This window comes from Dermacentor silvarum, chromosome 4 (genome assembly GCF_013339745.2).
Source record: "Dermacentor silvarum isolate Dsil-2018 chromosome 4, BIME_Dsil_1.4, whole genome shotgun sequence".
NCBI lineage: Eukaryota > Metazoa > Arthropoda > Arachnida > Ixodida > Ixodidae > Dermacentor > Dermacentor silvarum.
Genome location: NC_051157.2, coordinates 197,869,998 through 197,942,086, shown reverse-complemented (window position 1 = coordinate 197,942,086; position 72,089 = coordinate 197,869,998). Strand labels below are relative to the sequence as shown.

Genomic DNA, 72,089 nt, shown 5'->3' with positions numbered 1-72,089 from the left:
TGCTTTTGTGGGCACAGGTTCGCCCAATAAACAACCCGTTTCATCGTACACTGTTTTACGACTGTTTTCTTCAGCGTCACTACTACGTGACAATATATATTTGCTACAAGCTATTACAATGTACAAAACAGCTACGTTTCAAGCCTTGTGCCCAGGAAGAAGAAATCTATCGGAACTGAGCACACCGGCGAGGGATTAGGCAGAAAATAATCAGATAGTTGCCGCACCGAGAAACTTCACTTAGTCAGAAACTGACAAGCCACTGCTTCAAAATATTTGCCGAATAAAGAACAAAGAGCAAAACACACTAATCCTGACTGAATTCATAATCGGAAAGCTTGGATAGCTTGGAATACATATTTAGCCCCGCTTTTAGAACAAGCACCATATACGCTGCTTGCGCCGTTTGGACATAGCTTAATAAGCTCCGAAAGCGCTTTTGCATGTTCTCTGAAGCTGTGATCAAAGCTTCGTGTCGTCCACCTAGTCACCGTCTACGATATCTTCGAAAACAGAGGTTTTCTAAGCCGCGCCGGCGTCATACACTTCCATTGTAAACAAAGAGGCAACGGAGGCAGTTGAGGCAAGCAATGGACGCGTCACCACGTGATAAAACATGGCAGCGCCCACGGGATCGCCGCGAAAAGGGTCAATATAGGGTCTTTAAAGGAAAGCGGGTTGGCGCGCGCTCTTCCGGGCTTCCCTCGCCTCTCCTTTGAAATCAGGCATACAGCATTCAGCTAAGCACTCGTTTTCAAAAGAAAAACCACAAAACAAGCATCAAAATCACATGACGGATGATAAGGCGCGTGTGAACAATGGGAACACCCTCCGACGCGTTCCGGTAAAGATTAGGTTTGCAGCTGCTTCGAAAGGAGTTGACGTCATTCAAAACCCTCGTGAAACCAGTGTCTCTGGTTTCACTCTTTGTAGAGCCACGTGTGTTAATTCAAGTGACGTCACAATGGGTAATCGTTGTGGGTGTCGTTTACAGCGTTCCTTCTCCCGCGTGTGTTTCTCGGTAAAGATTACGGTTGCGTAAGCTACTCCGAGTGTAAAAGTACCCAACAGCATAGAAATCACGTAGTGATGTCACCACGGTCTAGCAACTCATTCAGTTCATTCCAGGCTACCATGGGTAGACCAAGGATAGTAAAGACGCCAGAAGAACAGCGTGAATATAATGTCGTTGTGAAGTAATAAAGGGTGTGGTTAAGTACATTTCACTTGTCTCTGGTTTCACTCTTTGTAGAGCCACGTGTGTGAATTCAAGTGACGTCACAATGGGTAATCGTTGTGGGTGTCGTTTACAGCGTTCCTTCTCCCGCGTGTTTCACGGTAAAGATTACGGTTGCGTAAGCTACTCCGAGTGTAAAAGTACCCAACAGCATAGAAATCACGTAGTGGAGTCACCACGGTCTAGCAACTCATTCAGTTCATTGTAGGCTACCATGGGTAGACCACGGGAAAATAAAGACGCCAGAAGAACAGCGTGAATATAATGTCGTTGTGGAGTAATAAAGGGTGTGGTTAAGTACATTCCCCTTGTCTCTGGTTTCACTCTTTGTAGAGCCACGTGTGTGAATTCAAGTGACGTCATCATTATGACGTCACTTGAATTACCAATGGGTAATCGTTGTGGGTGTCGTTTACAGCTCGCTGTCCAACCACCTTCACAGCGTGGATTGGAGCCACAGTTTTTTTTTCTCCATCTTCGCCAATGCCAGCGCCTCCTCTACTCTGAGATGCCTGACACGTCGGCCGCGCTCCTATAGGTGACCCGTAAAACGAGCAATTCGCAGGGAATTGTGGGGCACGCCGTCTGCTAGCAGCTTCCGGTTCGACGAACGACGCGGCGGCATCAGCGGCATGCCCGGCGCACGTGTTTTTCTACGCGGTTTTCAACTGTCAGTCGTGCGAAGCTTTCCGTCCGCTTTGTCGACCAGCAATGTCGTACCATTCATGCAGCTGATTTCTAGGTTTCAGTTCACTCTGGGCGCGACGATGACGAGCGAATAAAGGCAAGGATACGCTTTTATTCATAAACGAACTCTGGTTTTCATTTCGGCCGCCTTTTTTGTTTCTGCCAGGCTTAGCTCTACGACATTTGCCGCTGCTTGGACGCACCGTCACTGAGTGCTCTGCCTGTGGGTCAGTCATTTTATCAAGCGTATAGAAGCATTACTTAGAAAATCGGGTGCTGAGACGAGGGCTATAGCAGCCTGGTAAATACTGCCCTGTGATCATCGCTGCAACCGGTATCGTCAGTAACGGCGCAGCTAGCGTAATTAGAAAATGAAGTGCTGAAAATGTTTGAAAACTGCGCGCTGTCAACGTCATTTTTTGTTCAAAAACTCGAGGTTCATTTGAAGTGGTACGTAGTTAGAAGTTCTCGCTTTTTTGTCAACAAGATGGGGGAAATGGCCGTATCGCGGACATATTACGGCAGCGCATTATCTCTATCTGTATTCAAGGAACTAAGGTGGGCTAGCTGGTTACGAGTATTATGTATGTATCTCGCTGTGTCCCGCATAAATTTGCGCCGTAAAACCATGTTTCATAATACCTCTATATGTGCATGCGTGTACTGAAATAGTTATTATTGCTTGAGTCAATATTGGAGAAATCGGGATCGAATCCCGGCCACGACGGCCGCATTTCGATGGGGGCGAAATGCGAAAACACCCCTGTACTTAGATTTAGGTGCATGTTAAAGAACCCCCAGGTGGCCAAAATTTCCGGAGTCCCCCCACTACGGCGTGCCTCATAATGAGATCGTGGTTTTGGCACGTAAAAACCCCTAATTTAATTTTTTAATGTTCGAGAAATCTTGGGGATTGATTGATTGATTGATGTGTGATGTTTTATGGCGCAAGGGTCAGTTATGGCCAAAGAGCGCCATGCCAGTGTTGTGAATGTGCCGTCGAGCAATGAATTCTGAGAAGTAGATGAAACATGGCTGTAAAGGGGCCTAAAATTATCGCTGTAAAGTGCGTAAAATATATATGTACTAAAATCATGGCAATGACTAATGATGTGTACTATGAAATGAGGAATGCATTGAGAAGAAGAATAATATATTTAAAATACTTAAGATACAGTAATTGGCAAGAAGCACTACTACCTAAACAGAGCCCTTGAACACAAGGGCCTGGAGGCATGTGCTATCAAAAATTATCACAGCGACATCCTCTGGAGAGAGGATGTGCTACGAACTTATTGGGCTAATAACATGTAGCACAACATCACTCAAAAAATCGAGGACTGCTTTGGCATAAAAAGCGGTTCTTCACCAATAAATAGCATGGGATGTAGAGGGATAGTTGTAGCGTTATGCTACCGGAAAATGTATCCTTCTTTCGGCTTCGGCTTCCCGACACTCCACGAGGACATGGAGGACGGTCAGCCTCTCACAACATCTACCACAGGTTGGTGGTTCATCACCAATAAGCAAAAATTGTGGGGTGCCATATGTATGTCCTATTCTTAGACGACAGAACAGGACATCAGTTCGTCGTGTTTAGTTATGGGGGGCCAGTAACCTAGCTGTGGCTTAATCAAATGAGCTTATGACTTGTTTGTGTGTCCCACAAGCGTTGCCAGTGGCTTCGCAGTTTCTTTCGCAAGAAAGGTTTCAAATCTGTTGCAGAAACAGCAGCTGTAGAGTTAATAGCGGTTGATGTGACTGATGTGGCCATTTGGTCTGCAAGAACATTGCCCTCGATGCCTCTATGCCCAGGCACCCAGCATATAATGATATGCTGGCTAGTGGCGTAAGCTCTACAAAGAACAGAATAGAGCTCAATGAGTACAGGATTTCTTAGTTTGCAGAATGACATCAAGGCTTTCACGACACTTTGAGAGTCTGTATATATGATAGTCTTTTGAAGTTTTGATTTCTTTATATGCTTTACAGCTGATAAAAGTGCATAGGACTCAGCCGTAAAGATACTTGTTTCCGGGTGGAGTACACCGGATTCCGAGAAGGATGGGCCGACGGCTGCATAAGAAACCCCGGCGTGTGACTTAGAAGCGTCTGTGTAATACTCTGTGCACGAGTACTTGGACTGAAGTTCTAGGAAATGCATTTTAATGTGTGCCTCTGATGCGTGTTTCGTGACTTCTATAAATGATGTGTCACAATCTATGAGCTGCCACTGCCACGGAGGTAACAGTTTCACTGGGGCCATAGGACGATGATCAAGCAGCGGAACACCCATTTCCTCACTAAGATTCCTCACACGCAAAGAGAACGGCTTTCTCGCTGAAGGTCGATTGTGGAATAGTGTGGCAGCGGTCACATCGTTTATTGTTGAATAAGACGGATGTTCAATATTTCCTTGCACTTTCAGAAAATATGTAAAACTGCTGTATGACCGCTGCAGATGAAGTGACCACTGATTCGACTCTACGTAGAGGCTCTGGATTGGACTTGTCCTGAAAGCACCAGTCGCGAGGCGGATACCTAAGTGGTGAACACGGTCTAGTATTTTTAATGCACTTGGCGTTGCAGAATTATAAATTATAGACCCGTAATAAGGCGTGAGAGGACAAGACTTTTATACAGGTTAAGCAGACACTTTCGGTCACTACCCCAAGTCATATGTGATAGAAGCTTTAAAAGGTTCATTGTCTTCAGGCATTTGGCCTTAAGATACTTAATATGAGGAATAAATGTAAGCTTGGAATCCAAAATAATGCCTAGAAACTTATGCTCGCTGCTGACAGAGAGTGCATCTCCTTTGATTTGTATACTGGGGACAGGCATTATGCCTCTCTTGTTTGTAAAGAGTACGGAAGTGCTCTTCTGAGCGTTTACTTTAAAACCGTTCTCATCTGCCCATTTGGACAATTTGTTTATTACAAGCTGCACTTGTCGTTCGCAGATGGCAATATTGCATGACTGGAAGGCAATTTGCACATCGTCGACATAAACAGAGTAAAACATTGGCCGTGGAATGACTGTGTGCAGGGAATTCATTTTTACAATAAATAGTGTGCAACTAAGCACGCCTCCCTGTGGAACACCGGTCTCTTGGGTGAATGACTTAGACAAAGCGTTGCCCACTCTTACGCGGAATGTGCGATTAGATAGGTAACTTTCGATTGTATTTAACATGTTGCCACGGACACCCATCGCAGAGAGATCTCGGAGAATGCCGTAGCGCCATGTCGTGTCGTAAGCTTTTTCTAGGTCGAGGAACACTGAAAGACAGAACTGCTTATGTATAAAAGCGTCTCTAATATAAGACTCAATGCGAACAAGGTGGTCTGTTGTGGACATACCTTCCCTGAAACCACATTGGAAGGGGTCTAGTAATTTGTTATTTTCAAGGAAACAGATTAAGCGCCTGTTGATCATTTTTTCAAATAGTTTGCACAGACAGCTTGTTAGCGCTATTGGCCTGTAGCTGCTGGCTAGGGACGGGTCTTTGCCTTGTTTAAGCACGGGAATGACTATAGCTTCCTTCCACGAGGACGGGATATATCCATGCGCCCACATGACATTGAAAAGATACAGGAGTGTTTTCAGCGCTTCAGGATTCAGGTGCTTAATCATTTCATATATGACACGATCACCGCCTGGCGCAGAGTTATTGCAGCAAGCGAGGGATGCTTTCAGTTCAGTTAAAGTAAATGGATAGTTGTAGACCTCACTCGATGAACCTTTACGTTTTAGGGGCTGTCGCTCTTCGCGTTCTTTGACTCTCAAAAATGCTTGTGTGTAGTGGGACGCACTGGAGATATATTCAAAGTGTTCGCCCAGACAACCAGCCTGATCTTCCAGGCTCTCTCCTTGAGTACTTACTAAGGGGAGTGGGTGTACCTCCCGGCCTTTTAATTTATTTACTCGATTCCACACTTTCGTCTCATCCGTGTAAGAATTTATACTGGAGATGTACTTCTCCCAACTCTTCCTTTTAGCACGTCGACGTGTTCTTCTAGCCTGGGACTTTATTTGTTTGAAATTAATCAAGTTTTCGGCGGTTGGAGAGTCGCGAAGTCGTCCCCAAGCTTTGTTTTGATTTTTCCGTGCTTCCTTGCATTCTTCGTTCCACCACGGGATACGACGTTTATTAGCCAGTCCGTTAGTTTGACGGATGCATGTTGTGGCAGTCTCAATTATAAAGCCCGTTATATATGCTACAGCATCATCTATATTTAAAAAGGCAATATCATCCCTGCTTAAATAAGTTTGTTCGTGGAAACGTTCCCAGTTAGCCGAGTCAACCTTCCATCGGGGAATGTGTGGGGAGCATAGATCTTGTTTTGTCAGTTTTAACATGATTGGGAAGTGGTCGCTCCCAAAAGGGTTCTTCAGAACGGACCACTCCAGGTACGGAATCAGTGTACTCGACACGATACTTAAATCTATGGAGGAGTATGTGTTGTGCGCCATGCTGTAGTAAGTTGGCTCTTTCTTATTAAGTAAACATGCTCCTGAAGAAAAGAGAAAGTTTTCAATTAGGCGTCCTCTCGCATCGCAACGAGAGTCTCCCCACAATGTGTTATGTGCATTTAAATCTCCGACAACTATGTATGGTGCCGGAAGTTCATCTATGTAGTTCTGAAATTCAGTTTTATTAAGATGATAATTAGGAGGGATGTATATAGAGCTAACAGTGACTAGCCTGTCAAACAATACCCCTCGGACAGCAACTGCCTCTAGGGGCGTACGAAGTTTCAGTTCTCGACAGGCAACACCTCTGTCAACTACGATAGCAACACCGCCGGATGACACGGAGGTGTCATCGCGGTCTTTGCGAAAGATGGCGTATTGCCGGAGAAAGTTGCATTGTGTAGGTTTAAGGTGTGTCTCCTGAACACACAGCACCTTCGGATTAAACTTGTGTAGGATTTCTTTGACGTCATCGAGGTTGTGTAGGAGTCCTCTGACGTTCCACTGTATAATTTGTGTATTCATGTTGAAAGTGTTTTTTGTGCTGTGTGTAAAGGAGACTAACTTAAGCTACAGAGCCCTTGTCGGGCCCTGTGATGCGGGCTTTTTCTTTTTTGGAGCGATCGCGAGATTCTCGCGGCTCCTTAGGCGCTGACGGCGCCGTCTGGCCAGTTGTTGTGTCCATCGCCTCTTGCGAGGCGCTGGACACGCGCTCTTGCGAGCGGTTGGTTTGACGGGAAGGCCTCGCCTCGAGGGACGAGGCCCTGGAGGCCACCAGCCCAGAGGTCGATGGCCCCTTCTTGTGAGTTGGCGGAGCAGCGCTAGCTGCAGCCGCCGAGGGGGCGGATGGCGTCACTGCGGGCTCGCTGCTTGCAGGCCGGGCAGGCGCCGGAAGCCGTTGTGTCGCTGCCCCCTGACGCGCCACATCGGCAAAGGTGTTTTTGGGCAGGTATGATACCCGCCTACGTGCCTCCTTGAATGTGATATTTTCTTTGACTTTAATAGTCACAATTTCTTTCTCTTTCTTCCATGACGGGCACGACCGTGAGTATGCGGCCTGCTCACCATCACAGTTGACACAATGTGGAGTGTTATTGCAAGTTTCGGAGGAATGTTCATTGGCACTGCACTTAGCACAAGTTTGCCGGCCTCGGCAATTCTGTGAACTGTGCCCGAATCGCTGGCACTTGAAGCACCTAAGAGGATTTGGCACGTATGGCCTAACACGAAGTCTGAGGTAGCCGGCCTCGATGGACTCGGGCAGGACACTTGAACCAAAAGTAAGTACTAGGTGCTTGGTCTTGATTTCTTTGCCGTCGCGCCTCATCTTAATTCTTTTAACGTTTATCACATTTTGCTCACTAAAGCCCTCCAAGAGTTCAGCCTCGGTTAGCTCCATTAAATCATCATCTGAGATAACGCCACGGGTGGTGTTCATAGTACGATGTGGGGTTACTGTCACTTGGGTGTCCCCAAATGATACTAGATTGGGCAGTTTCTCATATTGTTTCACATCACGGAGCTCCAAGAGGAGATCCCCGCTTGCCATCCTGGATGCTTTAAAGCCTGGTCCAAAAATATTAGTCAAAGACTTTGAGACAAGAAATGGTGACATTGTTCGTACCGATTTGTTTGAGGTTTCAGAGTGAATGATATGAAATCTGGGGAAATTCTGTGTTTGGCGTCCAAAAAACTGGAACACATCTTCGGTGCGCCCTCTTTTCAGACGGCGATCAGGGAGTGGTGGAAAAGGACTAGCCATAAGAATATCTGGGTTTTCGGCAGCAACGCCAGCCACCCACCATGGAGCCCAACAAGGGGACGCTGCAGGGCCTGTAAACACAAGGCCTGCAGACGCCAGCTGTACGTCACCACTATAACCAAATATGGATTATCCAAGGTTGGCTACCCACACAAGGTTAACCCTTGCCGCCCAGAAGATCAGAAGTAAAAGGAAGTGAGTAGGAGACAGGAAAGATTGAAAGTCAGAGAGAAAGACGAAGATTGAGGAGGAGGACAGGAAAGGGCGACTGCCGATTTCCCCCGGGTGGGTCAGTCCGGGGGTGCCGTCTATGTGAAGCAGAGGCCGAAGAGGTGTGTTGCCTCCGCCGGGGGGCCTTAAAGGTCCGAACACCCAGCATCGGCTCAACCCCCAGGATCCCCCTTTCCCCAGACACGGCTAAGCCGCGCACGGCTATACGCGGGAGGGTCCAACCCTCGTGTGCTCGGGTACGTGGTGGCGCAACTCACCAAACGCCTGCTGACGCAGACGCCCCTGCGGGGGAAATCTTGGGGAATCATTTCGTGTCGGCCCTTACACAGCTCATCGCCGTCTGATAAGTGCCACTGTACGTTAATTTTCTTTTTGTTCACTGATGGTTCAGTTTTGGAAGTGGCAGCCATGCCTCTGATGTTTGTGCACAGCTGACTCAGCAACGGGCGTTCCAAGGCCGTAGTTACATGAGTTTAGCTTGAATTTGAGCAGCCAACGCCTGAACAGCCGATCATGGTTTTTCTAGGCGCCTGCAACCGGGTAATCTTTGTGCGTGACAAAGCCGGACTGCAAGCGCATCAATACATAGTTTGCACGTGCGTCACTTCCGCACCGGTCCGCGAGCCTGTCCGCCATCTCTAGGCACCTGCTGGCCTGCGGAAGCGTGCTGGGGCAGGCTGCGCGCGCTGATGCGTTGTTGATCCGAAGTTACTTTTCGCGTCGTGATCATGCCAATCTGCGCGATTTTCGGTTGCCGCACAAGAGGTACCACTGCCGCGAAGCCGAGCTACGCAGAACCGGGCGTAGGTCCACACCAAACGTAATAACGTGGCAGTGCGAACGCACAAGAATGCTGTCGGAGAAACGTCGGTGCCTGTGGCTTTCCCGGATAAATCGGAAGGACCTGAACAACGTGCGTGTCGTCACTTTGTTTCGGGCGAGTATATAACACGCCAAAACACTGCACATCACGCATGATCGTAAAAGGGCGGCAGCGAAAGCCCCGTACTGGTTGGTGACCGCCCGCTCCCACACGCATAGTCGCCTTTACCGATCTGAAAAACGCCCGTGTACTTGTGTTGTAGTGCACGTTAAAGAACTCTGGGCGGTCAAAATTATCGCGGAACCCTCCACTGCCGCGTGTTTCACAATTAGATCGTGATTTTAGCACGGAGAACCCCAATTTTGTTTTTTTAACGGCCTACAAACTGCTTCGCATCGTCATTTCTTGGTATGTGTGCTTCGCTTAGCGATATGCTAAGCAATATTTGAATGTCTGCATGCTTTCAATATAGTGGGCTACTTCTATTTAACGCAACAAAATTCACATGCATGGACATGCACCTAACTCTAAACCAAAACTCGCAGAAAGAAACGAACACACGTTTTGAAGCTTGGGGAAAAAGTGCATATAGGTGAACCATTGTGGCAAGAAAGCATTCCCTGAATGAAGCAGCACAAAAAATACTGAGATAGTTTTCTCTGCCGCACGCCAAGAAACATATATATGCTTTCATTGACTCACCTCGCCGAGGACGATGGTAAGACCCGACGACGGGCGCTTCGCTGCAACCTTCCTCATCCAACCGCTCGTGAAGTAATTGTGCGCCTTCAGCGATTTGTAAGCCTTTATTTCGTTCAGCGTGACGTAGCTCGTGGACGGGACAAGATAATTAATAATATCCACGTACGTCGTGGCCGGGTGTGGTATCCACGCCAACGTGCAGCTAGTATGGGTCCACGCCGTCGCACATTCCGACCTGTTCTTTGTAGCGAGCCCGCGTCGGCCCTACAAGCTCGTCCATGTAGAAAGGGAAAATTCAGGGCTCCGGACTTTTGCCATCGCAAAGCTTTCACGATAGCAAACACGCGGCGCTAACACGTAGAAACGAACGCCGAACACAAACGCAGCGGGCCAGCGGCTAGTAGCGAGGTGCCTAGCGATGGCGGACGGTCGGGGCAGGCGGCGGATATGACGTCACGTGCAAACTATGTATTGACCCTTTTCGCGCAGCAGTTTGTTTTAGAGAAACGAGATGGCGCTCACGGCGGCGCGCCATACCTCTCCTCAGCGACCGCGCACGAATACGAAACCATTACCGCTTCTACCTTGCTTCTGTGCGATCAGCTGTCGGAAATGCAACTGAGCTTTCGCTAACACACTGTGCTCCAATCATGCTAGATTGAATCATGTGGATTGAAGACGTGTGCAGTAGTTGGCTGCAAAAATAGTGACTGGCATGTTAAGTAATAGAATGAATCTGTGTGGCCAAGTTCGCGGACCGCTGCTGCAACTGTCCCAACGTGTTACCGGCACTTCGTAATGTACGGCCTTCCTCGAGGATACAGAAATTTGCTCATCCGCCAGCCTTGTATCGTTAACCTTCAAAGAAAGGGCATCATCCCCAGAACGTTGGCAAGAGTGAGTACCACTCGTTAAACAACGACAAAGGGATTATAGAGCCGCTTCCTGTCATAGTAAGTTTCGCACACGTTATCTATACACATCTGTCCCAAATGGCAGGAAAACTTACGCCCACTCTATCGCCAACGTATCAAGAATAAGTTAATGGGCGCACACTTTAATATATGCGCACTGTATACGCACAATAAATGACGGACTACACCTATGGCGCACGAGTGGTCGAAGCTGAATGTTTCGTGACGGTCCACAAAAGTAAGCGAGTTAATAGCTGTAATATACATTTTCTACAAGGTATTACAATGTCCAAAACAGCTACGTTTCAAGCCTCGTGCGCAGCAAGAACAAATCTATCGAAACTGAGCACACCCGCGAGCGATTAGGCAGAAAATAATCCGATAGTGGCCGCACCGAGGAACTTCTCTGAGTCAGAAACTGACAAGCCACTGCTTCAAAATATTTGCCGAATAAAGAACAAAGAGCAAAACACACTAATCCTGACTGAATTCATAACCGGAAAGCTTGGATAGCTTGGAGTACATATTTAGCCCCGCTTTTAGAACAAGCACCATATGCGCTGCTGACGCCGTTTGGACATAGCTTACAGCTCCGAAAGCGCTTTTGCGTGTTCTCTGAAGCGGTGATCAAAGCTTCGTGTCGTCCACCTAGTCACCGTCTACGATATCTCCGAAAACAGGTTTTTTAAGCCGCGCCGGCGTCATACACCTTCGTTGTAAACAAGGAGGCAACGGAGGCAGTTGAGGCAAGCAATGGACGCGTCACCACGTGATCAAACATGGCAGCGCCCACGGGACCGCCGCGAAAAGGGTCAATAGGCTTCAGCGGCGAAGCGGTGGCGGCGGCTGCGCTTCCTCGAACCGGAAACAGCGAGCAGACGGCGCATCCCAGAATTCCTCGCTCTTTTACGGGTCACCTATCCGGAGCGGCGCGCATGACAGGTGGTGCGACAGCTGCATACTCCGCTGGGGGCGCCACGGTAGTTCCGCGGTATGAAAATGACGGAGCGCGGGCGCCTCATTCTCTCTCCTGTGCAGCGCCGCGATGAGCGCTCGGGGCGCTGCCGCGAAACCATCTTCCGCTCAAGCTAACCATCTCCCCGCTGCTTCGCATCCACACATGGTTCCCTTTAGCGGGAGATGGAGTAATTTCACCCTTGTCAGCACGGATTTCGAAAAGGCTATTCTTGCGAAACGCAGTTCGCAATTTTCTTTCACGACCTGCATGTTAACCTTGACAGTAACGTTCAGACTGATGAATAGAATTCCTGGATTTTGCATAAGCATTTGACACAGTTCCTCATAAACGTTTGCTGCTAAAATTGTCTCAGTTAAATTTACACCTCGACGCAGTAAAGGGGATAGAAGCATTCATGACTAACCGCTCTCAGTTTGTTTTCGTTAATTCCATTCTTCTAGCAGACTCCGCGTAACATCAGGCGTCCTGCAGGGGTCCGTCTTAGGACCGCTTCCTTTTTAAATTTATATTAATGATCTACCAACGCATGTATCATGTAACTTTCGTATGTTTGCAGATGATTGTGTATTCTACCGCAAAATTACCAACACATTTGACCACACATTCATCCAGAACGATCTCAATAATGTACAAGAATGGTGTAATTGCTGGCTAATGAACCTAAATCCTAACAAATATAAACTCGTACATTTCACTCGCTGCCGTAACCCTTTCATGTTTACCTATTCCATTGCTTATGTTGCAATAGAATCAGTCCCATCATTCAAATACCTTGGTGTCACTTTATCTTGTGATCTGTCCTGGAGCTTGCACACTACTAACATAATCTCATCTGCTAATAGATCACTGGGATTTCTTAGGCGACATCTACGTCATACCCCACAAGTAAAAGTGTTAACCTATAAATCATTTGTAAGATCGAAAGTTGAGTATGCTTCTCCCATCTGGAACCCGCATCAGATTTATGTCATAAATGCACTTGAGGCTGTGCAAAATCGGGCTACTAGGTGTATTCATTCTTCATATTCGTACAATATCAGCATTTCATTGATGAAAGCCGAATCTGGCTTGGAAACGCTTTCTTTCCGTCGACAGGTTGACACCCTCTCTCTCTTCCGTTCATTTTTTTACAGCTCTCTAAATCACCCACCGTACATCACACCCCCTTCATACATATCTCATCGCACCGGTCATCCGCTTCAAGTTGCACGCGCACGTGCCCGGACCACTACTTTTCAAGCATCATTTTTTATTCGAGCATCAAGGGACTGGAACGGCCTTCCACACGCCATCGCAGCCATCACAAGCCCATCTGCCTTTACCGAAGCTGTTGTCACCCATATCTGAAAATGAACGCTTGTTTCTAATGTTTATTTTTTTTAACCACCCCTTATGTAATACACCTCCAATGGGGTTTTTAAGGTAATAAAGTGAAGTATAGGAGAAGGCAGGGAAGGAACAACGCGCGGGAACGCTATGCCAAGACAGGGGGAGAGAGTGTGTTCGTTGGCTGTGACGTTCCCCACCGTGGCATGGTAACAGGACAATAATAAACCGAGCTGAAAAACTAGTTCGGGAAAGCAGTCTTCTTAGACTGCGTTTTCCAACTTGCAGTGTATAACCATTGGCGATGGGGCCTGGTGAGAGGCTTTTTATAGGCTTTGTTCATGCCTATCTATTCATGCCTACCTATGCATACGCAAGATGCCAGTGTACGTGTTTAAAGAAAAAAAAAGTTTATTTTTACATGCCTTTCAAATTGAGCTACAAAGCAATGAAGAATCATCACGTTATCTTCGGTCGGCTATGTAGAACATGCAGCATCAATCCCGACGCACATATTTTTAAGGACAGTCGGGAAAATAAACCTGGTACTTTGTGTCATTGCAGAGGTAGCGGTACCACCAGTCGCAGCTTTCCTGTGGGTTCTTAATTTGGTCTTTCCACTTGTGATGTTCACAGTGCAATGTCGCTGTAGAAAGAGAGAACATAAATCACGTAGCTAATTACGTTGACATTGGTAACTTGAACCGCGAAAACACGTTTTTTTTTCCTTTTTGAAACCAGCGACAATTGATATCGTGCCGCTTTAAAGCGACAGCATTCTACTGTGCGGTAGCACGCTTCCGCGCTATGTAGATGAACGGTTCCCGTGTGACCGTTAAGGCCCGTTTATAGTCCGACGTTCACGGCGCGCGGGCCAGCGTCGTTTGCGGCCGGTCACGCTGCGCCAGCGTTTCGGCCTTAAGGGCAAGATATAGTCCGGCGTAACGCGCGCGCGCAGCCACGCCCGGCGCGGTTAAGCAACGCCGGTGAAAACTGCACAATCTACAGTCCGGCGTCACGGCGTAGCCGGCGTGCGCAGCTGCGTCCGGCGCGCTCAGCGCCGCCGGCGCGGAGATAGAACATGTTCTATTTCACGCGGATGCCGCTAGACCAGAACGCACTGCGCATTGTAGGGGCAGTGGGCAGAAAGCAAAATGGCGGCTTGCGGCGCTCGTAGTGAAAGCGCGGCTGTGGCTTTCTCAACGTCCGTGGACGATGACAACGCAAGTGAGGATGTATGCACATGTTACGCTTCCACTTTTGAAGTAGCCGACGCTCTAGCGCTAGGACTGCGATCTTCTCTGGCTGTCAGGACAAGTTAGCGCCATGCCGTGAAGGCAGTCAAACAGCACACGGAGCGAGACCTGTGTATAAGGTATTTTTTTGTGTTTGCGTATGTAAAAAATCACGATGTGCTTTCTTGTCGAACTTATGTTTATATTTTAATGCATGACTGGCTCCAAGACAATTATGCATGTTGGTTGCCTGAAATAAAAAGCGCGCAACTCGGACGGCGCGGGCACATTGTCAGAAAGTGAGAATGCGCATGCGCCATGGATCGCGCGGCCGTGAAGTTACGCTCCCACACACAGAGATGGCGCTAGCCTCGCGCGGCGAGCGCGTCGAACTGTAGAGGAGGCAAATTTCTTCCACAGGCTGGCGTGGCGGCGTAGCGTATCCGACTTCACCTGTCGCGGCTGGCACGCCGAAAACGCTGGACTATATCTTGGCCTTTATAGTCCGACGTAACGTGAGCGCGCGCGCGCGCGCGCGTACGCTACGTCACGTTGGCAAAAACGAACCCCTCTATAGTCGAGCGCACCATCGCCGCCAACGTAACCGACGGCTTCCGCGCGCCCGGCGCCGAATTGACTCCTGACCCATTCGCGCGTTGGTCGCTTCGCTACGCCGATCCACAATGCATTTCGCGCGAAGAAAGAAAGGTGCCCACGCCGCTTCGCCCCTGCTTCGCCGACGGTCGCAAACAGCCGTTCAAAGCAGCGCGCGGGCTTGGGATCGTTCTGCGCATGCTCCGAAGGTAACAGCTGACGTCGCGCGCGTTCAGATGGCGTTTCGGCTGGCGCAGCGCAACCGGCGTAGCGTGGCTGGCCGCGAACGACGCGGGCCCACGCGCCGATAACGTCGGACTATAAACGGGCCTTATAGACGATTTGCAGCAGCCGGTTTGTGCAACTGAAATCAGATGGCGCCACCGGAGCGCCGCGCGTGTCGGACATCTCTGGCCTTGGGCGCGCAAACGAAACTACCATTGCTCAGTCGCGAAAGCGTAGCCAGCGGCGTTTAACAAGCGCAGTTTGTCAAACGTCGAACAATATTCTGCTCCATGTGGAGATTAAGGGGAAAATGTGTGCTGTGGTCAGATGCAAAAACTGTGATGGCGACATCAAGCTGTGGAACACGTCGGTGTGAAATACACGCGCCACAGCTGCATCAAGACTGCCCGTGCCCGAGGCCGTTTTCCATGCGCGGATTTCCTCAAGGAAAGAAAAACAAGCTCACCCGACAATGCTGGATAGCGAACCTACAGAGAAAGAACTTCAATTAAGGCACATCGGCAAGAGTAAGTAGCAGATCATAGTACCGAATAAGCGAACGCGCTCGGCGTGCGGAATAGTGTATCAACTTCCCATCTTGCGCTTGCTGTACATTAAGGTCACCGTGCGGTGTTTCCGTGGCAGAACACAAGCATTAGCGATATCGTATTGGAACAGTCACCTGCTATCAGTGATGTTTATCCTTAAGCGAAATTACACGCCACGTGCGTATATGCGCCGGGATCGGTGCCAATTAAGGCGTACTAGTTGTCGCGGTGAGAACTCCTGCAAGAAAGATAGGAAAAGTGCTATCTGAATCACATTTTTAAATCGTTAAGCTTGAATTCCTGCCTGCGCGTCTGATTTTACATATGTTGGTTTCGCTGCTGTTTCGGATGCACGGTGTGATCAGAACGTAGACCTGGAGTTGTTTGTGGCCACAGGTGCGCGAAAGCTAGCTGTGTTGACGCTGTAGCACAAAATTATTGTTTTAAACAACGCTAGAAGCGTTGGTTGCGTGTTTATCGTATCGTTTATCGTAAATGTCAAGAGAAACCATGAAAATAAAAGTAAATAATTTCAAACTTACCAGTTTGACATTATTTGATTAGCTGCGTATTAAAGTAGTGGTAACTACAAATCAGCTGTTTCCTTCTGCCTTGTGTATTTTAGGTTTCCCCCAAAGCGCATGCTGAATATATATATTATTTACTTTAATTTTCATAGCCTCTTTTGACATCGCGAAATTGTGGCATTATTTGACACTATGAAATTATGACATTATTTGTGATTATGGAAAAGACATTGGCAGCACATTGCTTTTGCCTTTTTTGTCACATTTGTGGCAGTTTGCAATAAGAACTGCATGCGTTACCCATGTGCGTGCTTTTTATTTATGTGGACTCCTTTATTCTTACGTTCAAATAAAAGCAAACCATTGTAAATATTACATGAATCACCCTTTTTTTCAGGCATGTTCTATTCACTTTGTTGATGGGCGTCCAACCAAGGACTATCCCTACCCAACACTGCAGCTTGGAACACAGCTTTAGCAGCAGATGCCATCCTTGGATTGACACAAAGCTTTCCCAACATTGCCACTGTCAAAAAGGTTGATGCCCTCTGCAAACCCCTGTAGTCCAGTGCAGGCTTCCCATCTTGGTCGATTGCCTTGACCATGTAGTCGTAGACAACTGAAATAGGGGAGAAACATTTGTATGTACTGCGGGAATGAAAAAAAAATGGCAATGAAAGAAAGCTGATTTTTTATTTACTCCTCAAGACATCCGCAGATGTTTGAAATAACTAAAATAACACGATAGATACAGTCTGACATTAAACTGATCGTTTGGATTTATAAATTATAGTTCTGGAGTTTCAATAATTCATACATATTTGATTACTAAGCTGGTGTTGCTCTCCTATGAAGAGTTTGGAAAGTTCAAACTCTCAGAACTACGTGCATGGCGTCGACGCAGCACACAGATTTTCAAAATTATACGTGCATAAAAAATAAAGCGGCCTTTTTAGAGGGTTATTTCTTCGGATCTCTTTCTTTCTCGTTATACCTCGTTTTCTGTCACACTGAGCTAGAAGCTGCTTACGTCGGTCTCCGATCGAAATCGGACACTTCGATTACGATTTGCGGATCACGACCGACTGGATTCGGATCGAGGCTCAATTGCGATCGAACGTGCCCGTGTGACACGGGTTTTACTATGAAACAACACCCGTTCGGGGGCATTCAGTTAGTGGATCCAACAATCACAATCTGCCGCTCTGAAGTCAACTACGCGAAACTATTGCGTGCCCGCCGCACAGGTGAATTCTGCAGAGATCAGTGCACCAGTATCGAGGCAAACGCTTGCCTCAACGTATGTGGGAAGCTAAAATACCAGCGAGCGAGATGTCAACACACAAGCGGACACGGATTTTTCACTCGGCGCTCAAGCATACACATTCGAGGCCGTCAAGCAAAGCGCGAGAGGCTGGGCAACCACTTCAAACAGCTCAGATCGTAGCTTAAGTACACCACACTAACCACAAAAAGAAAAAGAACTAGCGAACTGACGTGAACGCCGCACAAGAAGCCTCCATGAGCTCGAATCGCTCGGCGCGAACGAGCGACGCGCATGCACGATGATCCAGCGCCAGATCGCTCCGGCGCGAGCACATACAACGTTAAAATGACAAACAATGGTTCACTTACATGATCGTTGAACCATGGGACAAAGCTTTGTGTCGTCGATCCAGCCGCTGTCCATCGGTGGACCCGAAACAACGCCGCTTGCCGCACCGTCGCCCACGACTATATACAGCAGTACGGCTCCTTCGCTGGCCTTCAACCCAAGGCCAGTCATGCCGGCGCAATGACGTGATCAAACATGGCCGCGCCCGTGCGCCGCTGCTGAAAACCGTCTATACTCCGACGCGCACGCCGTTGGCTGTTATCTTCGGAGCATGCGCAGAACGATCTCAAGCCCGCGCACCGCTTTAAACCATCGGCGAAGCGGCGTGGGCACCTTTATTTCTTCGCGCGAAATGCATTGTGGGTCGGCGCAGTCGACGCGACCAACGGGCGAATGGGTCAGGAGCACGGTGTAAGATATATACTCTTTAGGTGAGGACACTCGCCAGACTCGATCGACCAGATAAAGTAGCAAAGGCGCGCGCCGATCGGCCCGATGACGGCAGCGGATACCTATCGGCAGTACCACGCAACTTCAACACAGAAAGCTTTTTATTGGTTTAATCTCCCGTTGTTAAAGCAACCGGTGGTTCGCGGGAAATCCGAAATGTTTGAGTGACGCACGAAAGTAGGTCACCGGGGAGAGTGCATGCGCGCGTTCCTTGTTGGCGCACGCTCTCGCCTGCGTTCTAACTGAAGTTGCGTCGTTCCGCCGATAGGTATCCGCTGCCGTCACCGCCCCAATAGACGCGCGCCCTTGTTACTTTATCTGGTCGATCGCGTCTAGCAAGTAAGCCGAGAAGTGTCCCCACCTAAAGACTATATATCTTACACCGTGGTCAGGAGCCAATTCGGCGCCGGGCACGTCGGGGCGCGCTGAAGCCGCCGGTTACGTTGGCTGCGCCAGTGTGCCCGACTATAGAGGGGGTCCTTTTCGCCAACGCGACGTAGCGTGCGCGCGCGCGCTCACGTTACGTCGGACTATAAACGGCCCTTGAGACTGAGTAGTCGGCGAAGTAAATTGAAGTTCCAGTAGTATCGCAGGGCCGCGATTTTGTAGCGATGCCTTATGACTTATTCTATACTAGTCTTATCATCCACCGCTCACGCCCGGCTGATCCCGTTGATAACGCGAGCGGACCGTCGCTCTGACCACTGACAAAGCGCGATAAGCGCGAGAAGGCATTATTACTGAAAAGGCATCACTACAAAATACCGGCCCAGTTTTGCTGCCTAGAACAGTGCAGCCAAAGCTATGGGGTCGCATCGCCCTTTTCTTAACAGGAATGCTCATAATCGTTTGTAGATATCTGTACATTACGTATCGTAGAAAAAAGTTATGCATGTTACCTTCCTTATTAAAACATTTTTATGATGTGAATGACTCGTTGCCTCATGGCACCCACTTCGCGATTGATGGGTGCACGTTTCGCCTCATTTCGAGCCTCTTCAAAGAAAAAAAAAGAGCAAAAATTGAGAGTTTCTTGTACGATGGTGGACTTCGAGCTAGGGTCACTATATACATGTTCTGTCCATTAGGCCTCAGCCGCATGCATACTTCCCTCGCGCCAACGCCAACTAGCGTTTCGAGCTGACTGCTGTGTGCATAACGTCACACGGTAATATTTATGCTTCAAAAGCGAGAGCACGTGCCCAAGCGCCAGTCGCGGAAAAATGTAATAGGTGAATAACTCTCAGCATACTAGGTATTTCGGCGTGGACTGTTTTCGTTTTCTTTGCACAACCACCTCCTAGTAAAGAAGAACTTTTGGATAGTCCATGCCAACTACCTTCTCGATGTGCCTTCAGCTCTGCGGCCAGAGGTTCTACATGCCCGTCGGGACGATCCCATCCCTGAGCAGCTTGGATTCTCCTGTACCCTTGGGATGATTCAGAAGTATTACTGGCCGCACCTGACCGCCAACGTCGTCCGTTATGTCAGAACGTGCGAAATTGTCAGTGACGCAAAGCACCACCAAGCAGTCGAACGGAATTGATACAACCAATCCAGCCTCCTTGCCGACCGTCCCAACAGATCGGAATGGACTTCCATGCACGTTTTCCGACTTCAACATCCGGAAATAAGTAAATCGTCGTGGCGACGGACTACCTTACGCTCTTCGCAGAAACCAAAGCCCTAGCTGTCGAAAGGTAGTGCAGCCGAAGTAGCGCAAGTCTTCGACGAGAACATCCTGCTGCGACATGTTGCCCCAGAAGTCTATCACCGACACAGGAAGGACCTTTACAGCAGAGCTCGTCCAAGCAATGCTGTAATACAGCCAGACAAGTCACCGCAAGACAACCGCCTACCATCCCCAGACGAATGGCCTTATGGAGCGTCTGAATAAAATCTTTGCCGACATGTTGCGAGGTACGTCGGCATCGAGCACAAGACCTGAGATGCAGTCCTTCCGTACGTAAGCTATGCCTACAACACGGCACTGTAGGAAACAACGCAAATGACACCGTTCAAGCTGGTTTACGGAAGGAACCATGTGACGAAAATTTCGGCGTCGCCGCCTATCTCCAGTGTACCGAAGAAGCACAACTCACCCGCCTACGAATCAACAACTAGCAAACGACGGACAGCCGACACTACAATCTTCGACGACGCTACGTGGAATACCAGCTCGGTGACCATGGTTAGATTTCGACCCCAATACGCCCACGAGGGCTTAGTGAAATGTTTTTGAAACACTATTTCGGACCCCACAAGATCCTCGGACGTATTGGCGCCTGGACTGTGAGGTCGTACTGGACGGCATTACGGAAGCACAGCGGCGCCGCTCACGACCTGTCGTAGTACATGTTTCGCGCCTTAAGCCAGTTTGCCAGCGCTAACGAACTTTGGAACTTCAATTCTTTGTAGCTTTGTTATGTTTGTTTACTCTGTGTGCTCTTGTTTTTCGCTCTCGTGTTATGTTCGTAGCATCGGGAAGATGCTTTTTAAGAAGGGGGCATTGAAACGGGTATTCGTTTCTTTTAGCGGTGACACTTCACCGGCTAACAAATGTTAAAAGTTATCGCTCAGCTCAAGACACCCTTTTCTGTATCTGGAGATTCGCGAATTTTATCACTGGCTGTATTCATTTTTCGTTGTCACCGAACCTTGTGTAATCAGATTATATGCGCGACACGAATTGTTTAGTACTTTCAGGAAGGCACTTGGGCAGGCCTCTGAAACTCCGGTGATTTTTTTTTCCACGCGAATTACAGCACCATCCATGAGATGGATGTGAAAGCAAAATCGCTTTTCCTTTTTTTTTCTTGTCAACCCTCTCTCAACCTTGTCGTTTCTCTCTCGTCTTCAACTATCGGCGGCGCGGCCCGCGCTCGTCGTCGGCCGTGCTGATAATGGCCAAAACGGCAGCAATTTTTTTTCTGGCATTATGTGGTCAGTTTGCGGTTTTCGCCTTCCGCGCTAGCAGTGTGGTCCGTGTGGTACCGTACCGTTGCACGTTTGTCGGCTTTCCCCCGCAATGTCTCGCAACTGTCGCTGTTCGTGTGTGGTTCAATCGTGTGCGAACACATCAACACGAAGTGAGCCATGCGAAGTGAAATTCTAACACATCCTTAAAGGCAGCAGGTGAGCACTGTGCAGTTTACTTCCCGGTTTTTATATGTGATAGTAATTGCGCGCAGTCGTGCATGGCTGTCCGGTGGTGAGGCAGCAGCTAGCTGATTGGAAAATGCCGCAACGATGCAGTATATCGTTATGTCAACAAGCAGCGAACATAAAGCTCCTTATAAATATAGTACCACCTGTGCGTATCGCAAGGAACACGTGTGTAGGGGTGCTATGCAGGATGCGCCGAGTTTCTCGTTCGCACGAGTTTTACCCGAGTTTGCTCGATGGCAGTCAGTGAACGGAGATAGCAAGGAACGCGTGCAAAAACAGCAGGCAAAAAGAAATGTCGAGATAAAGCCGCGTATGACAACATGAGCGCACCCTGCGCGGCACAGTGCTTCTGCGCTTCACGACACAGAATATTGCGCAACAAAATGCGCCAGCGCCGCGTATTGTTATCAACGTATTATCGCAATTTAGCAATACCGTCATTGTCCACGTACGCAGAATTTGAGTGTGTTGTTCACTCCAATGTGCTTGCGGATTGCCTCTGCTACAGAGCCAACAGCGATCGCAGATGGATATCATAACGACAGCGCAGCAGTCGCAATTTGGCGGGTGAGGGCTATTGTGTGGAGTTAGGAAATTAGATTTTGAACGCAGGAAGGTGTTGGAACTGTTTAGTGTGCCGTGCTTGTGATGAAGAAATGCCATCACACTGGGTCTTGAAAAGCGAGCGTTTCTCGACGCTGACCGTGTTTGCGACACTGCGGCTCTTATACATCACCGATGACAGAGCAGCCATCTCAAACGACAGCTGCGATACGTTGTCGTTGGAAAACACTACGCACTGCTCAGGATCGTTGTCCACCACGGCGCATCGACGCCTTGCAAGCAGTTACAGTGGCGTGCCGATAATTATTTCCTATGCGCTACATCGCCACAATGCAAGCAATGAAACAGTGTTCTGGGGCCATGACAGCGCAAGAAGATATATGCATAAGCCAGTGAAAGTCGACGCTTTGTTTTTGATAGGGGTGCTCAGTACATCAGCGATAACAGTGCGTTTTGCGTGTTTTATTTCGGCGGTCAAGATTGTTGATGCCTCTCAGTTCCGCACCACGTGGCTGTTGCCGAAAAATAAGTTGGGCGTGGCCCAAACGTGGTGGGCGCGTGCACAAGTTACATGCCTCGCGTGGGGCATGGTTTTGATTGACAGGCGAACCCGTGCGAAACTCGTACAGAGGTCAACACTCATGCCTAGAACGACGGAACGTCGCGCTCGAGACTGCACGAGCGACATCTGCAGTTTGAAATAGGCCACATCTGAGCGTGCGCGGCGCCAATGATGCGCCGGCCTTGCATTTTTTGTCCTTGTTTATCGCCGCGGCTGCAACAACTGCTTTGGCCGTCAAAAGCGCTGTCACCGGTGTAGCGCAAGAACAAAAACAAACAAACAAGCAAGCAAACAAACAAACAAAAACGCAGCGAATCGTTCTCGGCGCCCAGTGCAAGCTATGCTTTAAGCTTATTCTTATTGACAATGTTATCACTGACAATGTTTGCTCACAAAACGCACAAGGAAATGCCTACGCTTACTACTCATGTATGTTGTTCTTACATTTGACAGCGTTCTTGTGGTACCTACATGTGATGATTTCAATAAATCTCATTAGTTCAGGATATCTAGGCAGCATTTTTCTGTATGTGCGATCGAAACCTACAATTACTAGCAATTAACGTTGGCGGGTTGACGACCAATCAACGATGAAAGTAGGTTTGTAAAATTCCCTCCTAACAGACGGCAGTGCACGCAATGCGTTATGCAAAATTCATGGCGCGATGCGCGAGGTATAGGTACGACGCAATGGCGGTATACCGCGAACTGAGAATAAGTCGATCTGCAGTATAGCGGGCGCCGAGCCGGGCGATTTCGCGCGTTTTTCTTTTTTGGCGGCGCAACACCATTGACAGGGCTTCTGCCGGCCAAAGCAGTTGTTGCAGCCGCGGCGATAAACAAGGAGAGAAAATGCAAGGCAGGCGCGTCATTGGCACCGCGCATGCTCAGATGTGGCGTATTTCAAACTGTAGATGTCGCTCGTGCAGTCCCAAGCACGACGCTCCGTTGTTCTAGACATGAGTGTTGACCTCTGTACTTCGCGAAACCCCCCTCGAGTTGAATTCGGGAACATGGCGGCGGCAGCAGCAGCCTGTGTCATCGCATCCAGAGGCCGCAAGCGTCAATATGACCGTCTGGACCCGTTCACCTACATGACCGACGTAGAGTTTCAGTGTAATTTTTGCCTTTCCAAAACGTCAGTGCGCTGACTGTGTGACGAGTTAGGCGAAGGCCCTCGTCTTCGCCTATGCTTTCCGAGCACAGACTGGTGTGACTAGGAAAAGTTCGTGCGATCGCTTCGGCTCTCTCCGGCTTCAAGCGCTTTTCGTCTACCGCGCCCCAACCCCAGGCCAGGTCCGGCGGCGTCATCAGAGTACTGGGGCACCTGCGAGCACCTGGGGTTCAACCCGGACCAACCAACCTGCGAAGGCGAAGTGGTCACATTATATAGGAAGACTCAGAATGGACGCCGGGCTGCCTTACGGTGGAACAGGTGCTGAAAGCAGCTTTCGCAGTTACACGGTACTGCTGCACTGCACGGGCAGAGAGGGGAAGGAAGTTACTTCGCCAACACGGACCGCCTCGGCCGTCCGAACGACCACCTCTCCAGGCGGCAAATGATTTGGCTCACGTACTGCATGAGCAAAAGCATAGGCATATGGCTGTTGAAGGAAATGACCGGCGACTTGTTTCCTTTATCGGAGCCCGTCATCGCCGACTGGAGGAACTACACCCGTGAGGTCGCGAGGGACGACCTGCTGGCGCGACCTCCACTCAGTGACCCCGGGGAAGATCGCGCAAATTGACGAGTGCCTTCTTCGCGGCGAGCAAAAGTACAATGGAGGCCGCCTAATGACGGGCGACAACGTTCCACCGAGCCGCCAAAATTACGGTGGTGTTAAAGATGGTGGCCCATGGGTCTTCGGCATGTTCTGCGCGACCAAAGAGTTGCTGCGACTTTTCAAGGTCGACCGACGAAAGGCGGCGACACTAGGCGCCATTATTGCCGCCAATGTTCAACCGGGGACCATTATTATTGACGAATTGCCCGCATACAACTGTATCCCAAATTTAGTGGATGCTAATGGGGCTATGCATCAATCTGCATTAGGAGACAGTCAACCACAGCGTGAACATTGCGAACCCCATCACGGGCGTTCACACGCAAAAAATTGAACGTTATTGTAAAATAAAAAGTGAAGCGCCACCTCGTCAGTGGAGGGTACAGGGCAACTGCACCGATGCTGGAGTCCCACCTTGGATAGATGGGGTGGCCGCCAACAGCCACGAGCGTTGCAAAGACCCTTTCTTGCGTTTGTTGGAAGCCACGGATCGTTCGGGCTACCCAGAATAAAGATTCTTTCTTTTCTGCGGTTGTTAGAAGCCATCGCTCGCGCTATCCAGTATGAAGGTGCATCATAAAGTTAAAAAAAAATAAAGCGTATTTTTCTGGCCCTTCTATGAGTGCTTCCCGGCATTCCTGAGTGCTTACACGGTAAGCTCGAGGCAAACCGCTTCTGCGCTAGCCGACGCTCACTTCGTCTCGCAGCCTTACTTTGGCGCGAGCAACTAGCGATCTGATTAAAGCCTAGTGTGAAAACCAGGCGCACACCAATCTGTGCTCGGAAATGGGAGCGCAAGCACGTAGCGAGCCTTACCAATTCAATCCAGAGGAAAGAGGAGGAGCAACGGGCGATCTGTTGAAAGCCCAGTGCGAAAGCCAAGCGCACACCATGTGCTCGGAAATGCTAGCGCAAGCACGTAGCCAGCCGCGCCAATCCAATCCAGGGGAAAAAAAAAGAGGACGAGCGTCCCCTCGTGGTATAACACGAAACGTATTAAACTACGAATTAGTCTAATACACATTCAGTGTACACCTTGTAATCCTTAAAATACTTATAACCCACGTTAATGTGACTAATATTATTGTACTGAATGCATTTATTTCCTAACTTGCTTCTGCCTGTAATGCACTCAGTGGAACGACAAGCAAGTGAAAGAAGGCACGACCATGCACCGTCCGTATCATCACGTGAGCCCCAGTTTGTCGACCGCCCATATGGCAACGCCCAAGGGATGATAGCCACCCAGAGGGAATCTAGATAAACCAATAAAACTGGAGGCGTGCCGACGGACAAACTTTGTCTTGTTACCATTAGTTCTTTTATCTTGCGGCGTCGCCAGAGCTCGTGAAGATTCCGAGTTTCGCCAAAATCGGCGCATCCTGCATAGCACCCTAGGTGTGCGCTTTGCACTGATTTCTAGCGAATTGGTCGCCATCGTTTAAAAATGAGTTTCCGAGAATTAAGGTTGACATATCACAACTAGTACTCTGCCGCGACGCGAAACGAGCTGAGTTTGGTATGTTCCAACTGCGACGTTATAATTTATGATCTTCACTGTTCTTCAGGATGAAAGCGTTTTTAACCTACGCTGGAAGGATAGACCTAATGGGTTTGCCCAAAGACAAGGTCAACAACCGCAGAATATGCTCGGCGCACTTCACGGAGATGCATTTTATGGACCGAGCGAGAAGCAGGCCCTGAGAAGCTATTCTGAGCATAGGCCATTAGAGCAATTGCAATAAATGTTTTTTACATGTGCGTGCATGAAACACCATCCGCGTTTTGTTCCATACTATAGTGTGTTGCACTGTCTGCTGCAATTCTGGTTTTCGCAAGCGAACACAATAAAGTGAGTTCAAAGAACTGTTGTGTTGTAAGTGGAACTATTTTTATTGGGATAGCAATTATATGGACACTTCAACCGGATTTCTGCCGTCGCCGTCGCCGTGAGGTTCCCTATAGATAAAATCTTCGCCGCGCGCCGTATGCCCGAGCGGAAGCGTGCGGGGACGCGCGCTATCACGGAGAGCGAACGCACTCAATCACCCACGCGCAAGCAAGGAAGCGGGAAGCCAGCGCCGGAGGGAGCGCAGGGGGGGGGGGGGGGGGTGCGCACTTCTACTCTGCCAACAACCGCGCTCGTCGCTCGCTCGCCCGCGCAGTCTCTTATCTCCACACGGCTCCGACCTTTATGCGCCATGCCACGGGCGCTCGATGAAACGCACGAGGTGCGGCCCGCCACGTCGCGCGGCGCAGTATGGGCGGAGCTGTGAAGCGACAGTTGACATTTGCCGCCGCTTTTTTAGGGGTGGCGCTACTACTGCGGGACTGCTCTCCCTCCGGGAAGGCGCCGCGGGAGAGATTTCGCGTCTTTCTTGCACGCCTTTTATTGCGATAGCAATTATATGGATACTCAAAAGCAGATTTCTGCCGTCGCCGTCGCCGTGAGGTTCCGTATGACGTCATTTGGAGAAGAAATCGTCGCCGCGCGCCGAACGCTGTATGTGCGAGTGAAAGGGCGCGAGGGGCGCGTCTTTCACGGGGAGTGAACGCACGGCGGAGAACAAACGCGCGTTCTGCGCCGTGCTCGCTTAAGGGCTGCAGAAGTAGGCGTCTCTGTTCTCCTTCACAATCACCATGTATGTAGAGCAAACGCGCCTTCTTCCAACGAGCGAGAGGCCGTGGGGGAGGGGGAGGGAAGGGAGGCGACGTTTAGCTGCGGCACGCAGTGCCTATTTATATCAGAGGCTCCGGCAACAGTCACCAACGCCGCACGCATTTTGAGCGAACGCGGGCAAAACGCCGATGGCGTCGACAACAGTTCTGCGTGTTGTTGCTACCAAAGCCGCTCACCTTACTTCGTATGACATTGCTGTGTTGCTATCGCATTCATTGCTTCGCCCTTAGGGCGAAACTGTGACATTTTGTCCGCACAAGCGGTAGTATAAATGTGTCGAGGTCCTTGTCGTGTTGCATGTGGCACTATCCCGCGCAACTGTTGCGTGTGTTACTAACGCAAGAAAAGAACCATTAATCCGGTACCCCGAGTTTCCGAGCGACGTAGAACGCTGTAAAGCATTACTGAAAAACATTTCGCGACAGGGAAAAGTGGCAAAGGAAGCATTTGGGAGCCGAGGGACACGTTTTTAATTGGTGTGTTCGCTTCACTTCACCGACGGCCACACCGAGCAATTCAGTTAGTAATAGTGGGGCCACATTTTCCAACGCACGCTACACATGCAATGCTGCCCGGATCGGCAGTGCAGCACTACAGGTGTGTCCCTTCGCACGCGCTGCCCACGGGCAGCGCTTCTAATCAACACCATCGTTTCACACGCGCCTTCTCGTGGTCATCGAGTCTCTCTTCATGTCGGTCTACTTACGCCGCAGCACACCTGCTTACTTAATCAGCTCATGTTTACTACAATTCATATTGCTACCAAAGCCGCTCACCTTACTTCGTATGACATTGCTGTGTTGCTATCGCATTCATTGCTTCGCCCTTAGGGCGAAACTGTTACATTTTATTTAATGCAATTTGGGCACATGCTTGCTTGATTGTAATAGAGAATCCACTGCGCACAAGCACGCAGCACGAATGCACGAATGGCATGGCCGGACAGGAGAGGAGCGCGGAGCGCGTGCTTCGGTCCGGCGGTGCGTCTGATAACGCCCGCGACAAAAAGAAAAAAAAAAGAAATGGCGAGCCGTGGACAGCTAAAGAAATACAAATAAAGAGCATTGCATGAGGGGAGGGTGAGGCGAGGCATGGGAGAGGAATAGGAAAGTCAAGAGGGAAAGGAGAAACGAGCGGAACAACGTTATCATAAAAAAAGGAAGAAAAAAAGTGCTATCCCGAAAGAGGGAGGGTAAAAAAAATCACGCCGCTTTTCTTGTTTTTCTTTTTTTCGCCACCGTAGCACCGTCATCCATCCGCTAGGGCCTAACTGAAGTACGCCTTGGCGCTAGCGTCGACTGAGCGTCTGCTATAGGAGAACCGATGGGAGATATAGGAATATTCACCCGCCTGACTTGGGCACCAGTATTACTCCGGAATCTTCGATCTGTCATGTATATAAGCCGACGTGCTTGACGCACAGAGCAGACTTCGACGTTCGCCACCTGTACTCGGCGCTATCATGGTGCGTGAGTGTTTGTTTTATTGGTACCAGTTCGCGCCATAAAAGTTAGTTTCGTGATCCACAGGTTTGGCTACTATGTGCTTCACCGGCACTGCAACGTGACGAGCGCTGGTGACGAAAACATCGAGTCGATGGCGGAAAGGCAAACTGTCTCACCTGATGTGGGCGAGCGAGGGAGAGGAGCGGCCGCGTTGGTGTGTTTACGGCCATACCGATAGACAACGCGCATGTCGAAGTCCTGTAGCCGGAGTGCCCAGCGGGCAAGGCGGCCTCATGGGTCTTTAAATGTCGACAGCCACATAGGGCGTGATGGTCTGTAACGACACGATGGGACGGCCGCACAGGTATGACCGAAATTTTCCAAGGGCCCAAATCATAGATAGCTTAGCATTCCTTTTCTATGGCGGAGTAAGTAGATTCGACTTTGGTTTGTGGCCGGCTCCAGTAGTCTACTAAGCATTTGCCGTATCCACTTTTCCGCTGAGCGAGCACGGCGCGTAGTCCTACGCCGCCGGCGTCCGTGTGGACTGTTGTGGGAGCCGTGGAGTGAAAATGGCGCAGTGCAGGCGGTGATGTGAGCAGACGGTGCAATGTTGTGAAGGCGTCGTCACAAGCTGGTGACCAGGTAGAAAGGCTAGTGTCGCCTCGCAGTAGTTGGGTCAGCGGAACAATGATAGAAGCAAAATTCCTGATAAAACGACGAAAGTGAGCCGAGCCGGATGAATCTTCCAAGTTCATTCAACGACATGGGCTTCGGGAAATTGGTGGCGGCGCGAAGTTTCCAAGCGCCGGCTAAAATACCGTCTTTGGAAAGCACGTGTCCGGGTATCATTAGTTGTTTGGCCCCAAATCGACATTTATTTCATATCGAGTTGCAGGCCTGTCATAGTTGAAAGCACAGCAAGACCTACTCGAAAAGGCACAGATGAGTGCCGAAGTAAGGAGAAAAGACGACCACGTCAAGGCAACACCAGCAAGTCTTCCATTTTGGCCTACGGAGGAGATTGTCAATCATCCGTTCAAAAGTAGCAAAGCCCAAACGGTATAACAGTTTATTCATGAGTCCTGCTGTTGGCCGGACTTACGTTCCGGCCAACAGCCGGATCGTATGTCGATTAGGAAAATTACTCCGCTCCTTACATAGAATCGAGAGCGCCGTCGATGCGCGGCAAAGGAAACGCGCGTCTCTGTGCGTTATCTTATTAGGACGGCGGTAGTCAACGCAAAACTGGATGGATCGCCTCTTCCTTATCTAAAGGTCTACAGGGTATGCACGGGGACTGTTGGAAGGTTGAACAACTCCGTGCTGAAGCATATCGCTGACTTGGCTTTCAATAACACGGCGCTCTGTGCGTGACACGCGATAAGGTCGCTGGCGCAGCGGAGCGTGGGTACCTGTATCGACATCGTAACGCACCGTCGATGTGTGGCTCAATGTCGCGTGTTGACAACCAAATGTTGAAAAAAGAAAAATGAACAATTATTGCATTCTACCTGTTCTAACATATGGGCCTGAAATTTGGAGGCTAATAAAGAACCTCGAAAAGAAGTTAAGGACCCCACCATAGTGATGAACCGAAAGATGTTAGGCGTAAGGTTGAGAGACGGGAAGAGAACGGTGTAGATCAGAGATCAAACGGGGATTGCCGGTGTTCTAGTTGACATTAGGAGAAAAAAAGATGAAGCCGGGGAGGCCTTGGAATGTGTAGCGCAGATAGCCGGTGGACCATTAGAGCTGCAGAACGGGTGCCAAGGAAAGGGGAGCGCAGTGTAGGACGACCGAAAATTGGGTGGGGTGATGGCATTACGAAATCTGCAGGCGCAAGCTGGAATGAGCCAACACAAGACAGGTAATTATAGATTGCCTTCGCCCTACAGTGGACTTAAAATTAGGCTCATGATGATGAACGTAGGACTTGATACTTACGGCCGAGGTACAAGGTGAACACAGCGCATTTAGCTGTGCTGTTCCAATGTTTGAGCCTGTATTGGATACTTAGTGTAGTCGAAGGCGATCGCGGAGGTGCTGCAAGAGGAATGGAGAATTTCCTAATTATTCGAGCAGTTCACATTTTGTAGAGTGGTGTTTAAGTATCTTGACGGAATGTAACTCAGATGTGTGCATGGGATGTAATCGCTCTTCAGCGTGCTAGCGGTACTCACCACGCTAATACTGCACTGCTCACAGGAGGCTAGCATTTTAAGACAAGTTGCCTCTTAATGCTAGCTGGTACTAAAACGTCTCGTCGACGCAATGAATGAGATGACCGCTAAAATGAGAAGCGGCGTTTATTGGTGGTTGTAAGTAGGTTCAAGGCGGATGGTTTTCTTCCCTAGCAGATTACCGAAACTGCGTTGGCGTAGAAAGGGACCATCAATGCCGCAGTTCCTAAAAGTAATGCAGATCAGGAAGTACAAACAGTAGCGTCCGTTTAAAACGGCGAAAGGGTTATTAGAGGGCCACCTAGCCAAAGATCTCAAAGAAGCGACTTAAGTTTATCTTTCTGTCAGTGCTGTAGCATCTTCAGCATCTTTTCTTCGAATGACATTGTACAGGTATAACTTGCTACAGAATTATTAAAATGCTTAAAACCCTATTATAAATGCTCAATACTGCCCCAGGGCTGGCTACGTGCACTGCATTTTTGAGGCGGCTTTTCGTTAGAAGGCTCAGAGAACGTCGCCTAACAGCCACTCAGGTCTTCAAAACGCAATAGTCGCGTTTACGATACAATGTGACCGAACTGAATTGTGGTACAAAACTTCGCGAAGGCCACGTGAACGGGTTTTGCGTTCTTATATACATGTCCAGACAGCAGAATCAACAGGTGTACAGGGTCGTCCACTCGTAGGGGAAACGCGCGTGCGCTGCCGCGCTCCGGCGAGCGCCACATGCGGCCGCTAGACGAACAGCTTGCATATGCGCGTTGAAAGCAAAGATGGGGTGTGTCGTCTGCTACTGCGACGGCGCGCGTAACTTCGCCTCAATGCTGACGTCGTAAATTCGCTTAATCACAGTGCAGCGTGCCCGACGGAAACTCGTATCAACATACGTAAATCGCTCGATGTTATCGACGATTGCAGAACAAGCTGCTCAGATGACTATGGAAGATAGTGCTACTCGCCATGGTTGCTTAGTGGCTATGGTGCTGAGCTGTTAAGGACGAGGTCGTGGGATCGAATCGCGGGCATGGCGACCACATTTATATGGGGGCGAAATGCGAAAACACCCGTGTACTAAGACCTAGGTGCACATGAAAGAACCCCAGACGGTTCAAATTATTCCAGAGTCCCCCCGCTACGGCGTGCCTCATAATCAGATCGTGGTTTCGGCACGTAAAACCCTATAATTTCATTTAATTTTTAGAAGCTAGTTCTCGCAGAATACCTGCTTTTTTCGTGACTGTGTTTATAACACGTTGAAAGTCAGAGGAGCTGAGGCGCTACTACAGCATTGACCTTTTGTACACTGTTTTTGACGCTCCCTTTCCTTGCATGTCTGGCCTCTCTCGATGTCTTCATTGGCTTTGTGTGTTCTACGTGCTCATCCAACACAATTTTGTAGAATCACAAACTGTATATGCGCACAACTTCGCTGCTATAGAAATGCAACCGCCCCGTTCTAATGACCGGACGGCTAAGTTGTGTTCAGTGACAAAATGACCTAACGTGAAAATAGGAGTAGACGTTAACGCGCACTACATGTGCCACACTGACTAGCCTCAGGAAAATCTTCGTTGACTGCATCGCTTTTCACCCTTCAGCACTTGGTGCTTCTGATAAAAAGTTTTGTTACGAGTTCATTAAGTAAATTGAGACGGGTGGCACACCTGCCATGCTTACGGCGTGCTGTCAAATATTAAAAAAATAACACCTCTATAAATATTACTACAGAAACTCCCCATTGGGAATTGTCAAATAATGCGTAAGAATTATTTCCAGTCACTCATCTTGCACTCAGGATGATGCAACGTGCGTCAAGTGTTGCAATGACCTGTTGCAATCGGTGACCCTTATTAGTCGGAATTAATCTTATCGGGCGAAATTAATGCAATCGTAATTTTTCTAAATTACAGTGAAGTAATGTAATATTATTATGATATCATCGAGAGATGCTCAAGAGACGAGCCACCACGAGAAAAACGATGAAGTGTGTCTGTGCTTTTGGCGCGAGCGAGTGTCGGCCTGGCTGTCTGGCTTCATTGTAAATAGCGTGTAAATAACCTCTTTTCTCTGTGTCTTTCCACACGCAACATTCTGGTAGAGGTTATCGATCCCCGTCGTCGCCACGGAACTCCGAAGTGGTCGGTACATCCAGCTTGTCACCATGCCTCTCGGTGAGAAGACCGCCTCTGCAACGGCTTCGGCTCGTCCGACTACCAATCGTCAGGGTTGCCCAACATCGCGACCCGGGTGTGTTCTCTGGTGTGGAGGGACAGGACGTTGACGAATGGATCAAGCTCTATGAATACGCCAGTGCTAATAACAGGTGGGACCCAACGATTATGCTCGCCAATGTCATCTTTTATCTCGGCGGCACCCCACGCGTGTGGCACCGCAAGGTAAACATCAGCGGTGGGAAAGGAAATATTTTCAGCTGACACAGTAGTTTGTATTATTGTGTTTGCCGTATGTCCGGAAATAAAGAAAAAAAAAGTGGCTGTACAGAGTAGTGGTTACGACGCTTGCCTTCGGACAGTGGGTGTGCCGTGGGTTTGAATCCCGCCTCCGCATGAAACTTTCTTTTATTTCTTTCTTCATTGTAAATGATGATAGTTTCTTGATACGAACGACAAATTACGGCTGACTTAAACAGCTTCACTGTTAAAATAGGAAAACTACAAACAACGGAAAAAAAACAAAGTTCACAATAGGGGTTCAAAAAGTTTGGTGATGGAAATTCTTCGTTTATTTTTGATGACAGGTTTTGATTAGGCAACGAGCATGGTGCAACGAGCTGAATATAACAACGAGATTGGTGGCGAAACCCACAAAGGGGACGCTCCGAGCATCCATGCATTCATCCATCTGGATAAGACACTCGGCATCTGAGCGTGGGGTCGTAGATTTGGAACTCACTACCACCAAAGTTCTTCCTTTGGAATTTGTGTTTTTTTATACATTAAGTTCTTTATAGCGATTCACGAGGCGCATTTAGAACACAGGCGATAGCTTGCGTGGACAAGGAACGCGTGGATAACACAGGCTTGCAGAGCAAGGGTGACGTGGCGTCGCGGTGGTGCCCTCTCCCCTAACGCAACACCTGGTGTGCTGACGCTTCAGCCAGTGTTCCCTTTTGCCGCTCTGCTCCGTCGAGGAACACTCATGACGTGGCGTCCTAGCCAATGGAAATTTAGGTGTCGTTTTTCGCTTATACAGACGGCAGACGCCGGCTTTTACGCTCAAATGGCCATTTGATGCTTTCGCATCAACACACACAACACCCAAAGCACCACCACGCTCACAGCGTGTACACATTCGGACGTCACAAAAGAAAAAAGCCCCAATCAACAGAAGCTCTTAAGCGCAGCCAGTTTTGTCCTGCTGGGCGCTACCGAACATACCGTCTACAACCCTCATTCGCTTAAAGTAGGCTTCACTAAACGCGGCTTCCCTACCGCCGACAGTTTCATGCCGCTGGCACTATGGCATTAGGACTCAGCATACCTGACTTCCAATGAACTGGGGTATGATTGCATAGGCGTGTGGCGTAAAGCTGTTATTCAATGTCAGCTTGAAGAACGGGCGTTCTCACTTTTATCACTCGGACATGTGCCTGTGGACTGCACTCGCAGCAAAAGGCAATCTTTACAATTTAATACCTGGTATGTTGTCAACTGTCATATAAGGATCATGACCATCATCACCCAGCTTAGCATGGAGGCGATGCTGATATCTGTAAAGTTAAGAACAAGCATGATCAAACAAATCAACATACAACTTTGTAGATATTTCGATGTAATTTTATAATTCCACCACCATCATACTGTTGGATGGGTGTACATGTTCTAAATTTTATGAGCAATTCACAATGGGCTGCCTATTTTCACGTGATCCACGAACACAGCGTGCAAAAACCACTGGTAAAATGGGCAGCAGTTAAAACGTTCGGATACTGCGCTCATACTTTTTTACACATCCGCTCTGAAAACTCGATCAGATCTCACGTTGCGACCAACGCCACCTTTATCTTAAAACTGGTACCTTTGTGGCTACTTAAGAAGCCTTTCTTGTGAACGTAGTGATTTAGCGAGTCATAGTAGCACTCCGTCTTGGTGCTCACTTTAATACGGCCCATGGTGTGTCTCAATTGGGAAACAACTCCAAAACTTGGAGGTCCTCCTAGTTTTATTTGACGTCTTGTAATCGAGTGGTTAGTTTACGCACTTTTCCGATTTGTGTTTCATTGCGCCAGGACTATTGCTAAATATAGTCTAGACGGCTGTTTCGGTATGGCAAGATAGGCAGCTGATTTGTTCCAGAACTTAGAAGAAGCGAAGCGTAAGATGTGCAACATATTAGACAGAACATATACGATAAATTGAAATCAGTAAATGATTTCAACTTTAAATAGCGGTAAAATTCAGAAAAATTATTACCTGCTCTTATTTACTACACTGGCTAACTATAAAGCTCCGAAGGAACAGATAAGTAAGTCTGAGGAAAAAAAAACAACAATACGCCTCAACAATACTTAAGATTATGAAAACAGACTATTGAAATGTGTTTCTTCTCAGCACGATAACGTTTCACCGACACATGTACTGGCCACAGAGTCAACGAGAGTTCTGCCGCCATCGCGGCGGCTCCGAACTTTATCTCCCCGGTGACGTCACGGACAAGCTGCGCCTGCAGACTTGTCGGGGCGTGGCTGATCTAAACCTGCCGAGCCGCCGCCAGAGGCGCCTGCTGCAGTCACGGACAACGCGCGCGTTCGGCGCGAACGCGTGGAAACGCGAACGGCGTCGGCAGCAGCTCTGCGCGTTGGCTCGTTGGTCCTGCTACAATTTCTTTCTCTCTCCCGAGCATAGCGCGTCCCGCGCGCATGCTCTCCTTCCCTCTCCTTAAAGTCCCATGTCAAGGCAACATGTGCACAGCACAGAGAGGAGGTGAAGCACATGCCGCTCTGCGAGGGGGTTACTAGGCAACCCAGGTGACTCTCGCTCGGCGAGTTTTTTTTTTTTTTAAATCAGTAAACACAATACGCCCGGCTTAAACAGCTCCGCTGTTAAAAGTGGTGAAATAGCGCGGTTGCAATGAAATAATCGTACCCAGAGTGGTAACATAATTTAGACGGAATATTGGTAACAGTCAGACCATATCAATTAGTTTTTATCTAAAGTTTGTTTTACTTTTGCGCAAAGTAGGTCTTGTAGAAACAAGCTGGAACATCAACCCTTTCTTTTTCAAATTTTATTTGTTAAAGTAATCAACCACCATTTGCAACTTCTTACCTTACCATTGCACGTAATACATTGGATACACGCCGAAAGCCCGCGTATGCTTGAAGGTCCGACCTAGGCCCATCAGTGAACGCGCCTGTACCTGGCCCAGGCTGGCCAAAACACGCTTTACGGTATTACCACTGCAGCACCGCGGAGCCTGGCCGCTTGCCGCCCACAGGCTGCTGGTTCTCGGTAGCTTTCGCGTTGTAGGATTCGGGAGTCGTTGTCTTGGCTTCTGGCGTCACACCGAGGGTAGCTTTCTAGCCTACGCCACCGGTGCGTTTCGAAACGGGTAGCTGGCCTACGCTACCGGGGCGTCATATGAACTCTAAGCGGCCCCACGCCGTCGTCCGAACTTTCACGGCGAGATTTGCTAACTTTTTGATGAGTACGAGGTTGGCAGGTTGGTGGAAAAGAACAGGTCTTTATTTACATTGGTAGGGCAAACTTGTCCAGAGAAAAAGGCATGATCGTACTGTCCGGAGCGCAGTACATTGTAGCATGAGCTACATGTCAGAGCACATCATATCTTTCTGGGAGATACCACCACACACACTGTGGATGTCTCTTAAAACCCTCCGTATTCCCTAGATCACTTGCTAGGGAAACGGGTAATGTTCCAATCAACCAGTCCGGTTGTTCGTATCGGCTCAGCACACAGTCTCCGAGGTGGAGAAGGTTGGCACAAAGCCCATGCGCGGCCCCCAAGCTGATTCTGGAAAGAAGGAAGCAAGCATACCAGACCCAGTGTCTCACTGACGACCGGGGAGAAGTCAATGGCCCAAGTTCTCTAGCAGGCAAAGCTTCTCGAAGTCCTGGCGGCTTTCGTTGAAGTTATCGGATAACCTCCGTCCTGTGGTTCTCACGCCGATAATTTTCCGTGATTAGCCGCGTTTATATGAATGCGAAACTGGCGCATCGCATCGCATTTCTAGCGCATCGCATTCATGTAAACAGTGGTAATGCGCCAGGAAGGCGCATCGCATTAATGCGCGAGACAATCGTAGATTTACAAGCGGGAGTCGACTCATGCACGCGGCACTACGTTCTCGGGAGAGTTAATAGACAGTTTTAGTTTAGCGTTAGCGTAATAGCGGGGTTACGGGAAATAGCGTTACCGTTCCGCAAACGAACTTTGCAGAAAGAGAGTTTTAGTATAGCGTGATAGCGTAGTTTACGTGCGGGACGCTATTCCATTACGCTTTGAATTTCGCATACACAGGGCACCTAATTCTATGTGTGTGTGCGTCCGGTAAGTGCGATAGGCAGCGCAATGGAAGCCAGGAGCGCGTTGTATTTTTACTTCACATGTCCGTCGATCTGCAACGAAACAGACAAGCAGTACAAGCTGTCTACCATAGCCTCCGAAATGTTCCCATCTCAGAGGCCATATGCCGTCGTCGCGCCTATCTCCCGACTTTAGAGACAGATGGCGCTCGCATCTCAGAAAAAATTTCTCTCGTTAGGCTTAGGCGCGTTCGAAACGAGAAGCGATCTCGAAAATTCCTCAAGATTAGCCATAACACTCTCTCGGCGAAGTGGCATGAGACTAAGCAAAAGCCGTTTACGCAGTCATTTGCTACGAACGAAGTGAATTCTACAAAAACAACGCCAAATTCAGTTCGAAGCGGGCGACCGGGACCGCCGCCATGTTTTACGTACACTACGTACACCACGCTAACACGGTAACGTTAACTCTGAGAAATAGCGTGCGCACGGTAAACGGTATGGGTCGGTTAGCGTTCTGCGCATGCGCACTTCGATCCCGCTATTCCGGTACGCCCGCTATTCCGGTAACTACGCTAAACTAAAACTGTCTAATGTAAACGGCGTCATGTAAACGACATGTAAACGGCGTCAAATCGCCTTTCCCAAAGGCGCTTGTAAATGAGATGCCCTACTGTCGCATTCATGTGAACTCGGCATGAATCTGTGTCCACGTTGACTCGGTGGAATGTCGTTTGGCGTGGGTACCACATTGACTCCGGCCTCCTCTCTTCAGCGAATACGCCCAATATAACACCGTAAAACGGCAAGTTATCAGTATTGTTACAGATACACCGAAGCAAAATACGAACCCGTTCTTGCGCGGACGTCGTCAAAACAACGCGCTCTTGGTGTTTGGAGACCGAGGGTGTCTTGATCTAACCCTTCCGCGTTGCTCAGGCGGGGAGGGCATCGAGGCACCCTAGGGAGAGCCGATAACGAAAACAGGGCAGAGACAGCAAACACCGCGCGCTAACTCGCAAATGCAAGATTCGCTCGTGACCGCTCGAAAGCTCAATTCCTGTCATGTTTTAATCGCGCCGCCGAAATGGAGATAGGTGTGGCCAGTTGGGGCATCCAATAGCCAGCAAGGAGGCTATTGGATGCCCCAACGTGCCGCATGTCGTTGCGGGAAGCATGCCGCCAGTGTGTTCCAGCCTTTACCCGGTCCAGCCCGGGCTCTTGCAAGCCAGGGCTCTGGTCGCAGGGGAAATTCAGGCCAGCGCCGTTGTGACCTCGCACATCTGTCGAGGAGGTCGGCATATGCGGGGAAGCGTAGGTGAGAAAGAGGCATCCGCATCACCTGCACAGCTGGCGGTAGCCACTGCAGAAAGAGCTGTTTGATAAAGTTATAATCGAACGATGAAGCGTGCGTTCCAAGGAAAGTTTGCATACGCCAGACAAGTTGTGATGATTATGGACGTTCGTCACTTGTTTGCGTGTCTTAAGACGAGAAAAACGCACAAGAGACGCTAGTAGGCAAAAAAAAAAAATGTTTCTCTTTCAAACACGCGATAGGCAAGGAAAAGAAATGAAAAGAAAACAAAACAAAGTCACAGAGGAGTTTCACGCGCACACTGATGTACGCGACGCTCTGTCCTACACCACCGTTCGGCGCGTCAAGAGTTCCGAAAAACCATCTCACGGTTTCGGTCGTGACGATCGACTCGCTTGTCGTTGCCGCGGTACGGTCGCCGAGGCGAGCCGAGGCAGAGGTGGCACGGTTGCTGCTGCTGGAACCGTCGCCGGCACACGGCTGCGCTACCGTGTGCGGCGCCTGGCTATGTTGAGGACAATACTGCGTTGGCCGGCCGCAACTCACGAGGACCGCGACCCAGGGTCGGCCCACGCGGACAGCACCTCGGTAGGTCTCGACCAAGAACCGCCCTCAGCAACTGCGCCCTGGCAGGAGCCGCTCAGCAGGCCTCGTCCTTGGTCCCGGAACAGGCCTCCGCATCTGGCCCGGGTAGGCACGCCTTGGTCACTCGGCCGCAGCAGGAACCACGGCCCGAGCTCTTCTTCCCGAGCGTCGCACCCGATCTGCTGCCACCGTGGCTTCGCCGCTCGAGCTCCTCCGCACGTTCGCCACGTAGCACTTCTTTTTCTTCGTTTTTTGTTCTTTTTTCTCCCAGCTCCCGTGCCACCTGCCCTCAGCTCGTCTTCTTCACTTCGGTAGGCACTTCTACTGAGTCCACATGTCTCGGAGTACACGTAAAAAATATATAAAAAAATATTGTGTCCTTTCCCCACACTAGCGTGGGATCGGTGCTCTGTAATTTCGGCAGCTCGTTCGGGCTGATGTCCAATGGGTTAATCCATGGAACTGACAGTTCTCTTTGTTGCTTGTCTTCCTTTCCTACAACTGCTGACACATTCTCTTTCCGTCCTCTATTCGGTGAAATTATGCGTTCACTTGTGTCCTGATGGGTAACCTGATCCGTGCGGACCAGTGCGGACCGAGGTCGCTCTTCCGGCTTCGGGATATGGGGTGTATCTGAAAGTACTCCGGTAACGTAGGTAACATAGGCAGCGATCTCCTAGCTCTATAATGGAGCACAGTTCTTGCTGCTGCTTGCTTTCCAAGACAGATGATCGCTGGAGAACGGCGTTTGTTTTTCTACTGTATTTTGCAGTGTTATGGTGAGCGGCGCTTTCAGGATGACTCGTACGTCTGTACCTGGTCCGGGAGGCAACGCTGAGCAACGTCAGAACATGCATTACATGTTTGAATGCGTGTGCTATAACTATTATTGATTTATTGTAGCACCCCTATGTAATGCCCTATGGGCCTTTAGTACCTCCTAGACACAAACCAGTTAAATGACATGAAGTGACTGCTTTCTTATTCTACCTTCGCACGGAATGTCATAGGTGTTTGGTGTTTCTTGCACTAGAAGCCACTAAATTTCTCGTGCTGCGATGCGTCTTAACAAATTCTTGCATCTTTGCATGGAAGACGTGCTTTTTGAGCACTTACCCCATATCTCCAGCTATAAAATCCTGCAAAAACCAGTATTCGTCAGTAGACAAGTTCTCTTTCTTTGTGTACAAGCATTTGTGAGGTTTCCCTTCAGTATACATTACATAACTACGGTATTTCATGTAACTCCTTTGGGTGGTATTCAAAGCCTGTAGGAAAAAGGTTGAAGAGTTTAGTTAAAGTGACCATGATTTCCTGTGCGCAACAATATGAACAGTAACACTATGTTCAGTGTTCATATTGTTGACAAGTGACAAAAGGGAATGATAAGCGGCATCGGAGTCGGTCTGTGAAAGAAGATAGCGACGAAGGCGCGAGCGCGAGGGGCAGTATGGGAACGCTGGCATCATGAGCGGCATCGGATACTGCTGTGGAAGAAGACGAGGACAAACGCGTGAGCAGTGGCACGAGCGCGTTCGCGCGGTTACGCCGAGGGACGGTGAGGGTCAACCTAGGAACGCGGCGCGCCGCCGGCGACACACCGCGCTGACACACGGCAGCATTCGCGTGCAAAGGAAAATCGCGCCATGCCGCTCGCTGCGGTCTGATGAGACCAAGCAGAGCGAGCGCTTCAGACACTTGCGCACGAGGCAGCTGGTGTCATCCGGGCTCGCCGGACGTCATGCTTCACACTCGCCTTCACCGTAGATTTTGTTTGTTTTTAGAGCGAAAGCTCTGCTACGCCACGTCTCGCAAGGTCATTCGTCAGGTCGCAATGACTGAGCCGCAGGAGCGCGAGCCACCAGAGCGCAAGTGTGGCAGGTGTGACGTCACGCCAGGTGACCCGCTGCGGAGAGACGTCGCAGCTGCGATCTCTCGGAGCCTCGCCGCTGTGGTACCACGTGACTAGGCGAGGGTTTAACGGCTGCTTCGCCGGCGCTTGGTCGCTGTCTCGCCGTGGATGTCGCGCCGGCTGGGCCTTCTGTGCGTGCGCTTCAGCGCAAGCGACAGGCGGAATCCAATCATCCAGTAGATATTGGCCATTTTCGGGAGCAGTTTGTTCTCGAGAAACGAGATAGCGCTTTCGGCGGCGCACCATACGTTGCCTGAGCGAAAGCGCATGAATAGGAAACCGTTACCGCTACTGCCCTGTTTACGTGCGATCAGCTGTCGGAAATGCAACTGGATTTTCGCTCACGTACTGTGCTCCAATCATGCTGCAAAATGTGGAGTGGTGGATTAAAGACGTCTGCAGTAGTTGGATGCCAAAAAAAAATTATGCGTGGCTCTGCTACCGCATACACCAGAGACCAGCGGATCTGGGGAAAGCCTAGTAATGTAATGGCAAACCACACACTTAGTTTCCTGGCGCTCAGGATTTATTCGCGATGTTCTGCGTAGTATCGCGATGAATTCAACCGGCCACGTTCACAAGCCTCCGGGTCTTCATTTCTTCGCTTACGCGAACTCTCGGCTTCCCTCAACTTGCCGAGCCGCCGCCATAGGCATCGGCTGCAGTGACGGACACCTTGCGCGTTCGGCGCGAACGCGGGGAAACGCGATCGGCGTCGCCAGCAGCTCTACGCGGCCCACTACCACATACCCACGTAAGATTAAGAGAGGTGGTGATACTACAGTGTACTAGAAGGGGCTGTGCAGCGGGCGGCACTCTCCGCGTGGCTCCGGCAGCGGCGTCAGTAGCGGCGGCGCTGCGATCGACCACTCTCAAAGAGAAGCAGACGACACACCCGCATCCACTGCGACGCTCGTATATGCTTGGCGCGCGCTGGAAACATTGTTCAGATTTTTGCCCGTAAGCACGTAGTTTATTTAGTCAGTATTGTCTGCTTATGATCAGAAAATACAATGCGTACTGCTTTTTATTATTTTTTTGCCACAGAAACAAAAGCGGTCTCTGAAATGACTATAGCGCGTCTATCCTCGCCGCTTGAATAACGCTCTCGATAATACAGGCAGTTTGGATCGCAATTGAGTCCCATCCAAATGAACTTTTCCAAATGACCTGCAAGGGGGAAGCATGATGTATCATGTGCAAAACATCCATGATATATTCACTGTGAAATTTGCCCCCACTGAAGCAGTTGGTAAACACATCTTCGGACCTCCTCTTTCTCACGTTTCTCTTTGGAGGCAAGCGCTTGCTTAAATCTGGAATGGTGGGAACAGCGCCCGAGAGATCGTAGGCGTCTCCCGCGGAATCCGTATCTCCGTGGCATTCAACCAATGCACATAGTCTCTAGCCATAGAATAAAGAACCTCTAACGATGAAGCACTGCTCAAAATGTAGCTCACACACTGCGGAATCATGTGTAAGCCTCTTATCGCATCTGTGCAAATTACGTTCCCAAACGCTTCTTCGCTCCGAGTCTGCGGACGCTTTAAACAGTGAAAACTTCGCCGTTTCTTTGCTTCGCGAGTACCCTGCGCTGCATCCAGTGGCGAAACAATGGTTTAAGCCTTGCTTAGGGGCCATTCGCGCGCTTTAGCACCACACATTCAGAGAAAAGCGGGAGAAACAGCACCCAACAAGCGCCATAGCAAGCGCTTCCAAGCCACGAAGCAAGCAACCGCATTCAAGAGTGGGCGATTGCAGCGCCGCCGCTTCTTTCGCCACCGGCGGCGTCAGGCGCCCTATGGGTCGCTGGCTCCGCGCGCTGCACTGCCCCTTCTAGTACACTGTAGTGATACTCTCCCCACAACGCGCGCGAAAGCGCCGCCCGCTCGCGTCCAGATTATGTTCGGCTCGGTTACAGCTCGGTCGGCGCCGTCGTAGAGGGCGCTGCGGAATGCGGTCCCAGCCTCGGCGGCAAGGCGCGTGCTGCCGCTGCTGCGTCTTCCTGCTTGCATGTGCGGCCGTGCTGTTTCGAAGGCACGCTTTTGGTTCGCGTGCAGTTCATGAGCTTGTGCTTGGGTATTGTCGCCACGGGCCCTCGACAAAGGTGGCAACGGCCTTCTGAGGGGTGTTTGAAATGGCTAGAAAGTGCTTCGTTTCGAACTGCAATTCTGGATACCGGACATGTGCGGAGCATGTTCCTTTATTCAAAGCGCCGTCCGAAAGCGGTCGTCAAGAGCAGTGGCGGCGTGCAAATCTGAGGGCAGACCGAACTCTACTGCCTACCGACCATGTCTGCGCCAATAATTTTTCAGAGGATACGATATCGACGCCATATTACCACTTGCACACTTCATTACCGCACATGGCAGGATTCCTTTTTACTATTTCCGATTTAACCTCTCCCCTCATAGCAATTGTGCGTGTGGGATGCCATGCACCGACGCGAAACACTTTTTTAATGAATGTCCTCTCACTAATCATCTCGCCCGACTTTAAAGGACAACTCTCAAACGAGAATAACACCTAATCATTATAATGCTTTACTCAATAATAGGCGGACGAGAGCTTTACTCATTCAATTGTACCACCTCATAGCCTCATTCACATTCCCGCCAACTGCGTAACCTGACCATGTTCAAGCGAGTGCCCTCCTCCCCCCCCCTTTTTTTGTACTCACTCTCAGCTTTCGTTACCTGCTGTCCTTTGTTATGCCAACAAAGGTGGAGCTTGCCTCCGGGGACAGTTGGGACGGAATGTCTGGTACATACCATCATCATCACTCTCTCTCACCCCTTTTTCGCTCATGATTGCTTCTTTGAGCCAAAAGGTCACCCCTGGGTTAGCCTTCCAGGCCTTCCGTCCATGGAGCCATTGGGTCCTGCTCGGTGCCACGGGCCCGGACTGGCAGTACTGCTGATGCCTCATGGAAGCCTTCATCATGCACGCCAACCGTGGTGTCTGGACTTTTCCTGCTGGTGTTTGCTGTAATTTTTTTTCTTTTCCTCCTTTTTTCTTTCTTTCTTTCTTCTTCTCTTCCTTGCTTTTCGATCTGTGTTATTGATTTCTCTATCTAGTTCTATATTTATTTTCCCCCTTTTCTTACTCTATTGTCTCTCTAATTGTATGTATGTCTGTGAAATACGCGTGCGTTTAAAATAAAAAGCTGAGACGCGACATGCCACGCCATGGCAGTCACTCGGCATTCCCTCGGCATTCTTTGATGGTTTTTTTTCTCAATTGGCTTTTCCTTAAATTACTTTTTGGGTTGTACCCTTATTCATTTTTGTCTGATTGGTTTCAGCCTGCGATACGCTAGTGGTGCGGGCTACCCTCATTTTCATTTAGGTTGTTTTTAATGTTCAGAGGGACCCAAAAACAAGCCACATTACGCGGAGCTCGATAAAAAGGGTTTCCAACTTATTTCCAAACTGTCCAAATAACCTCATACGGTCAAATAAACCTCGAAAGCCGCTGCGGAAGAGAGAACCTTCTGCGTGCAACAGCAGTTTGTGCAAATTTTGCTGCATGTACACGATACTTACTGGGTGGCTTAACTATCATGCACCAAGATATTAAAATATGCAAATGTCACGTAGCTGGACAGAACCAAGGTAAAGTTGTCTTCCGTAGCTTGGAGATACTCAGATTATTCTTTATATTCCGCCTAATTACATAACTATTTTCATAATTGATTAATCAACTTTTCTATGCTATAATTGGATAAAAAGTGTGAATGAGAGAATTGTACAGCAACATGGAAAACTCCCGATACAGCTTTCTGTTGCTCAATACGTGATACACAAAAGTGTTTTCCGAGCGTGAAAGAAACCCGCGAATACGTACACGCAAAATTGTCGCGCAACTGGCCGCTCGAGGCACTTTGCGTGTATTCCTGGGCTTGTTTCACGCTCGGAAAAACACTTCTACGTAGCGCGTATTGAGCAATAGAAAGCTGTATCGGGAGTCTTTCATGTTGATCAACAATTTTCTCATTGACACTTTTATTCTAACTATAATATTTGAGAAGTTGATTGATTAAGACTACTTATGTAATTAGGCTGAATGTAAAAAATAATCTGAGTATCTCCAAGGGACGGCAACAACATTACTATGTTTCTGTCCAGCTACGTGACATTGCATATTTTTTAATTCTTGTGCACCGTGTATAATATTGCTGCTTTCTGTGCAGATGTGTGGCTGATTTTCAAATCTGTTCCATCCTGGCTACTGATTTTCTTTTACAATGCGCCTGCGGTGTATATTACACGCTTGCATGTTTTTATTCAACATTTTTCCATTGTGGGAGTGTATGAAAGCATAAGCATCTGGGATGATTAACCCCTATTAAAATTATCGAGCTTCATCATGCACAATTTTTTTTTCATATTGTGCCTTTGCAAAAAAAATAAATAAAATGTCTATGGGATTATTGTGGGGTGGGTGTAAGTGCACGTGTGGACAGGCTGTAGCATGCATTGTAAAACACGCTTACATTGGCATATTCTCATATGCAGTTTAAGAAAAAAGAAAGTCCCCTCTTTTTTTTTACATCATGCAAGAGCCACTCAGTCCTCAATGAACGAAAGCCAAATGAATATAGTATACACGGTCTATGTTAAGTGGAATTCAAATAAAAAAGGCATTTGCTCTGGTTTTCATCAGTAAACTGTATTAGTGATGCGTTAATTCAAGATAAGACGCCTGCCTTCGTCCCGCCTAATAAATTCCCATTTGAAAGAGTTTTTACATAGCTGATGTGCACTCTCATCTTAAGTTCTAGCCATGAACAGCCACTTTCCTCTAGTGCGTTGCATATCGCAAGCTTGCGCCGTTTCATTTCTTAATTTATATCGCGGCCGCACTGAATTCGTGCAACGATGCTTGAACGGTTTTCCGAGTGTGAATGGAAGCAGCGATAAGCATGAAATCCAAAATTTCCCGTGCAGTCACTATTTTCTTCTGATTCAAGGGTAGCACGTGGGCTAACGCTTTTATTTGTTATGCTTGGATGAACGGCTAGACCGGACGAAACAAAGTGTGCGCGCGAGCGTAACTTGAGTGGGCTTTGCGTGCTGGCCGATCGATCCGTGTTCACGTCATTCACGCCCTGCACAAGGAAACTTCATGTTACCGAAGCATTAAGCCTGGTACACTTATCCTTTAATCCGAAATAACAAATTTCCTTCGAGATTTGAGTTTTACTCACTCCACTATGAACGAAAATTTAGCGGTAGCAGAGCAATGTCAAGCCGCCGGCACTGCTAAGCTGGGACCACTGACCGCGGCGTCATCTATCGGCTCGCAGCAGAGCTACTCGGTGCGGCCGCGCGCTGGCGAACATAATCTGGACGCTCGCGCGCGCGCAGTGTCAACACCTAAATGTTCTTACGCCGTGCACATGCCTCACTCCTCCTCTCCACCTCACATCCGCTTTGGGAAGCCAGCGCTGGCCAGAGGGCGCTCGTGAAAAACGGCCCACAGCACTGTAAGTGAGAAAGTGCCGCAACTTTGCCGCCCAAACAAACGCGGGGCTACAAGGAACACGTTGTTTTACGTTTCACGAAACTGTAACCTTACGAGTTTGGCCTGTTTTTCTTTGTCGTTTCTAGCGTGGATATTGAAAGCAGTAAAGAGGCTCCGATCATCGAGGACGAATTTTTTTTGTGAAAAACGCCCTATAAGTGTGTTGCGCAAAAAACTGCATGAGATCCATGCATGCACCAGCAGCTGAAAATGTACACCGCCCATCGTGTTGCGGTACGGTTTCGAGAGCGTCGGCTCACTGTAAGAGCTTTTGATGCAAAATAACTCGAGGAGGGCGAGGATTGCATACAGTATAAATTGTTTTCTAGATTGAGAAAACGATACCTGACAACGACGGTTCAGGGTTTCAGCAAAATACAATTTACGATCGAGTGAAGAAGCTATCAACGCCGTCGGAATTCAAGTAACCGTTTACCATGTTCTATTTCTGCATATTCCATACGGAAAAGAGGCAGTTCTTTCGTAAGCAGGGTGACGTTGATTTCCTTCGAGCCACTTATGGTGTTCACGGCGCCGGAATTGAAGGCGCGTCCACATTAGCGACACGGCAACTTGCCGCACGCCATTAGCAGTTCGCGGACCGCCGGCCGACGGCGGTCTTGCTGGAAAACGGTGAGATCTCCCTGTCACGCAGAGGATCTCTTTGCTAGATCTCCCTACGGCACAGCGGCGTGGTCATTCAGCGACAGAGTGGTCGCGGCTACGTTCGTCGCCGGCAGCCTCGCCGCCGCTGATCGCTCGCCACCGATATCGTCGCTAGGCCTATTACTGTTCGCTTCGAATCTGTAGCTGACGGTGCTTCAGAACGAACCACCGACACTCCCAAGCAGAAATATTTTCTTACCGTTGCTGCGGCTTTACCCTGTCCTCGCAATTATTTTCACACGAAGAAAAGATAGTGATATATGCAATGCGAGCATGAGCACGGCCGCGCCGGTTCGCAGTGCACCGTCGGTAAAGCCATGCACTGCAGCTGACCTTGCCTTGTATCGGAAGTCTCGTTTAAACGTTTGATGATGGACATGTTTTTTAAAGATGTTTTTGTCACAGTACTATTTCTCAAGAGGAGCGTCGATGAAGAAGACGTTTCTGTTTTGACGCGCTTTCGCCCATGTGTTTCAGCGCTTCAGCGCATTGTAAATATATTGTAAATACGTTTTCCTGTTGTGTCTGCCTCCCTGTAACATCTTGGTGGAAGTGCTGGGGGTATAACGCAAGAAGGAGCTTCGCAGCGGCCGCCAAGTCGCCATGCTCGGCATGTCTACTGGCGGTGAAGCTGCGTCACCGGCGGCCGCCATGCCAGCCGTCATCGTGGTTCCACCCCGTGACCCTGGGACCTTTTCTGGCACTGATGGCGAAGACGTGAACGAGTGGATTCGCCTCTATGAATGCGTCAGCGCACATTACAGGTGGGACCCGACCTTGATGCTGGCGAACGTCTTATTTTATCTGAAGGGAACTGCGAAGGCCTGGTTCGATAACAACGAAGAGGACATCATGAGCTGGAACTGATGTAAGACTCAACTTCGGGAGTTGTTTGGCCAACCTGCAGGCTGCCAGCGTGCCGCCAAAAAAGAACTTGCCTCGCGTGCGCAGACGTCTACGGAGTTGTACCTGACGTACATTCAGGATGTGCTGGCCCTTTGCTGAAAAGTTGACGCCAAGATGACAGAAGCTGATAAGGTCGCGCACGTGCTGAAAGGGATCGCGGACGATGCGTTTCAGCTGATCGTGTTTAAGAACTCTTCGACAGTCGCCAAGATTGTTGCTGAATGCCGACGCTTTGAAGAAGATAAAAGCCGACGTATTGCCCACCACTTCGCCCGCCTCCCGAACACAGCAGCGACATCAACCTGTGAGGAAGATCGTATGACGACTCAGCCTTCCACGTCGGAGACTATCACTTGAATCGTTCGCCGCGAAATCGAAGCCACATCGCCTGCACATTTCATGCGAGGGGAGCCCATTGATACCTAACCGACCATTTGACTTGTGCAATCCGTTGTTCGCCAAAAACTGGGAAACGTGGGGCTTGAAAACATCTCTGCCAACCGCCCTGACCTTTACCCTTCGGCGGGCTTCAACCCTCTCTAATGCCATTGTCCCACTCCGAATTATCGTGATCCGTATGCGTGGCGGACGCCAGACGATGAGCCAATTTGCGTCCGATGTTGACGTGTTGGACACATTTCACGGTACTGCCGAATTCCTTGGCCATCGCCTTCTGGACCAAGCTTCTCCAGCTTCCGCTATCCACCCCGAAGTCAACCGCAGGTACCATCCCAAATGAACCAGAAACATTTTCTGAGAACACTAGGAACGCTGCCCAGTACAGCCGCTCGCCCTCACCACGACGCCGACCTTCTCGTTCACCTCCACCACGCCGTCCCCCCTCCCCGTACTACGCCCGGCGTTTACAACCTGTTACAGCTTTGATTGACACCGGCGCCCATATTTCTGTTATGAGCTCTCACCTGCGTCAACAGTTGAAGAAAGTTATGACCCCTGCCCCATCACTTGTACGTGTGGCCGACAGTGGAACGTCTTCCGTAGCTGGCCTCACTACCGCACGTGTCAGGGTTGCCAGCCGACTAACTTCTGTTTTGTTCACCGTCCTCGCCCGCTGTTCCAATGACGTCATCCTCGGTCTTGACTTTTTATCCGCCCTCATAGACTGTTCCGCTGGTACGGTACAACTTGACCTAACAAGTGCAATTGATCAACCCGGACCAATCACAAGTCGCCTCTGTTCTGCTGAGCACGTCCGTTTGCCGCCGCAAGCCGTGACTTGTGTTGCTGTGACGCCCTCTCCACCACTACCTGGCGGTGACTATGTGCTCGCGTCCATCACTGCCGTTCTTTGACGCACAGTGTTGGCATTCCTCACACTTTTATAACTCTACGAGGCAATCCTGTCTTCCTGTGGTGAATTTCGGACTGTGCTCACAAGTGCTCCCACAGGGCATTTCTCTCGCTATGCTAACGCCCTCCTACGAGTACGTGATCTCGGCTTTGTCTCCACCTAATGTTGCTCGCTCGTGCACCGTCGATATCCAGTCTGCTTCACCAGATCTGTCTCCTACCGACTTGAACAAAATGATCGCTCCAGACCTTTCGCCCCACCAAGCTGACGATCTCTCGGGCCTCCTCTCCTCTTATCGCGACGTCTTTAACCTTTGTGACCGTCCTCTGGGTCAAACCTGCGCTGTCAAGCACCGCATAAACACTGGCGATGCCCATCCGATCCGCCGACGACCATACCGAGTATCTCCACCTGATCACCACATCATTCAAAAGGAGGTGGACAAGATGCTCGCCAAAGATATAATCGAGCCGTCCTGCAGCCCTTGGGCTTCTCTAGTTCTGGTTAAAAAGAAAGACAGGTGGAGATTTTGCGTGGACTATCGGCATCTTAACAAGATCACCAAAAAAAGACGTGTAGCCGCTCCCACGCATAGACGACGCCCTGGATTGCCTTCACGGCGCCAAGTATTCTTATTCAATCGACCTTCGGTCAGGGTAATGGCAGATAGCCGTCGATGACATGGACCGTGAGAAGACCGCTTTTGCTACCCCTGACGGCCTTTATCAGTTTAAGGTTATGCCCTTTGGCTTATGCAACGCCCCGGCCACCTTCGAACGCATGATGGGCACTCTCTTACATAGTTTTAAATTGTCTATTTGCCTGTGTTATCTTGATGACGTCATTGTATTTTCACCGACATTTGAAAGGCATCTCGACCGACTTTCCTCTATTCTTTCTGTGTTTCGCAAAGCCGGCCTGTAACTTAATTCATCTAATTGCCACTTAGGACGTCAGAAACTTATCATGCTGACTCATCTCGTCGACTCAACCGGTGTTCGCCCCGACCCTGACAAAGTTCAAGCCGTGCAGAGTTCCCCGTTCCAACTTGCACAAAGTTCGTAGCTTTCTGGGCCTATGCTCCTACTTCCGTCGTTTTGCCAAGAATGTCGCGGAAACGCACACCCTCTCACAAATTTACTGAAGAAAGGCGTCTCGCTTTTTTTTTGGGGGGGGGGGGGAGCTGCACAGGCTACCGCCTTCTCTACCCTCATCACGTCGCTCACTACACCACCTGTCCTGGCTCATTTTGACTGCTCCGCTCCAACAGAACTCTGCACCGATGCCAGCGGCCACGGAATCTGCGCTGTTTTGGTCCAGTATCAGAGTGGGCATGCCCATGTTATCGCCTATGCCAGCAGTCTCCTTTCTCCAGCCGAACAGTACTCCATCACGGAAACGGGAGTGTCTCGCTCTCGTTTGGGCGGTGGGCAAATTCTGCCCCTACTTCCACGGCCGACATTTCACCGTCACTACCGATCACCAGGCACTTTGCTAGCTTTCGTCCCTTAAAGATCCCACAGGGCGTCTTGGTCGCTGGGCACTGCGGCTCCAAGAGTACACCTACTCAGTTTATTATAAGTCTGGCCTATTGCACAGGGACGTGGACCTTTTGTCCTACAAACCCGTGGATCCGCCTGAAGCATCCGATTACACGCCTGCCTCTATACTCTCGCTATCCGCTTTGAGACACATCCGTGATGAACAGCTGCGTGATCCCCACTTATGTGAGCTTATTCAGAAGCTGGATTTCGCAGCAGCCGATCCGTCTCTTCGTGCTTAAATATGGCACATTATATCGCTACAACGTCCTTCAGGAGGGACACGAGCTGTTGCTCGTCATTCCTACGCATCCCTACGCATTCGTCATTCCTTGAGCATTCTCGGCCAGCTCCATGACGCTCCAACCGCTGGTCACTTTGGAGTTTCCTGGACCTACGACCGCCGCATCGCTTCTTCTGGCCCGGTCTTTACCGGTCCGTTCGTCACAACGTTGCTGCTTGCGAACTGTGCCAACGCCGAAAGAAACCACCAATGCCTCCAGCTGGCCCCCTTCAGCCTTGTGCTACGGACGTCGCTGATTTCCTGCTCCACGATATCATCTTACATCACGGATTCCCTTGTCAACTCCTCACCGACCGTGGCCGCTACTTTCTCTCCAGAGTCATTGATGACTTGCTTCGCTCCTGCGCGACAAAACACAAATTTACGACGGCTTACCACCCCAAACCAACGGCTTGACAGAACATTTCAACCGGACGCTAACTCACATGTTTCCTATGTATGTCTCTTCTGACCATCAAACTGGGACGTTGCGTTGCTCTTCGTTACGTTTGCCTACAATTCTTCCCGTCAGAATACCGCTGGTTTTTCACCCTTTTAACTTCTGTTTGGCCGCGACCCAAAGTTACCTTTTGACACTATCATCCCCGATGCTGTCCATTTCCTCACTGAGTACGCCCGCGATACCATTTCCAAAGCTGACGAGGCACGCCAAATAGCTCGCCATCGCCTTACTACATCGCAAGGACACCAGAAGCACCGCTATGACACCCGTCATCGCGACGTTATCTACACTCCGGGTGCCCTTGTACTTCTATGGACTCCGACTCGGCGTGTTGGACTATCCGAAAAATTGCTTTCCCGGTACTCCGGCCCCTACCGTGTCTTAAGGCGTGTAACCGACCTCACTTACGAGATTGGCCCTCTCGCGTCTTCCTCTCCCTCCGTCTCGCCACCTACAGACGTTGTCCACCGCTCGTCCATACAGCACAGCAAGCACTGTGACGGTGCTTCAGCGGCCGGGGGTCATGTCACGGTACTATTCCTCAAGAGGAGCGTCGATGAAGAAGTTTTTGATCTGGCGCGCTCTCGCCCATATGGTTCAGCGCTTGATCGCCTTGTAAATGTATTGTAAATACGTTTTCCGGTTGTGTCTGCCTCCCCGTAACAATATGAACAATATACGCGTCACTTTACTCTAGCGGACATCATTTTGTCTGGAATACAAGCTGCTTAACCAATGTTTGTGTCGCCGGTAGCGGCATCGCTCCGGTGCAGCGTCGATACAATGTGTTTCTGCAGTAAACACGAAGTGCTCACCGTATCTGTTCGCTGTGAAAGTGTATCCTTAGCATTCTTATTTTCTGCCTTTTCATTTTGTCTCACGGCACCATGCACCGCTGGAAACCCAGTGGGAATTCACATGCCGGCTGGCACTAATATTAATCTTAGCGCCCCCGAAAATATGCCGGCTGCATGTATGCGATCTTGTACTAAGAACATGTATACATTTTTGTACTAGAAGCATGACCATTTTCGCTTCCAATAAAATTCAATGCTGACGGATACTATGCGGAGGAAGAGCTGAATATGCGTGCGATCACGCCTGCCTGAATTCAACGTCGCCGTCGCTCATGACCGTAGTTCACACGATAAATAATTGAATGATAGGGCTATATTACGGCTTTTCTAGTTGTGGCAATTAACCACGCAGGGATAAGGACGGCCTTCAAACTTTGTTTTTTCTTCACGGGTGTTGCACGCCGCTGGGGATTTTCTTCTGTTTATATGACTGAACAATGCGTGCGATGCCCTCAAGGGGCGCTGTCTGTCAGCTCGAAATTCCAGCGCTGGTTCCCCATGCTGCGCGATGATAATTTTATACTCAGATTTCCTCTCTCACACCTCTCTCTCTCCCAGCTCGGCGAAGCTATCGCACAGCTGGTATGGGGTTGCTAGGCAACGCAGTTTCGTCATAGCTCGGCGTGGTTTTGCGGCTCTAGGCACAACGTCCGGCCGGATTAAACAGCTGTGCTGTTAAAATAGTGACTGGCATATTGTCACGTAGAAGTGACGATGAAGAAAACAGCAGCAATATTGTGAATGACGAAACTAGCTTTTTATTGGGCGATAAGACCAGGAAGTGCATGGCCATGGCAGCAGCCACAATAACAGCTCCAATATTAAGGAATGGAATGAATATGTGTGACGAGGTTTACGGACCGTTGCTACATACGGACAGCCTCTGTTGCCGTACCTTATCAATGTACGACTTTTCTCGTGGATAAGAAAAAAATTCACTTTTCACAAAAATTAATGTCAGCGTTGTATCGCTTACCTCCAAAGAAAAGACTTCAACCTCGGAACGCGGGGCAAGAGTGAGTACCGCTCGTCAAACAATCACAAAGGGGAGTAGCGCCGCTTCCTGGCACAGTAAGTTTCGCGCACGTTATCCGCCCACATCTGCCCCAACACGCACGCAAACTTACGTACACTCTATCGCCAATGTATTAAAGAATATGCGAATGGGCACACACTTGAATCAATGCGCCAAAGCATGGGCAACAACGACTACACCGACAGCACACGAATGGTCGAAGCTGAACGTTTCGTGACGGTCCACAGGAGTGAGTTACTAGCGATACTACATATTTGCTACAAGTTATTACAAAGAACAGAACCGCTACCTTCCAAGCCTTGTGTGCAGCAAGAACAAATCTATTGCAACTGAGCGCACTCGCGAGCGATTAGACAGAAAATGATCAGATAGTGACCGCACCGGCGAACTTCACTGAGTCAGAAACGTGACAAGCCGCTGCTTCCAAGTATTTGCCAAATAAAGAACGAAGAGCAACACACAGTGATCCTGATTCAATTCATAAGCGGAAAGCTTGGAACACATTTTAGCCTCGCTTTTATAACAAGCACCATATAAGCTGTTCGCGCCGTTTAGACAAAGCTTAATGAGCTCGAAAGCGCTTTTACATGCCCTCTGAAGCTGTCGCCACAGCTTTGTGTCGACCACTCAGTCAGCGTGTGCAATATCTCCCGAAACAGAGGTTTCCTGAGCCGCACCGGGCGTTATGCATACATCCATTGTAAACATGCAGGCAAGGGAGGTAGCTGAGGCTAGCAATGGACGCGTCACCACGTTATCAAACATGGCAGCGCCCACGGAATCGCCGCGAGAAGGGTCAATAGCTGGACGGCAGGCTGTGAAATCTCAATCAAAGGCAAAGTTGAGTGCTGAAACACCGGAGCAAAGGGAGGCCTGGTTAGCACGTCACAGAGAAACTTACCAAGCGCGGAAGCGTGCATTAATGAAACACTGTGCATATTCTTTGCAAAACACCAAGCCAAACAGACGTTTCGCTCATGATAACTAGGTTTACAAGAGTTAAACCTCAGCCAATTTTGCCATCGACGTACGCTAGAGGACTCAAACTCCACATACGTACGTATGTGGAGTTTGAAAGGCCGGATATATTTATCATGAAATTACGCAGTGCCTCACTCGCACTGATGATTCCCTAGGTCGTGCTTGCATGGAGGTGGTCGATATCGTACATTTCACCATCGCCTGACATGGTTCGCGTTTGGAAGGAAGGCCTTTGAACGCAAATACAGCGCCCATCTGTGAACACATGAAAGAAAGCGCATGCATGTACACGAGAGGAGACGACACCTTCATGTGCTGTAACGTGACTGCCGCTGTGGCTAACGGTCAGTCGGTGTGGCTTCATTATTTTCATACACTACAGCCTAACTGCCGCACTTGAATTTTACCTGCCGTGACCCGCCGCGTACGTTCTTCCTCTGCTGCGGCCTGGCTTTTAAGGTTGTATTGGTCTACTTTGCGGAGTCCGTATTGTTGCGGCTCGAGGTGGCGTTTTGGCAAGAAATCCACCAAGCCCATCGATGAATACATCGATGGGAAAAATGGTTTAATTTACATTATGCACACTGGCCCCTGGTACGGAAGCCCACTCCATCAGGAGCATATTAAACGTCTTTCCCACAAAGTTTCCCACAAAAATTGCTAAGCGGACACATAAAATACGGAAACCTTGGGTAAGCAAGGATATATACGATAAAATTAAAACCAAAGAACAACTTTACGCTACCTTCCTTAAAATCAAGGACCTAAATGTATTTGCCGAAATTAAGCAACTTAGAAACAACGTTGTGAATTGCTCCGGAAAGCGAGGTCGGCGTATTACTCTAATCTATTTCACATGATATTAAGCGTACCGACCTCACCAGAAAAAAAAAAAACACTGTGCTCGGGCGTAACCAAGAATCCAATGAAATTGAATCGATATGTTACGGTGACGATTATGTTTCTGGTTCTGCTTTAGCCAATCTGTTTAACAATTTTTTCATTAACCAATTCACAAGTAACGCAACATAACAGCACAAAAGAATACAAAGACCTTGCACAAGCCCAAACACCATATTTTTTTACCCAACGGACGCTCAAGAGGTGGTGTCCGCAATAATAAACCTTAAAAACAGTAGCGTTTGTGACGTAGACAACCTACAATTAGGACCACTAAAGTACGTAGTGCATGAAATAGCGCGTCAATTAACGCACATTTTTAATGTTATCTTCTCCACTGGTGCATTTCCAAAAAAACATGGACTTGCAAAAGTAACTTTCATTTTTAAGGGCGGTGATAGAAATGTATTAAAGAACTATAGACCCATATCGATTTTACCTGTTTTTTCCAAAGCGATGGAAAAGCTCTTCTATATAAGATTCTGTATTTTTTCTAACAATCATTACTACATAATTTTCAGCATGAATTGCGTCAGCATTGTTCGACGAAAACCGCGCTGCTAAAGCAAAAGGAAACAATCTTAAAAAAAACTTTTCAGACCGTAATTTAACACTTGTAGTATACGTAGATTTATCCAAAGCCTTTTATTCATTACAGCATGAAATACTACTTGATAAATTTCAGTCGTACGGTGTCCACGGCATTGCGTAGGACATCCTAGCTTCTTACTTAAGGCATCGTAAGCAATACGTATCAGTAGGAACATCTTCTTCAGATATTAAATGCATAAAGATGGGAGTACCTCAGGGCAGCATATTGGGACCACTTTTATTTTGTGTTTACGTTAACGACCTACACTCTTTTACCTTAAATCCGCATGTAAAAACAATTTGTTGTGCTGGTGACTCAACATTATTAATCACCGGTAAAACATCTGACGACATACAAAAGATATCTGATGAAGCAATGCCGCTGTTACTAGAATGAACAAAGTGCAATTCCTTACTTATTAATACCGCAAAAACAAAAGCAATACTCTTCAGACCAAAAAATAAGGTTGTAAACTTGCTGTTGATTACACTTGGTCACAATGTGATTGAAATAGTAGAATGCATGAAAGTGCTGGGCGTATATTTTTCAAATACTTTAACTTGGGATGACCATATCCACGACACTCATAAAAAATTGTGCAACACTGCGGGTATGCTAAACAAATGTAGACATATCATTCCTCAACGTATAAAACTACTACTATATAAATCGTTAGCCCTTTCTCAGTTATCCTACGCCCACCTAGTATGGGGCACACCAAGAAAAACGAATCTAAACCGACTGTTCTTAATTCAAAAGAATTTTATGAGAATAATTGCAAACGTCCCATATGATTTTCACACGCAGCAACTCTTTAAGCAGTTTAATGTTATAAATGTCCATGATTTTTATGATTATCGTTTACTCCTGACATACTGTTCGGCCACAAAAAGGAACAACTCATTTTACAACGAGATTTCAGAATTAGGAGAAAATATTGGCGTATACACTACGCGCACCACAATTCGTAGAAGAGTCTGTTGCTGGGCCTGTTGGTACATACTTGTAGAAACGATGGAACCCAGCCTTCAGGACGCAGTTCGAAGCTGGGTTCCATCGTCCTAAGCTTCGAACACGAAACGTCTGTGACGTCAGGAGGAGGAGGAGCAAACCTGCCTTCTCACTGCCGAGCGTGCGGCTGCTCGCCTGTTCTGGAAGACACAGAAATTATAGACAAAGGAACAACACGTTACGAACGTGAACTGATTGAAGCGTACCCTATCTGAAAACATAACAATCAATGTGTTAGTGTGCCCTCGTTATCGCTGTCACAGAAAGAGATAGCTTATTTAGAAAAATGTGGCTACTAGGTGTCTTTTAGTGTTTTTTTCTTCTATTGTCACGTGGTATGTACGACGCATGCGCGCTCTGGTTTCCCTGCGAACTTCTGTGTCGTTGTTTTCATTAAACTTGTTGCTAGTACCAGCGTGTGTCGGTCTACTTCTCTCCTGCATGGTGTTTGCGTCCTGAAGGCTGGGTTCCACCGTTTCTACAAGTCACCACAATATTTGGCACATACCTACTGCTCAAAACAACTATGCGAAACAATCAATCACTTTTACTCTTCCAATTCTGCTCTATAATCCTGCCAAAAAATCTGTAGATGTGTTACAGTTGTCTGAAAGAACAATGCGAGACCAGTTTATGCGAACTATGTTGCATTTATTTATCTATTTTATTGTATTTGCTCTTTAATCTGAAGCTTTCCTTTGTCTTTTGCAAAATGCTTATGTTATCTTGTGCAATCATTGTCTGTACATATGTGTAAAAGCCGTCATTCGTATGAAAATTGTTTAGTAACTGCTGCTGCTGTGTAAAGGGGCAGTCACCTCGTCAAGCTACTAATCTCAGTAGCTTTTTGTGGCTTCTCCTTCCTTGTGTATTTGTTCAAGGAGATTAAGTTCAATTCAATTCAAGTTCGCCTCAGGACACGTCAGAAGCCCCCTCACTGCACCACACGTCCCCGCTTTTAATCCCGTCGTCTTCCCTCGGAGACTGGACTGGAGAATCTGGTGTCAGTAGCTCGGCCAATCCCAATCGTTGAATCCGTTCCGCTGGGTCCGCCTCCAATGCCGCAACCCCGCCCCCGCATTCTTGAGTATGCGTGGCCACCTGAGAAACTTAGCTCGATGCTGTTCCCACGGTTTTGGGCGACGATAGCCGCTTTCATCAATTATCGGGCTTTGCGTGACGGCCCTCTTGTCAGCATAAGGATATGGTAGTAATCTCCATGGTAATTACCGTTTCCATCGATGGTGGTGGTTGTTGACTCGACCCGAGCTCCTTTGTTAGCGCGTCACAGTCTATATAGGGATGGTAATATCGATGAACGATTAATCGATTAATCGACTAAAAGTACGCCGCAAAACGATTAATCGTCATCGATGTGTACCTTTAATTTAATCGGTTTAATCGATTAAAGCAGTTCGATTAATCGTTTTCCAGACAGTGACTAAAGTGGCGTGAAAATTTTGAAATCGTACTGTAGAATGCGGAGTACGAGCAACGACCGCGCGGCTGCGAAGACCGAGAGCGACTGTCGACTGTTTTCCCGAGTGATGTCGAGCTGGCCAAGCGCTTCCCCGCTTTACGCGCACGTCACACAGGCTGCCTGGGGCCCGGAGAGAGGCCGCCCCCGTGGAGGAAGAAATAAACTAGGCGCGAGCATTACGTGAGGCAGCTAGTCTTGGCAAGCGAACTCACCGTCAAGCAATTTCCTTCGCTTTTTACTTCGCAGTAGAGTCAACACGTGACCCTGACTGACAACGTATTGGCCGATAATGTTTGGTTCGCAGCAGTTTCAAATCAGTGCGCACCCGTTCAGCTGCGCTGCTGCCCTGCACCCGGCAGCATTAAACCTACCGCGCGCTCTGATGTTGCGATCACGTGTTGCGCCCTTACTTCTTGATGTCAGTCGTGCTGCGATGTTCTCTTCTCATTATTCCTTCCTCCATGCCCACCCTCCTCAGTAAGCGCCATTTTAACATACAGGGTGTTCATTTTTAAGTTTTACGGAATTTTTAGAAATCGCCTGTGGCAGGTAGCATAATTTTATCATTGAGCTGGGTTATTCGATGAGGCGCAAATTCGCACGAGAAATCGAAACACATATTCAACTGATTAACAAAAAATCACTGATTAACTTCTTAGTTAATTACTTTACGACACATATAACAATTTACGAATTGTAGCCGGTGATCTTGTCAGGCGTATCCACTTGCAATGAATTCCCAGAATGACACCAGTTTGGAGATATGCGCCATCATACTCGCCGTAAAAATGCACTGTTGTTCCACTTAATTTTTTACCAAAATGCATTGAAGCACAAAAGCAACTGTAACGTCCATGTATTTCGTCCCACACTTTGAGAAATAGTATCTCGAAACTGGTGTCATCCTGGAAATTCATTTCAAGTAGATGCGTCTTGCAAACTCACCGGCTACAATTCGTAAATTGCGATATGTGTCATAAAGTAATTAACCAAGTTCATTAGTCAATTTTTGTCAATTGGTTGAATATGTCTTTCGATTGCTCATGCTACTAATGTCCACCGCTCAACGATAAGAATTATGCTACCTGCCACAGGCGATTTTTAAAAATTCCGTAGTAGTCACGTAGTAGTTACGATGAAGAAAACAGTCGCAAAACTGTGAATGACGAAACGGACTTTTTATTGGGCGAGCCTGTGCCCACAAAAGCAAGTTTCGCTCGAAGCACAACGATAGCGGCGAACACAATCGGCGATCGTCGAAATCTGATCAGCGGCGAAGTGCGTCGGCTTTTATACATGTCATCGAAGGTTCCAGAGTAATCTCTGGTACCCGCGTGTCTTCCAGAAGGTACTAGACAATTTGCGTCGCTCATACAATCAGATTACGTAAGCGTCGGTGACAACTGACAACGCATAGAAGCATCGATAACGTTCGAGAAAATTCCGATACTACATGCAGGCGCTTCCTGCGCCGAGCAATAACGTTTAAGGTGGCGGTCCGGCAGCACCAGGCCCCCGTTTTGAGTACCTTTGGAGCAACCGCGGTGGCTCTTCTACTTAGGATATAAAGTTGTGGTATATACCATAAAAAAGCTTAATTCTTGTATATTCTAACTATAGATAGTATTAAGAAATGGATTAATGTGATTTAGAAATAAATGTTCAAGAACAAGCATGAGATGCATGGTTTTTGCGAACTGTGTCTCAGTTGTGACCATATTTAGAAGAAATTACCGCATTTACTGCATTGCGGCTTGCTCTGTAGCTTTAGGACATATTTATTTCCTAGACGCAGCAAAACAATGTTAAATTTTTACTTCTTGGATAATTTGCTTTTGAAGTTTGCCAAAATATCGCAACTTCTGTTGTAAACAGCCCGGCAACTACACGCTCAAGGAAGCAAAATTTTGGACAAATTAGAGATCAAGCAATTTGCAATTGGGATGCAAAATTTCATTTATGTACCTTTCTTGGCTTTCCTAATAATGCGACCGAAATTAAGCAATATTTAGAATTCTGGTTCTACTTTTGCCCATTTTTGCGGGAAGGTACTAAAGCTACGAAGGTGCGGTGTAAAACTAATAAAGGTACATGAATGAAATTTAGCGTCCTACATGGAAATTCCTTGAACTCTAATTGTCCAAAATTTAGCTTTCTAGAGCATGTAGTGGTCGGGCTGTTTACAACAGAAGTTGCGATATTTGGCAATCTTCAAAAGCAAATTATCCAAGAAGTAAAAATTTAACATTGTTTTGCTGCGTCTAGGAAATAAATATGTCCTAAAGCTACAGAGCAAGCCGCAATGCAGTAAATGCGGTAGTTTCTTCTAAATATGGTCACAACTGAGACACATTTCGCAAAAACCATGTATATCATGCTTGATCTTGAACATTTATTTCTAAATCACATTATTCAATTTCTTTATAATATAAATAGTTGCAATCTACAAGAATTAGGCTTTTTAAGGCATATACTACAACTTTATATCCTAAGTAGAAGAGCCACCACGGTTGCTCCAAAAGTACTCGAAACGGGGGGGCTGGTGGCGCCGGACCACCACCTTAAAATTTGTTAGCCGGTGAAAAGCGGTCACCGGGGAAAGATAAACAAGTACACGCGTCAATATGAACACTCTGTATATTGCTTATTCCTTCACTAGTCACTAGTGGCAATTATAGTTGACCTCTAACAAATTAAACATTACTCTTTATCAAAATTTATACGCTTGTATGTCTTATCCTGGTTCCACCTTTCAAGCGTTAAAATAGGTACTTACGTGAATAGATAACTGTGTTTCAGCCTTTTTAAAGCGCCCGAAAAAAAAGTCGATTAATCGATTAATCGACGAAAAACCCCGCATCGAAATCGATTAATCGATGATACGCTAAAGCAACGAACGTATAATCGTTAATCGATTAAAACATTTAATCGACCATCCCTAAGTCTATAACACGCCTGGCCGCTGTCGTTGCGCGTGCTGATGAATGGACCACCTCGTTGAAAACGTGCAAAGTATGCGCTCGCCCAGGTTGAAACGTAACAGACTCCTCCGCCCAGCAGGGTGACCAGCTGTCAGGTTGCCCGAAGCGTTGAGGTTCCCCTCCGAGGTGATGGCTGAGGACACATTGCAGCTGGGGTCCCAGCACTCGCGTCATAGCGGCCTTCTTCCTAGGAAAACACAAAAACACACTCTGGTCCGTGTGCCCGAGCGACACGCCTACCGGACGCTATGATTCCCGCATCGCTTTGCAAAATTCTACCCCTCTCTCTGTCTCTCCCTCTTTCTATCGTAGTCAGCCCTCGGCAGGATAAAATTTAGTTGCATATCTCGTTAACCTCGATAGCGATACGCACAAACCTTTTTTTTTAAACTGAATTGTTGTTCAAAATTCGCGACTCAAACCGTCTGCATTCTTATTCTGGCTCCCTTTCCTATACTTGACTTCGAAATTGTATTCCTGCAGAATGAGACTCCATCTCAGCAGTCTCATGTGCTTTCCCGACATTAGCTTGAGCCAGGCAAGATGACAATGATCGCTCTCGACCGTAAATTTTGTGCCTCGAATATAGCATCCTAACTTTTGAATGGCCCATACAATACAGAAACTCTTGCTGAGAGGTGCTGAACGCCTCTTATCGCAGTGTCAGTTTTCGACTAAGATACAGCACGGGATGCTCTTCACCGCTTTCGTCAAACTGGGCAAGGACGACACCTAGGCCACGCTTGCTGGCGTCACACTGGAGAATGAATTCGCGGCGTAAGTCGGGCGAGACAAATATAGGTCGTGAAGACAAAGCTTTCTTCAGATTCTGTAAAGCCTCTTCCCTATCGGCGCTCCAAGTGACCACTTATGCTTCACGCTTCCTGAGGCTGTGAGTTAGCGGACTGGCAAGCTCCGAATAATTTGGAATATAGTGCTGGTAATACCCGGCCATTCCCAGAAATGACCGCACATCTTTTTTTTTGTTACTGTCCTTGGGAAGTTAGCTATAGCCACCACTTTGGCTTTCATTGGTTCACGTTTTCTCTGTCCTATTTCGTGCCCCAAATACGTGACACGGGCCTGGCCGAAGTGACACTTCTCAGCTTTGATAGTCAAGCCGGCCCCTCTGATTCTTTCAAGCACTGTCCGGGTATGTTGCAAATGAGACTCCCAGTCATTAGAAAACACGGCCACATCATCCAGACTGGGCAGCGCGAATTCTTCCAGCACTTCAAGCACTTGATCCATCAGCCTTGAAAATCAGAACGGCGCGTTCCTCAAGCGAAAACTCATGGTAACGGGCTGGTAAACCCAGAAAGGTGTTACAAAGGCAGCGTAGCGACTGGCTCGTTCTGTGAAGGGCACCTGCCAGTATCCCCTGTCTAGGGTTGAAATGAATGTAGCTCTGCTTACGAGTTCTACCCTCTCCTCTATATTTGGCAAGGGGTAGATTTGGTCCTTCGTGATGGCATTTAACTTTCGATAATCCACGCATGGCTGTGGATCTTTCCCTGGTACCTCAACTAGCATTAGAGGGGAGCAATATTCACTATGTGCTTCCTTGATCACACCAAGACGAAGCATCCTTTTACTTCTGACTTCATTATGTCTAGCTGCCGCGGTGATAAGCGGTACGCTTCTGACTTAAAATGCACTTCCGTCGTTAGCTCAACGTCATGTTGTGTGAAATGAGTCCTTCCTATCATCTCTCCAAAAGAATCCGCGTAATCCTCAATAAGACTCTTCAAATCTTCCACTTTCTCGGTACTTAGTGCCTCCTTGTTTACTGCCTGTGTTATTACTTCTTCCACACTAGGGCCCGTTTTCCCACAAAAACAAGGTAACGCTAGAGGAACATCCTCTGAAACATTCATAGCTGTGCTGACAATTGGTGTTCGCTCAAATAAAGGTTTCATTAAATTTACATGATAAACTCGTTCCTCACGTCTACGTCCAATCATCCTCGCGGTGTAATTCAACTCTGAAATGCGATCAGTAACCTCGGTGGGTCCATCCCAGTGGACTTCCAGTTTATTTTGGCGATTTGGCCACAAGATCATTGCTTCGCTTGAAGCAATGATCTTGTGGCCAATTATCTTGGAATTTCGGCTCATAGGATTGCTTCGCTTGAAGCAATGATCGCTTGAAGCATCTTGCGCTGCTTGTAGGCTACACTTCACGATCTCACGAGGCTTAAGTAACCTTTGCATTAGGTCCTACACATACTCGACCACACTTTTAGGCACCCGATCGTCCTCCCATAGCTCGCGAATTAGCCTTAGGGAACGTCGAAGATTTCGGCTATATACCAGCTCTGACAGGGCCAAGCCTGTTCCCTCGTGTGGCACCGTTCGCAGCGCAAAAAGTGTGCCCGGTAGGCAACAGTCCCAGTCACACTTTCTTTCATGGCAAACCGCTCTCAAAACTTTCTTGAGGACGGCATGCCATCTCTCTACGCTGTTGCTCATAGGATGATAGACCGAGCTACGCAAAATTCTAACGCCGCATTTCTCGAGAAATGTTGTCATGAGTGCGCTCAAGAAAACTGTTCCCTGGTCTGATTGCATTTCTGCCGGGAAACCGCGGCGTGAGAAAATGGAAAGCAGAGCATCCCCTACCTCGACCGAAGTTTCATCTTTTAAGGCAACTGCCTCAGGAAACTGTTGCAGGGCACCATAAGGTGAGAATGTATCGGTTTCCCGCTTTTGTTTTCGGCAACGGCCCCACCAAATCCACAACTCTGCGGAAGGGCTCTGAAATATTGGGCACATTTACTATTGGTGCTTTCCATTTGTCGCTAGACTTGCCTACTTTCTGACAAGTCTCACAAGTGCGGACGAAATCCTGCGCTTCTCCGAAACAACCCGGCCAAGAAAATTCCTGCAGGAGCCTTTTCTTTGTCTTATTTATACCTAGGTGTCCGGCCCACGAGTTTTCATGACAAAATGAACAAGAAATGAACAAGAAAGATCGTTTTTTTTTCTTTTTTATCTGATGGAGCGCAGGGGGCAAAGCTTTAGAATTTTTTATCTGATGAAGCGCAGCAATCCAAATCTTTAGAATTTTCGCCATAATGCGTTTATACTACCCTCACAATGGCAACTTCAAGGTAATATTGTGTGCGTCTACTCCAGGACAATCTTATCTTGGGGACTACTGCAACACCAGAATATTCAATCTGTAAACAGCAAGGTAATTTTTCAAAGGAAACGGTTATTTATAGGAAACTGTTTGATATCATATGAAACATACATAGAGACAAATATACACAAACATAAAAAGTTAGCTTACTTCAATCAGATGTTTCAGGTTTTCAGCAGACGTACTCACGAAAATGGTAGTGGCTAGAGTCAGTATGAAACACCGCATATTTCTTCAATACAGAATGCGGAACGTCAATCTGCGGAAACTGTTCTCCCTACACTAAAGGATAGGGGCATACTGCTGGTTTTTAGGACGCTTAAATACTTGTCCCAGCGCCGCCTTCATTGCTCTTACTATATTTACGTTCTCAAATTGCGAAAGCTTAGTGAACATTTTCATTGGATGTGGACTAAGCGCACCATGAAAAAATCTAACCTATGATAATTTTGTTCCTCTGATAAATAACAAAATGAAAGGTCCAGCGTGACGCAGCGCTAAAGCCATTAAAAAAAGGTTGCTTCTAGGGGACAACGCTCTGGAGACTGAGTTAAATATTATTATCTTTTTTTTTAAATGGGGAAAGAAGCTTAATACTTAGAAGAACTTTCTGTGGGCCTAGTTGGTGCATACCTGATAAACTTTTCAAAGCGCAAACAAGAGACAAGGCACAAACGGAAGGCCAAAAACCTTCCTGTGTTAAACCTTCCTTTTGTGCCTTCTCTCTTGTTTGAGCTTTGAAAAGCTTATCAAAGCTTAGTACGTATACCACTGTTCGATACCGCTCGTGAATATCGTGGGATCTGCTTTGCTTCTCTTGTGACCCGCAGTTGACTGAATCCCCGCAGGGGCGTCTGCGTCAGCAGGCGTTTGGTGTGTTGCGACACCATGGACCCGAGCACACGAGGGTTGGCCCCTCCCCGCGTCCAACCGTGCGCGGCTTAGCCGTGTCCGGGGAAAAGGGGATCCTGGGGGTTGAGCCAATTCCGGGTGTTTGGACCTTTACGGCCCCCCGGCGGAGGCAACACACCCCTTTGGCCTCGGCTTCACGTAGACGGCACTCCTGTACTGGCCCACCCGGGGGAAATCGGTAGTTGTCTTTTCCTATCCTTCTCTTCAATCTTCGTCTTTCTCTCTCACTTTCAATCTTTCCTGTCTTCTCCTCTCTTCTATTTACTTCCGACTTTCCAGGCAGCGAGGGTTAACCTTGTGTGGTGCAACCAACCTTGGCTGTACATATTTGGTTATAGTAGTGGCGTACAGCTGGCGTTTTGCAGGACCTGTCTTTTCCAGGTCCTGCAGCGTCCCCTCGTTGGGCTCCATGGTGGGTGGCTGGCGTCGCTGCTGAAAAATTTTATACCTATGGCTGAACAATTCCCGCTACTCCCTGATCGCCTTCTGAAAAGAGGGCGCACCGAAGATGTGTTCCAGTTTTTTCGACGCCAAACACAGAATTTCCCCCGATTTCATGTAATTCACTCTGAAAAGTCAGACACATCAGTACGTACAATTTCACCTTTCCTTGTCTCAAAGTCTTTGACTGATATTTTTGGAACAGGCTACAAAGCATCCAGGATGGCAAGCGGGGATCTCCTCTTGGAACTCCGTGATCTCAAACAATACGAGAAACTGCCCGATCTAGTGTCATTTGGAGATGCCCAATTAACAGTAACCCCGCACCGTACTATGAATACCACCCGTGGCGTTGTCTCAGATGATGAGCTGTTGCAGCTGAGTGAGGCTGAACTCCTTGAGGGTTTCAGTGATCAGAATGTCAGCAATGTTAAACGGATTAAAATGAGGCGAGATGGCAAAGAACTCCTGACCAAACACCAAATACTTACTTTCAACTCAAGTGTCCTGCCCGAGTCCATCGAGGCCGGGTACATCAAGCTTCGTGTTAGGCCATATGTGCCAAATCCCCTTCGATGTTTCAAATGCCAGCGGTTCGGCCATAGTTCGCAGAACTGCCGAGGCCGCCAAACCTGTGCGAAATGCAGTGCTCACGAACACTCCTCCGAGTCTTGTGAAGGTTCTCTACATTGTGTTAACTGTGATGGGGAGCACGCCGCATACTCGCGGTCGTGCCCATCTTGGAAAAATGAAAAGGAAATAGTGACAATTAAGGTAAAAGAAAACATCACTTTCAAAAGAGCCACGAAGGCGGGTTACCTAACTGTCTAAAACCAGCTTTGCCGATGTGACGCGTCAGGGGGCAGCGTCGCAGCGGCTTCCGGCTGCTGTCCGGCCCATGCGTAGTGAGCCGGCGGTGAAGCCATCTGCCCCCTCGGCGACTGCAGCTAGCGCTGCTCCGCCACCCCAGCAGAAGGGGCCATCCACCTCTGGGCTGGTGGCCTCCAAGGTCTTGTCTCTCGAGACGAGGCCTTCACTGCGAACAAACCGCTCTCAAGAGCGGGTGTCCAGCGCTCCGCAAGAGCCGATGGACACACCTTCCAGCCAGACGGCGCAGCCAGCGCCAAAGGAGCGGCGAGAATCTCTCGACCGCTCCAAAAAAGAAAAAAGCCCGCATCACAGGGCCCGACAAGGGCTCTGTAAGTTAAGTTAGTGTTTTTACACGAGACACACAGCACAAACATCGTCTGCAACATGGCCACACAGATACTACAGTGGAACGTCAGAGGACTACTTCGTAACCTCGACGACATCACAGAACTCATACATAAATTTAATCCGAAGGTGCTGTGTGTCCAAGAAACACACTTAAAACCTACACAGTCCAACTTTCTCAAGCAATATGCCATTTTCCGTAAAGATCGTGACAACGCTTATGCCTTGTCCGGAGGTGTAGCCATAGTTGTAAATAAGTCTGTTGCTTGCCAACAGTTTGCCCTTCACACGCCTCTCGAGGCTGTATCTGTGCGAGCAATTTTGTTCAACAAGCTTATAACGATCTGCTCCATTTACATACCACCCAACCATCACCTCAGTAAAACGGAATTTTACAGCCTCATCGACCAGCTCCCAGAACCATACATTATCACTCGTGATTTCAATGCTCATCATACCCTTTGGGGAGATTCGCGATGCGACGCGAGAGGTCGACTCATTGAAAACTTCCTTGTTAACTCCGGTGCGTGCCTCTTCAATAAGAAGGAACCAACATATTACAATATCCATCATAGTTCATATTCATCAATAGACCTGTCAATTGGCTCTGCCTCACTTTTCCCTGACTTAGAATGGCATGTAATTAAAAACACATTCGGAAGTGATCATTTCCCAGTAAGCCTAAACTCGGCCCTTTCTTTTCCGCCAGGGACTGGCGTCCCGGAATGGTCACGACGTAGGTCTCTGGCACATTTACTACTCTTCGGTTAGAGGTTTCGGTAAGGATGCTTAGAGATTTCTGTGAGATTTTGCCTTGGTGGTAATTGTGACACGCCGCTTTCGAGTCGCTCATTATCACGGTGGAGTCAGTGTCACCTTTGCTTGGGAGTGCGGAGAGTTGCGTACGTGCGCTACTCTCGATGGAGGAGAGACACAACTGGCGGCACAGCAAACGAGGATTTAATATTTACAAGAACGGTAGAAGCACGCGGCACACAACACTAAAACCGAAACTCAAAACTAAAGGCACGCAAAACTAGACATAACTCAACGTAGATGCTTACTTAATAGAAAATCCGAAACTCTCACTAAATAGAACGCTACTAAAAAAGAACTATCTCATTTCCGGAGCCTAGCTCCGCCTTATAAGTCTCTAGGTCAGTCCTAGTCTTCGCTCGCCAAAGTCTGGCCACCCTGGCCCCGGCCTAACTGCGTTTAGAGTGTACTAGACAATGGTCGAGTGGGCCGAACGGCGCTCTGCCGCTGAGGCGCCGCGTGTGGAAAAATAGTGCGAGGGCGCTGCGAGCGAACTGGATTGGGGCGGAGACGCGCTCCGCGGCATATTCAACGTACTTTCGCTGCGGGCGCCGAGGCCGATTGCGCATAGTACGCTCTTAAAATAGTGCTTTACTTCAACTGCAAATTTATGTTTACAACATTTTGCCAAACACATATATTTCAGGCAAGGATTATACAACGCGACGTCTTCAATTTTGCTGTCGTTGTCAAGCGCGTCGTCTGCTAGCGAGCGCGGGACGCCCAGTTTTTCTCGCAGAACCTCAGTCCAGTACATTTAAAAAAATGTTTTAGTTGCTTCGGTGTGTCCATGACTCTTGACGGCCTGTACCAAATGTAGTTTTAGCCATGTGAACTGCTGTTTTTACCACTGTCCTCTAAAAGTAACTGGTATCTCCGCACCATGAAGGCTACGTTGAAAATTTTGTTATTGATACCGTGTCATTTCACGCGCGCTTCTTGTTGCTGGATATTTATCAGGGACGATGATCGAAGAAAATAATATTAGAGTGAAATAAACCAGGTTTATTAACTGCGTGGCGCGAAAAATGACCAATGTGTTTCTAGGTATATAAATGAAAGGGTACATAGACATATATATTCACGATATATATGTAAGGGAAAAATAACAAATCTTCTAAATGCAATAATTGAAAAAGTGAGAACTCCCGACCGGAATAAGCGCGCGTGTTTGCAGAAACGAACACACTTACTAGTGAATACTGCAAATAAAACTCGCATTCGCAGAAATAATATTCATAGCAGGCAAAACCATCATATATATATATATATATATATATATATATATATATATATCCAGTGATGTAGACGCGCGTATGAAGCGGTTTATTGATGTTTCGGCCGGGGTCTACTTCACTGTGAATATTCACTCCCCGTAACAATATGTACCCGGACCCAGAATCGCTTTTTTCTGATATATATATATATATATATATATATATATATATATAATGGTGTTTATTGACGACTCAGAAACGCGACCGTCTCAGTTGAGCGTCGGACACCGAGAGCGCGAGCCCGTCTTCGTCGGCGGGCCGATGATGATAGTGCGTCCACAGGGCGCGCCAGTCACACAGGGCGCCAGTCTTCTTCGCTACAACTGCCCTCTGGAGAAGAAGGGGCCATCCTGGCGACTCAAGGAGAGGAGAGGACAAGGGGGTCGTAATAGGGTTTAAGTCTCTGGACGTGGACTGTCTCGCGTCCACGACGCCTCAAGTCAGTAGATGGCGTTAGCGGCTCGACGACGTAGTTGACCGGCGTCGTCTGTTCAACGACGCGGTAGGGACCGTGGTATTGAGCGAGGAGTTTAGAGCATAGACCAGGGGTGCTTGAAGGTATCCACAGCCAGACTAGTGAGTCCGGCTGGTAGGTGCAGGGGGTCGGTCATCATCGCGACGGAATGTTTGGAGACTCTGGTCTTCCGCCGTGAACGAACGGGCCAGCTGACGGCATTCCTCGGCATACTTGGAGGCTTTAGACAGAGGCGTGCCCTCTGATGGGTCAGGCCGGTAGGGGAGAATGGTGTCGAGCGTACATGTAGGTTCACGGTCATATACGAGAAAGAATGGCGAAAATCCCGTTGTGGCCTGTGAAGCGATATTATAGGCGTACGTAACATATGGCAAAACGAGGTCCCAGTTGGTATGATCCGATGCCATGTACATGGATAGCATGTCGCCCAAAGTACGATTAAACCGTTCTGTTATGCCGTTAGTTTGCGGATGATAAGCTGTACTGGTGCGATGGACGGTATGGCACGCGGTCAGAAGGGGGTTAAGAACTTCGGAAAGAAACGCACGCCCTCTGTCACTAAGAAGTTCCCGCGGTGCCCCATGACGCAGTATGAAGTCATGCAGTAGGAAGGACGCAATGTCGCAGGCTGTCGCTGTTTGCAGTGCCGCAGTTTCTGCATAGCGGGTGAGGTGGTCGACAGCGACAATAATCCAGCGATTGCCAGCTGATGTGGAGGCAAGAGCGCCGTAGAGATCGATGCCGACGCGGTCAAATGGTCGGGACGGACAAGGAATGGGCTGTAAAGGACCAAAAGGATGAGGAGCAGGAAGCTTGCGTCCTTGGCACGCTGTGCACGAGCGAATGTACTGTCGCACAAAATTATACATGCTACGCCAATAAAAGCGGGAGCGAAGCCTGGCGTAAGTCTTGAAGAGGCCGGCATGGGCGCATTGCGGGTCTGAATGGAGAGCGGAGCATACATCTGTGCGCAGATGGCGGGGAACGACGATCAACCATTTGCGACCGTCGAAAGCGTAATTTCGACGATAGAGAACACCATCCCGCAACTCTAAATGAGAAGCGTGGCGGCGGATAGCACGTGAAGGGCGTGTTGTTGAAGTGTCAGAAATGCAATCCATAAGTGCCGCAATCCAGGGATCTTTACGTTGCTCCACAGCCATGTTGACGGGTACAGGCGACGAAAACGCCGATTCGATGGCTGTAATGCAAGTCATGTCACTTGGTGTAGGCGACCGAGAGAGGGCATCCGCGTCGGTGTGTTTACGGCCAGACCGGTAAATGACGCGTATGTCGAAGTCTTGTAACCGTAGAGCCCAGCGCGCAAGGCGGCCAGACGGATCTTTTAAAGTCGATAACCAACATAGAGCATGGTGATCTGTAACGACAACGAAGGGGCGGCCGTACAGGTAGGGTCGGAATTTTCCAAGGGCCCAGATGATAGCCAGGCACTCCTTTTCGGTGACGGAGTAGTTAGATTCCGCTTTCGTTAGTGTTCGGCTGGCGTAGGCTACTACGTATTCATCATGCCCACTTTTTCGCTGTGCAAGCACGGCACCAAGTCCTACGCCACTGGCGTCGGTGTGGACTTCCGTGGGGGCCGTGGGGTCGAAATGGCGCAGTACGGGAGGCGAAGTGAGGAAACGCCGCATGGTTTCAAACGCATCGTCGCAAGCTGTGGTCCAAGTAGAAAGTCGTGTGTCGCCGCGAAGCAGCTGAGTCAACGGAGCAATGATGGAAGCGAAATTCCGGATAAAACGACGAAAGTAGGAGCAGAGCCCGATAAAGCTCCGAAGTTCTTTCAGGGACGTGGGTTTCGGGAACTCGGCGACGGCGTGAAGTTTCGAAGGATCAGGGAGTATGCCATCTTTCGATACGACGTGTCCAAGTATAGCAAGCTGCTTGGCTCCAAAGCGACATGTCTTCAAGTTGAGTTAGAGGCCTGCCTCGGTGATGCACTGCAGGACTTGTTCGAGACGGTACAGATGTGTGGGAAAATCTGGAGAAAAGACGACGACATCATCAAGGTAACATAGGCATGTCTTCCATTTGAGCCCACGAAGCAGATTGTCCATCATTCGTTCGAATGTAGCAGGGGCATTGCAAAGCCCAAACGGCATAACGCTAAATTCATATAGGCCATCTGGGGTCACGAAGGCTGTCTTCGGGCGATCGGCAGGATCCATAGGCACTTGCCAATAGCCTGAGCGTAAATCGAGCGAAGAAAAATACTCCG

At 48.6% G+C, this 72,089-nt stretch overlaps 1 protein-coding gene across 1 annotated transcript; it reads right to left on the bottom strand.

Moving 5' to 3' along the window:
• Nucleotides 1–13,563: 13,563 nt before the first annotated feature.
• LOC119448476 (uncharacterized) lies at nucleotides 13,564–65,022 on the bottom strand. Its single transcript, XM_049666312.1, has 5 exons — nucleotides 64,868–65,022; nucleotides 40,243–40,394; nucleotides 34,377–34,450; nucleotides 30,482–30,580; nucleotides 13,564–13,783 (listed from the first exon to the last, which is right to left on the bottom strand). Exons 1-5 carry the CDS (start codon nucleotides 64,943–64,945, stop codon nucleotides 13,656–13,658), a joined length of 531 nt encoding a protein of 176 aa, XP_049522269.1. The 5' UTR covers nucleotides 64,946–65,022; the 3' UTR covers nucleotides 13,564–13,655.
• Nucleotides 65,023–72,089: the final 7,067 nt, after the last annotated feature.

Excerpts from the sequence above, each read along its gene's own strand:
- LOC119448476 (XM_049666312.1), bottom strand. The coding sequence starts at position 64,945 with ATGCGGTGTTTCATACTGACTCTAGCCACTACCATTTTCGTGAGTACG. Across the intron at positions 30,581-34,376 it reads GACAGTTGACAACATACCAG|CACCTCCGCGATCGCCTTCG; the intron begins GTATTAAATTGT and ends TTCCTCTTGCAG. Across the intron at positions 13,784-30,481 it reads GTTCACCTTGTACCTCGGCC|CGACATTGCACTGTGAACAT; the intron begins GTAAGTATCAAG and ends CTCTTTCTACAG.